Source organism: Notamacropus eugenii, chromosome 6 (assembly GCF_028372415.1).
Source record: "Notamacropus eugenii isolate mMacEug1 chromosome 6, mMacEug1.pri_v2, whole genome shotgun sequence".
NCBI classification, from domain to species: domain Eukaryota; kingdom Metazoa; phylum Chordata; class Mammalia; order Diprotodontia; family Macropodidae; genus Notamacropus; species Notamacropus eugenii.
In genome coordinates this window covers 211532636-211604724 of record NC_092877.1, presented here as the reverse complement: position 1 = coordinate 211604724, position 72089 = coordinate 211532636, and the positions used below count along the sequence as shown (strand labels likewise).

Genomic DNA, 72089 nt, shown 5'->3' with positions numbered 1-72089 from the left:
CTTTCCAGTTTCCTCTGAAACTGTCCATTTCATCATTTCTCATGGTACATTCTATATGAATTTTGTTTACAATTTGTTTAGCCATTCTCCAATAGGAGGATACCCCCTTGGTTTCCTTTTTTCTTTACCATGAAAAAAGCTTCTAGAAATATATAAATATTTTTTGTACATATAAGTCCTTTCTCTCTTTTAAAAAATTTTTCTTTGAAGTATAGCTAGGCTAGCAGCTGGGTCAAATGGTGTGCACAGTTTAATAACTTTTGGGGCATAGGTCTAAGTTGTTTTCCAGAGTGGGTGGGCCAATTCACAGCTCCACCAACAGTGTACTAGTGTATCTTTTCCAGAAGGCTCTCCAATATTTGCCATCTTCCTCTTCTGTCATCTTTGCCAATCTGATAGGTATGATATGAAATACTAAGCTAGAATTTAGCTCCTACTTTTATGTCCCTGATCAATATATGGGAACTGGCTGCCAGGGTCTTTAATTTGAGGCTCAGGAATATGATAAACACTAGCATCATTGCTCTGTTGGGCTTCTTACCCACAATGGAATCCCTCACAGAGGGCTCTTCCAGGTTGTAGAGGAGGAGGTCATATAACATTGACCAGGTTGTCAGTCTCTGGTGGCAGATTAAAACCTATTCTCACTTTCTTTTGTGTTCTTGAAACTTGTTTTGAAATCATGAAAATGTAGACAACCTTAGATATCATTTTACTCAACAAAGTTGCTTTAATTTGCATTTCTACAGTTAGTAGTGATCCAGTCATTTATTGAATGTATTTTTTATTGATTTGTGATAAGTAAATGATATATCTAGTATTTCTGCTTTTCTATATTTTTGAATAAGGTCTTTACCATCCAATACATGATCAATTTTTGTAGATGTGCTGTGCAAATCTAGTAACATGTAAATTTCTTTCTATTCCCATTCAGTAATCACCAAATATCTGTCATCTCTAATTTTCCTAAAGTTCTATTCATGAATGGGTAAACAGGAACCATGACCATAACAGTGCAAACTAGTATGGCAAGTCTTTGTACAATTTCCTTCTGCCTCATTCACAGGAGATTTCCAGGGCTGAATCCATGTGTTATATGACATGGTCTGAAAGAAGAGGAGACAGTGCTACAGGGATACATGTGGACCTGTAGACTGACCTGCACATTCACACAGCTGCTATAACAATGTGCACCAACATGCAAACTGAACTGATTCTATCTCTTACGTTGTGACTTGTGTGGAAAATTTAGTTTAGGAAAGAAGAAGGTAAACTCTTTAGTGTCCATAAGTTTTTTCCCTAGGGGATAGGTTTAAGCATCTTTTTGATTATCTGTGAACTAGACTATCAGTCCTTTCTGTATATTTGTTGTATAATAAAAAACATTTCCTGTGTTAAATGTCTTCTTAGCCTGAGTACCTGTAAGGAAGCATTTTCCATGAGAGTAAAGTGAGGTTGGTACTAAAGTTTGTAGCATGGGGCACAAGGCAGAGAGATTTAATGGGAGACATTGTGAGAGGTACAATCTATATACTGAAGTTATCCAGGTTTTTCCTGTATATAGGTGTGAGTTAGAGAGATTATTGTGTGAGAGTTTTTCCCCAGGATTCTCATGTCAGCAAAACACCTTGATACTAAGGTTATACCACTAAAAGTGCCTGGGTATGAATTGTAGGAGGTTGCTCAACAAGAATTTCCATGATTTCAATCATTTGATGTGATGTAGAGAGTGATATGTTCAACAGTAAAAACTGGGACTACTGAATTACTAATGGTACGTTGGTCTCTAGAGTTGCCTCTCTTGTCTTTATCCAGACTTATATAAGGACTTAAAAAGCAAACAAGAATGTATTCTGGAAGCCATTTTTCACTTATTCTTATTATAGAAAGTTAGGCTTTGCTGTGAATCATGGAGTTGGACCAAAGTGGGTTCTTCCCTCTAGAACAGAATATAAAGTCTGTGTCATGTGAGGGTCACAGTGTAGATGGCATAGATCACGACCACCATCCAAAAAAGATCCCTTCTTAGACTAACTTGACACCAGCAGGACCATTAAAAGCATCTCTGGTCCAGGCAATCACCATTGATCTCTTTGGCTACTCCTGAAGAATCACTGGAATCATGAAGCAGATTGAGCAATTTTTCTTCTGTAGTTATCACAGCTCCAGAAGTGGAATCCCTGGGTGTTTTAAAGCAATAGTCTAAGATAGAGACAGATCTGGAAAGAAAGGAAAGGTTACCTACCCCTTAGCAAGTTAGAAAAACTGCTAGCTCATGTCAAAGGCCTATAATCCAGGGAGTGCTGGGGAACAATCTAGTCATTTTGTGGCATGTGAGTTACCTAGTATTCTGTACTAAGTTCCCACATTTTGTGTCCTACTAAGAATTTTGGAGAAGATTCTAAAAGTTAAAAAAAAGGTATAATCATGTTTAAGACCTATTCATCCCTTGGCTATACTTGATATCTAATACAGGACACCTTTAAGTATGCCAAGTGGCTCCCTCAGTTCAGTATTCATGCTCTCTATAGTCAGATCAACAGTATTTCCAATTATAAAAATCATTTCTATCCTGATGGGCTAAAGCCACTTGCAATGCTGGTTTATGTACACACCAAACTGAGTTTCTTCCAGTTTGTTTGCATTTATTCTTCCCCCTCCCCCCCTCAATAGAAAATTTTCTATTTGAATACTCTGGCAATTTTAGTTTCTGTTCATACTAAATTAGTGTTTAGTTTCTACTTTTTGTATACCTGATGAATGCTTAGGAAGTGACTGCCAGGGTCTTTAATTTGAGGCTCAGGCCTGTCATAAATGCTCTGTTGGACTTCTTCCCCAGCATGGAATTTGTCACAGAGGTATCTCCCAGGTTGTGGAGGTGGGGCCCATATAACACTGGCCGGGTTGTTAGGCTCTTTGATGGCAGATTGGACCCTATTCTCACTTTCTTCTGTGTACTTGAGCCTCCTTTTAGAATCATGGAACTATAGGAGATCTTAGCCATCATTCATCAGGGATGGGGAGCCTGGGGCCTCAAGGCTACATGTGGCCTTCCAGGTCCTCGGGTGCGGCCTTTTGATGGAGTCCAAGTTTTACAGAACAAATCCTTTTATTAAAGGGATTTGTTCTATGAAGTTTGGATTCAGTCAAAGGGCTGCACTTGAAGACCTAGAGGACCACATGTGGCCTTGAGACTGCAGGTTCCCCACCCTTGAAGTTCAACTCTCTCATTTTCTGAGAAATACATTTTTATTTATATCCCTTGTTTTGCATCACCCATATTTCCCAATGTGTCTTCTCCACTGTTTAGTTAGGAGTGGAGAAGGGATATTTTAGGTAGAGCAAATCCTCAGAGGAAGGAAAGTATGGTAGGTAAAGATACTGTTTTTTGACTCTTGGACAAATTATTTAATTTTGGTTTCCTTAGATGCCCAACAAGGGACTTTGGAGTAGATAGTATCTAATGGTCTCTAATATTTCTATGATCCTGTGCATCTTAGGGTGTGAGGTAAACATAACATCATGGAGGGAGATGAGATTGAAAGGCTGAATGGAGTCTTGTCTTGGAGGTGGCGGCAGTAGAGGAGACAATGTGATGTTCTCCACTTCAGGGGCCAATTCCTCCTCCTCTGTGCTGACAACAGTCCCATTAACACTAATGGAAGCTACAGCTACATGCATCAAGGGGAGAATATAAACTGTTATATCCTCCAATATGTCAGCATAAAGGACAAGTTAAGGAAAAGGTGTTAGCCTCAAATTTATAAGGCACCATGCTGGGTTTTGCTTGTAAAAGGGGGGACCCAACAGCTAAGCCTGACTTTGAAAAATATTTGGTCTCCAAGCTCAAACAGATACTGCTTCTTGTTTCAGAAATAAACTATAGATCTTCCTACGTACACCAGCGAGACCTTCTAAATACACTTAGTCCTTTTCCCCTGCAGCATCAGATCTATAAGATGAAAGTAAATGAAAAGAAATCTAACTTAATCATATCCTCTGTAGCTTGTGGTGAGAGGCTGACAGAGAAGGTTTCTCTCCCTAACTCTTTTTTATTATTGTTTCTTTCTCATTCACTATTAAAGATGAAAATAGAACCACTCTGCTTTCCAATCCTTCTTTTGAAAAAATGTTCAGATCAGGGAATCCACAGATTGGGTCATTTATTCAGAAATGAATTTTCTCCCCTTCTATCAGCAGTATAGGAGAAGCTTCCTTAGCTAAAAATTTTTGCCAGCTTGGAAGAGTTGCATTGGCCACTTATGGAGGACAATGGCAATTTGTGAACAGCAAATAGAAAAAAAAAACCACAGTCCCTAAAATCATGTCATCTAGGGACCTCTCTACTCGATTGATATCTAAGACTAACACTGGCTTTACAAATAGCTACAGAGAGCCATTGTAGCATGATGCAGACACTACAGGCTGTAATCTGAGCATCAGAGTTCAAATCCTGCTACTTGCTAACAGAAAGATCCTTTGCCACTCTGGGCCTCTGTTTCCTCATTTGTAAAATGTGGAAGTTAGATGAGATCAGAGGTGTCAATGGGGCTGGTATATAGCCCATAACACTCCCCAACGAAAGCCAGATTAACATGTAATTGGGAAATATTTAGTAAAATAAACAGAAATGTATAAGACATATATAATATTACATTTTAAAATTAAGTCAATATATGTCCCTCAGGCATCTACATATATGGATTAGTCAGCCCCATTACTATATGAGTTTGACCCCACTGGACCAGATGTTTTTCAAGATTTTCCTTCCAACTATAAATGAAGAATTTGCTAGTATTTTATTTACAGGCTGGTTTATCCAAACACCGACTTCAGCTTCTCCCTGTTTGATGCCTTGGGCGAATCAGTTCTTTTCTCTGGGTCTCAGTTTCCTACTTTGAAAAAGGAAGCGTGTGGGTTGAGAGATTTCGATGTCCTCTTTTAGGGTGAACATTCTTTGATTCCAAAAACTCGGTGAGTATGTCTTGATTAATTGATGATGCCTTTTACTGTTTCATTTCGGTCTCCAAATCTGTACATGAAACATGCCATTGAACAGTGAGGCAAGGTTTTCTTTTGTCAGTGTCACAGACACCATGGAGCTTGGCTGCAGTATTTTCCTGAGGCATGAAGCTACTTGGCTCTGTTTCACACGCAGAATAGAAGCAGGGACATTCTTGCTAGTCCATGGGAGGGTGTGAGTTGGTGTGGGAAGCTTGGGGAATGGGACAGAAAGAACAGTGCTATTTAATTTACAAATGGGACCTATTCTTTTTAACCAATCCTCTAATCTAGGATGCTGTTTCCTTCTTTTTCCACCAATCCTCTTTCCCCCATGGAAAATCCATATGGCTTCAGGTTTGTTAGATAGAGGGCTGATGGGCTTACAGCAGACCTTAAGATGTTCCTCTTAAGCTTGATGCTGGACAGTAATGCACTGTGCGTGTTGTTTTACTGGAGTTGAGTCTCAAATTGGCTCTTGTCTTAGCAAAGAACCAAATGATCGTTGGCTGCCTTCAAACAGTTCCTCGACTAAAGACAGACAAAATGCTAGCACTGGCTGCCACGCCAGTCAGAGCGTTATAATTTTTTCCCCACAGTTTAATATGGTACACCTTATTAAAATGTCAAAGAAATACAAGACTAAGTTTAATTAAAAAAAATTTTTTTAATCCACAAGTGTAAAAATGAATAACCAAACTAAAACAAAGATCTTGGAGACCTGGGCAGATGAATAGGAGACCACCTAAATGGTCACAGTTGAAAATTACTAAGAAGGCTTTCTCCCTTTCTCTAAAGACATCTTCTGAGCTCACCCTGATATTTTACCATTCAAGAGTCTTTTCTTTGGTGACCGCATCACTTTCCTGCTTGAGAAATTTCAGTAACCCCCATTGTCTTTTGAATAAAATACAGATTCCTCATTTGGGTATTTAAGACACCTTACAATAATGGCTCTAACCTACCTTTCCCAGCTGAGTTCATATCGCACACTCTGCATTCAGCAAACTGTCCTTCTTTAGTCGCTGTTCCTCATACATGACATTCCATCTCCTGATTCCATGTTTTTGTAAGAACTGTTGTCCGTGCCTGAAATGTTCTCCCTTTTCACCTGTAGTGGCTAGATTCCTTTAAGGTTCAGCTTTGGGGGCTGCATCTTCCAAGATGACTTTCCCTCAGGCATCCCTTCCCCTCCCATTTTAGTGCTACTGGCCCCAAATTTCTTTGTACTTGTTTGTGCTTTGTAATGACTTACTTGTGATCTTGTGGCTTGCTGGTGACTCCATCCAACAGTTCCCCTCAGCCTAGAAAAAGGCTAGGTTCACTTTTTATTTTTGTTCTTTGATTTTTTTTTTGGTGAGGGGAGGGCAAATGAATTTGACTTTGTACCCATAGGCGGCAAATTTGTCGAATTGGACCCACCCATAGGCAGAGTGAAAATAAGACATCAGTCAGTAAACATTATTGAGTGCCTACAATGTGCCAGACACTAAATGTGAGGAATATGGTAAGAGGAAAAGATGGTCCCTGTCCTCATGGAACTTAGAATCTAATGGGGGAGAAAATATGTAAACAAATACAAAGCAAGCTATATATAGAATAAAAAGGAAATTGTTAATGGAGGGATTGGGGAAGGCTTCTTTTAAAAAAGACAAAAGAAAATAATTAAATATTATTTTAAAATATTCTTTAATAAAATGACTTACATTTTTAAAAATGCTTGTTGAATTGAAATGGTTCTTAACTGCTTTTCAGCTTTTAAGAGTTTCAAAACTCTTTTAATTTAATTAAGAGTTTTGAAATGATTAATTTAAGAGTTTTGAAACTCTTAAAAGCTGAAAAGCAGTTAAGAACCATTTCAATTCAACAAATATTTTTTAAAATGTAGTCATTTTATTAAAGAATATTTTAAATATTAATTCAAATGTACCTGAAAGGGTCAGGTGACCATTACAGACTCTTGGACTATCTGGACCAGAAAGATTATTTATTTATTTGTTGTATTTATCCAGTTGATCTAGTTTACCTTTCTGTTTAACAGATTTAGAAGAGAGGTTAAGTGATCTGCCCACAGTTACACCATACCTTAAGAGTTACCACTCTTTTCATTTGGGATGGAGACCTGATGAAAAGAGATGGAAGATAAGGATGAGGTTGGAGGAAGATTAGTAAAGAAGTTTGCAAGCTGTGGGGGAGGAAAGAAGGGGAGTGGATGGTAGGGAAAGGCATCGTCCTATGTCCCCAAGGCAAAGAGATGAACTCACTCCTGTGTCAGGAGAGAAGACACACTCAAAGATTTAGGGAGAGCCCTTAGTTCCTAGGCTTCTCTAGGGGATGCTTTAGGAGTTTGATTGGGCTGGCTAGAACCGGAGAGGAAGGACCAAGAATATATCAGGCTCCTGAGAAAGGAAATGGTGTTATTTTGTGTGGTTTCTGTAGAGGGATGTGGTTAGTCATGGGATGGAAAGAGAACTTGGCACCATCAGCAGTTCGCTATTAAATTTATAGGATATAGACTTGGAAGGCTGTCTGTGAAATCTTTAGGTCCATGCGTTCCAGAAAAGTCATGAAGATATGTAATGAAAATGACTAAATTTTACTATAATGAACACAGTAATGATCATTTCTCCCATGAATGCACATTTCACAAAATCTTAGATAATTTTTGGCATACTCTCCCAGAGCCAGCAGGCTATATTGACCCTCTTAGAGTTCCAGAGGAATTAGCTTATGAGGAATTAGAACTAACCCTGAAGGAGTTACATACAATCCTTGAGACTGGAAGCTCTAAACCCTTTACCTAGAAAGGAAAAGAAAGAACAAACATTAAAATGAACAAAAAAACCCAGACTTATATTCATAGTAACACGTGGTGGCTTCAGTGGACAGGGTCCAGGGCTCTTCCTTTACAGCTCTGTGGATCCTGTTAGCAAAGGAGATGAACAAAAGCAGAGAAATGGAAAAGTAAAATAAATGTTCTAGTCTCCTTTAGGCCGGCCTCAGCAGCCAAGCAAAGAGCTTCCTGTTTACCATGTCAACCAACCAATACCAATTACAGAAAATCTACATATTGTCAAGCATCTCTCCAAATAATTTTCATTGCATATCATCATGATTCTTCTGGAAGTTCCTAAGCCTCCTTCATATCATCAGAAGTATTCTGCTCACGTGCTGGTTCCCATTACACTTAAAATATTGAACTGGACAGATGTTTGAGAAGTCATATCATGCCCTCTCCCCCTCCATTTCAGGCTTCCATTAAGCACTACTAGAATAATGGTTAGTTACCCAATATCCACAGAGAAAGAAATTTCATTCTCTTTACATCCTTGAGTATTAGAAACTTTTCTGTTATAATGCATATGAAACCAGACTCCCAACCAAGCTGGGTGAGGAAGGGGCAGCCTTACACAGCATGATGCCCACAGAATGTAATTCTGGACTGATGGATAGGATGGAGCCTTGACCCACACAAGGATGCATACAGGGCAGAGTTGGTACCAGAGCTTTTAAAGAGGATAAACATTCTTTTAAATTTTTCAAAAATTTTTTCCAATTACATGTAAAAATTCTTAACATTCATTTTTTAAAATCCTTAACTCCAAATTCTCTCCCTTCCTTTTTCCCCTCCCCCTTCATTAAGAAGGCAAGCGATTTGATACACTCTACACACATACAGTCATGTATATTAGTCATGTTGTGAAAGAAAACATAGACAAAAAACAAACAAGAAAAATAAAAGAAGTAAAAAAATATGATTTGATCTGCATTTAGACTCCAGCAGTTCTTTGTCTGGAGATAGATAGCATTTTTCATCATGAGTCCTAAGAACTGTCTTAGATCATTGTATTGCTGAGAAGAGCTAAGTCATTCACAGCTGATCATTCTACACTATTTCTGTTACAGTGTTTTGCTGCTTCTACTCACTTCCCTTTGCATCAGTTCATGCAACTCTTTCCAGGCTTTTCTGAAAGCATTCTGCTTGTCATTTCCTATAACACAATAGTATTCCAGAGGATAACATTCTTCATTTCTATTTCTAGAGAGGATACATGTGGTTCCACACACTTTTGGGGACCAACTTTATAAATGTGGCAAAGAAAGAGGCAGATTTTTAGAAGGCATGCATGTAGCTGAATCTCCTCAAGTCCCTGGCTCCTCAACATGTTTCTGATTTCTAACTTGTGCCCCCCCCCAGAGATTTTTAGGAATTTTCCCTTGGGTGAGATGGGAGCCACAGGAAAGCCTCTCTTAGTTGAGATGAGATCTTATCCCCTACCTAAAAAGTTCATTCACTCATGTATTTTCAAGTATATTTTAATCTGTATAATTTATCCAATTTTTCCTTACCATTTGCTTGGATAGATGAGTTTGATTACTATTTATTTTTTTATAATGGTCTTTTGTGTAACTAGCATTTAGTGGGAAGGAAGCAACTGGTAGGTGAAAGTTTAGAGTACCCTCTCCTTTTAAGAATTAATGAGAAAGGAAAATGACTTTTGAACCCCAAAATCATGCTTCTACACTAGCAATATTTAGAGGGAGAGATATAGATATGATTCTAGTCTTGTACCCTCTCTCTCAGAGGAAAACAGAAAAGTCAGATCTGTGTTGTTGTGGTTTGTCCTTTGTTTTTGGAAGGGACCAATGATATCATGGGTTGATGTATTGGCTCATGTGTGAATTGGATTTAAGCGAAGCAGAACTGAGCAAAGTAGCCATCCTTACCCTCTCTTCCAGAGTCATCAAAGTCCAGTGGCAAGATGAAAGTCAGAATGACTGGTCATTGCCTGGGATGCAGTGTATGACTTTGTCACCTTCAATGACTGCCTAAGCTCTAAGCACACCACAGCACCTGCTTTAGCTGCCTTCCTGGCCACTGGAACAAATGTTCCCATCCACCCATTCTGCCTGGGGGAAATCTCATGCTTCAGGTAGCATCCCCCTAGCTAACCAATGGGTTTGATGTCTATCAATTACCCTATTATATTGTAAGAAATAATGAAAGGGATAGTTTCAGCAAAACTTGGAAAAACTTGTATGATCTGATGTAGAGTAATGTGAACAAAAACAGAAGAACAATTTGTATAATGACAACACACACAACTCTGACAGATTTAGGAACTCTGATAAGTATAATAACCAAACACAATTCCAGAAGACCTATGATGAAACATGCTACCCACCCCATTACTGAGAAGTGGAGTCATCGGATAAATTGTGGCATTTTTTTTGTGACATGGCAATGCAAAAATTAGTTTTAACTGACTAGACATTTTTGTAACAGAAGTTTTCTTTTTCTTTCATTCTCAACTGGGAGAAAGAGGTTGGGGGAGGAGGAAGAGAAGGCAAATTTTTGCTAATTGAAAATATATGCACAATTAAAAATGGGAATCGAAAGCAATATAGTGGAAAGTGTGCCTGTTTGGAGCCAGAGTACCTGGGCTGGGGTGTCCTGAATTTTCCCTTACCTGCTGTGTGACTTTGGACAAGACATTTTCCCTTTCTGGGCCTCAGTTTTTTCATCTGTAAAATGAAGGAGATTCATTAGATGACTTTGAAGGCTCTTTTCTCCTCCAAATATATGATTTTATGACTAAATTATCTCTAAGCTTCCTTTCAGCTCTAATCGCCTATGAGCAGTTGATTACTACCTCCATTTACTAACCTTTTCAGTAAATCATCAGAGCCTACAGAGTCACATATGCCAAGCTTATTTAAGTAATCACTTCCCATTTTCCTTTCCTCCCACTGGACAGCAGCAGCAACCTTCCTTCCCCTTCCATATACTTCTTTTTAATATACAGTGGATCTTTAATTTAAAAAAAAAGGATTGAAGACCTTTCATTTTCCTCTCTTCTGTTAGTTTTCCCTTTCCAAAACATATTTCTTTTAAATCTCTATTCTCTACTTTCTTCCCCCTCTGTTTTCTCTGTTCTTCCTTTGGACTAAATGCCTCATCTTGCTGACTTGGTTTTAAGTGGCTGCCTTTCCATCTCTTCATCTGTCTGTTTGCCTACTTATGCAACTACACGAAACCTGGACCTCTTTTCCAACATACTTCCAGGCAGGGCATAATGGTTTCTTAAGGGGCAAGATCCAGAGACAGAAGCAAAATGAGGGCCAGAGACAGAGCAGGGAGTGGTACACAGGATGAGGCTTTGTGAAGAAGGCCCCATGAACATTATGGGAATTTGTTTTGCTTGATTGTGCATATTTGTTACAAGGATTTTTCTTTTTATAAATGGAGAGGGGGTGGACAGGGATAGGTCTACAGGGATACACACCCAAAATAGAAGAAAACAAAAAGCCCAAAGGAATCACAGAAAAGCAAGATAACTTTGAAAGTTACATATTGATTTAGCCCATAAAATGTCTGTAAAAAATGACCCTAAACAAATTCTAGAGCAGCAGACAAAACAAAATGACAGAGTGAAAGAGATTTCCAGCCCAAGACAGCCTGGAAGGCCAACAGGAAAGGTCTATCACACCAGTATCAGAGTGGAGTGCAGCCCAGCCTTGGCCATGTGACACGGCTCAGACAGGACTGGAGCAGGCTTCAGGGCACAACATCATGGGCAGCAGCTGCAGTTCCCAGATTTCTCAACCCATAAATGCCAAAGACAGCTTTAAAGGTCAGTAAGAAAACTCTATCACCTGGGTGAGAAGGGGGTATGGGTTTGGCCCAACCCCTGGCCCTTTTGGAGTCCTCAGGTCTATAGACCCTGGGGGAATCAAACAGTTGATCTGGATGTCAGCCCTGTGTGGCAATCCTGGGGTGAGGAGGAGCTCTGGCTGGTGGAGCTGGTGGTGACAGTGGAGAGGGAATCCTACTCACAGATCCTGGGCAGAAAAGCTTGTGATTGTTCACAGACCAGAGCGCAGGCCAAGAGAGAAATAAACTCCTGTCTCTTGATTGTGCTACCTTGGAGGAAATGAGAACTTACAGGCCCCTAGAGTATACCCTCCACTTGACAAAGCACTAGCACTCAAAAGTCAAGTAACTGACTGGAAAGATGCCCAAAAAAGAGGAAAAAAATAAGACTATAGAAGGCTACTTTCTTGGTGAAAAGGTATTCTCTTCCATCCTTTCAGATGAGGAAGAACAAAACATACCAACAGAGGAACTCATAAAAGTCAAGGTTTCTGTGTCCAAAACCTCCAAAAAAAAATATGGAATGGTCTCAGGCCATGGAAAAGCCCAAAAAGGATTTTGAAAATCAAGCAAGAGAGGTAGAGAAAAAAATTGGGAAGAGAAATGAGAGAATGCAAGAAAATCATGAAAAATGAGTCAACAGCTTGCTAAAAGAGACCCAAAAAATTCTGAAGGAAACAACACCTTTAAAAATAGACTAACCCAAATGGCAAAAGAGGTCCAAAAAGTCAATGAGGAGAAGAATGCTTTAAAAAAGAGAATGGGCCAAATGGAAAAAAAGGCTCAAAAGGTCTCTGAAGTTCTTTAAAATTAGAACGGAGCAGATGGAAACTAATGACTTTATGAGAAACCAAGAAATTACAAAACAAAACCAAAAGAATGAAAAAAAATAGAAGACAATGTGAAATATCTCATTGGAAAAACAGTTGACCTGAAAAACAGATCCAGAAGAGATAATTAAAAAATTATTGATCTACCTGAAAACTATGATGAAACAAAGAACCTAGACATTATCTTCCAAGAAATTATCAAGGAAAACTACCTTGATATTCTAGAACCAGAGGGTAAAATAGAAAGAATTCACTGATCACCTCTTGAAAGAAATCCCAAAAGGAAAACTCCTAGGAATATTGTAGCCAAATTCCAGAGTTCCCAGGTCAAGGAGAAAATATTACAAGCAGCCAGAAAGAAACGATGCAAGTATTGTGGGTATGGGTATGTATGTATGTATTATATATGTGTAGGTATGTATATGTATATGGGTGTATATGTGTATGTATGTATACACATATACATACATATATACATACACACACATAGACAGAGGGCACGGGATGAGCTGAATATGAAGCGAGAATACCTAAAAAAATAATGAATGGAATGTACTAGGAGTAAGAGAAAGGAAGAGGTAGAATGTAGCAAATCACCTCACATAAAAGAGAGAAGAAAGAGCTTTTATGATGGAGGGGAAGAGGTGGGGAGATGAAAGGAAATAACTGAGCCTTACTTTCATGAGATTTGGCTTAAGGAGGGAATAACACGCTCAATTGGATATGGAAATCTATTTTACCCTGCAGGAAGGCAAGGGGGAAGGGTATAGGAGAGGGAAGATAATAGAAGGGACAGCAAATTGGGGAAAGGGATAATCAGAAGCAAACACTATTGTGGAAGGGCAGGTCAAGGGAGAGAATGGAATAAGTGAAGGGCAGGATAGGGCAGAGGGAAATGTGGTTAGTCTATTACAACATGAATATTATGTAAGTGCTTTGCATTGTTACACATGTATGACCTGTATTGAATTGCTTGTTTTCTCAATGAGGATGGATGGGGAGGGAAGCAGAGAATATGGAACTCAAAGCTTTAAAAATGAATGTTAAAAATTGTTTTAGCATGCAACTGGAAATTTTTTGTTTGTTTTTGTGTTAGTCTTTCGTTGCCTAAGAAGACCATGCCATCAGAGAAATAATGATGTGACTTGCACTTGACTTTGTTTTGAGTGAGGGAGGGCTGTGCAGGTCACCAGCCTCACTTTTTCTCCAGAGCATCTGAATCCAGTGACCAGATATTCTTCAGGATGACTGGAGATGACCCAGGATGCACTGGGAGACCCTGGGCCCTTTAGGCCAAGGTCTTTGCAGGCACTCCCTTAGGGTGAGGCAATGCCTATTCATTGAATAGGCCTGTTTAAGAAGTAGCCAGTTCATGGCCCCTTTAATGAGGTCAAGAAAAAAGAAAGACTTTAGGCTGAGTGGGAAGCAGCAACAGTTACTATTGATAATCACTCTCAAGCTAGAAGGGTACAGAGGAGCCCTCAGGCAGGGCCCCAGTGGAGTCCCAGTTTCAGAGTGCGGTAGGTTTAAGGTTTTGGGAAAGGGAGAGGGAGAGGAAAATAGGAAAGGAGCCAGTAAAACACAAGTTAACTGGGCATCTTTTGGCCATCCAAGTTTACCGTCTTATGGAGAGGAGAAGGAAGGGGAGGGGGAGGCAGACAGGAGAGGAGGAGGTAAGTTACCCAGCTAGCATTCAGACAGCTGCATCTACTCGCAGGATTGTGTTTGTCCTTTGTTGCCAAAGAAGACCATGCCATCAGAGAAATGATGACATGACTTGCACTTGACTTTATTTTGAGTGCATGCAGGTCATGCACAATGAACTGCCCAAAGACTGTCTTTTGTGTATGATGACAACCTCTATCAGCAGGGTACACTAAATTATTTTCCTAGTTGTGATGATGGATTTGCAATGATTTAGGCATACACTGTTGCACAGATCCTGTAGTGATGACTTAACACCTCACTTAAAAACCCCCAACTATTGAGGTTAGGGGTAAAGTTTCTGTTCACTAAATATGGAGATTCTGCTTAATCCCATAACCAAGCTAATCCACCATACAGCACTCGTTCATAAAATTCACTAAGTAAATTCACAGTAGCTAGCCACCTTTCTGCCTTATCTAAGAAAATGTTGAAATGTGCCTAATATCAAATAGAAATGTAATGATCTATCCTTAACATTTTTCCTTCCACTAGAATATGACCTCCTTCAGGTAAAGTCCTACTCAGATGCCTCATCCTGTTAATGGAGGTGACCCTGAATTCTCAGAGGCTTTGCCAGAAGAGTTCAAGCTCTGGCAAGCTCTTCAGAGGCAGGAAGGCTTTAAAAATAAGCCTGGGGATGGAAAACCTAAGAATCAGTCTAGCTAAATTCAAAGGGGCCTATCACCAGGCTGCCCAGCAGGTCATGAATTTTATTTGGCTGTAGCAACTCATTATGATATAGATATGCCAGGAATTGTGATTCTCAAATTACAGATGAAAAAACTGAGGCCCAAAGTTAAGTGTCTATCATCATACATAGCGTATCAGAGGCAGATTTCAAACCCTGGGGCTCCTCCTGACTCCAGGTCCAGACTTCTCAGTGTTCCACACTGCCTCTACACAGATACCAAGTGTCTTTGCCACACTAACCACTCACTGGGAAAGAAAAGTAAGTGGAAGTGCAGGTTTATCTACACAGCCTGATTCCTCTTCACCTGATCTTTTCTCCTTCACCTTTTTCTTCTTTCATACAAGTGAGGAAGGAAGGAAGGAAGGAAGAGAGGGAGGGAGAAAGGAGGGGAGAAAAGAAAAGGGAAGGGAGAAAGGAAGGAAGGGGATGAAGAAGGAAGTTGAAGGGAGGAAATGAAGGAGAGAGGGAGAAATGGTGCTAGATGTGAAATTCTATGAGATAATGACACTTTTATGTAGCATTTATATCCACTAAAGTCTTCCTCTGATGCCTCACCTAAGGGAAGAAATGGCATATGCCAGCAAAGCCCAGTCTCTGGCAATCCTAGTGATCTAGGAAGGCTCTAAGTACAAATCCAGCAATGGACTGGAGATATGTGTCACCTAAGTCCAGGAAGAAACATCACAAGGCAGAGTAAAGGGTGATGAATTTTTGAGCTACAGCAACCAACAAAGACCATGGTTGCCATTACTGGAAATGGAAGGAACACCTATACCAATTAATTCACAAATTCTTTAAGTATTGAAGTATACAGCATTTTATGGGCCAGGCAACCTTGGGGCTGCTGTAAAGAGCAAATGAGATGATACATGTGAAAGGAAATTAAGCTATACAGGCAATGGAGTATAGAAATCTATTCTGCCCTCCAGAAATATAGAGGGGAAGGGGGATGGAAGAAGGGTGAATAATAGAAGGGAGGACAGACTGGAGGAAGGGGTGGATGGGGTGCATGCTGTCCTGGGGTGGGGAGTAGGGAGAGATGGGGAGAAAATTTTGAATTCAAAATCTCGTGGAAGTGAATGTTAAGAACTGAAAATAAATAAATTATATGTTAAAAAAAGAAAGTTACATGTTGAATTTATTATATATTATAAAAGAAAAGCAAGTGCTATAGAATATTCTTGATATCATTGATAATCCTGTACTATTCTACAAAATATATGGAAATATTCATTTTATATGATATTTGTTAAGAATTTTTAAAAAGGCCTCATGAATTTGAGATAAAAAGGCAAAACATAAGGAAGGATAGAACATTATAACCCTTGGGAAACATATGCACAACTAGTGGGCAAAGAGAAAACCCAAAGACAGAAAACCCAAAGCCTCAGAGATATTAAGAGGCAGAGATGCAGAGAGACAGACAGGGCAAAGACAGAGACATAGTTTATGAACCACTCCTTTGGGGAGCATCATACTATGTCTTCCTATTCTTTCCATACTTTGCCCCCAGTTTTAGGATCTTAGGGTTGGAATGAACCTTATTGATGAGGACAACAGCTCACTGATAGAGCATTCTCCTCATAACAATCCTACAAGGAAGGTATTGCAGGTAATGGTAACTCTATCTTGTATCTGCTGAAAATGAGGCTCAGAGAGGTTACTTCAGTTGCCTGGAGTCACACAGTAGATGTAAGAGCTGGGATTTGGAAATCTCATCTGATTCCAAGCCCCTCGAGGTCTTTCTACTCTACCATGTAGCTTCTCTGAGGTCATCCTCTCCAACCTTTGTATTTTACAGGTGAGGAAATGGAGACCCAGACAGGGGAGGCAACTTGCTCAAGGTCACTCAACCAGTTAGTAGCACAGCCAGGACTAGAATCTCCCGATTCCCAGGCTCATTCCATAACAGACCATTCCCACACAACCCTGCACTTTCCAGTTCATGAAATAACTTGTAGGATCTCTCCAGCTTCCATCTTTCTTTCCCTCAAAAGCCCAGGTTTCTTTTTCCACTTAACTCCTTCCTTCCCCTCCCCCTTCATTTCTCTCCCTTTTTCTGTCTCGTTTTTTTTTTTTTCCAGACTACTTATCATTACACTATTTCCTCCCCTCTAATCACTTTTCGAGACTGCTAATGGAACATGGCACTCAGGATGCTCACACTCATACCCTGCAAATCTTTCCTGGATTCTTTGGTTTATTGCAATTCATTTCCACTCCAGCACCATGAGAATGTTTGATGAATCACAGAAGGAAAAGATTCCGAGTGGGTAATAAAGGTAATTCTTTTACAAGTAGACATTATTTTTACAGCACTCCACAACATCCCAGCTTCCTGCAAGGGACATTCAATCAGCTCTCATTGAAAAGTCTTTAGGGTACATTATAATCAAGTGTCCTTTCTGAAAATTCACCAGGCAAAGACGACCAGTAAATTCCACTGCTGTGTGACACTGGCATGCCCTTACCACTCAAGACAGGAAAAAGAAGTCTCAATCCAAAGAATTAGGCCCCTTTCCCTTGCTCCAACTAAAGTATAAATGTATCAGTTATGATTTACTTAAGGAACAAGAGCTTTAGGAAACTTCCTGTCTTTTTGTTTCTTTAACATGTCTGGGCTTCATCATTTCTGTGTCTTTTTTCAAATGGTTCTTGTGCTAGGAATGACCTTCCTTCCTGTATTCAGTTGTTGAATTCTGCCCATGCTTTAAAATCCAAACCAAAGGGCTTGTTGGCAGTCAGTGTTGGAGGGGCTGTGGGAAGATAGGTACAGTTCCTGTTGGTGGAACAGTGAATTGATCCAGTGGATCTGGAAAACAGTCTGAAATTACAAATTTCTGGCAGAGAGGTGTGTATGGGCAGGGTATCTAGGCACTGAATTCTAGTTCAGGGCCTACAGTATTTATCCTGTGGTATTTTTAATGTTCTTGAATAGTTTGGAGTTGGTCCCAATCAATGCAGGCATCAGGGATAATAACAATTATTAATAATAATAAAGGTAATATTTATATAGGACTTATGCATTACATTCCCCTAAGAAGGTCGCTGAGTCCGCTGTTTCATTTCTCATCAGGCTTTCCCCAAATTCCTTCCTTTGAATCTGGACAACCAAGGTGCCAGGGCTCTTTATACTTCTGTGACCCATACGTGAAAAGATGTTGTGGAGACAAGAGCATTTGGCTTTCTCTGTTGCATAGGTCTTAGTACTCTCACTTTTTGCCACAGCTGACATTCTCCAATCTGTTATACACTTTCTTCAGTGATGGCTGGGTTCAACTTTAGTTTTATGTTGTCCAGGGAAATATTAGTCACTTGTCACAGTTGGAAAATATTCGTTGCTTCCACCTTTACTAGCCCTTTGACTCTTGGCTCTTAAAGCAGTCTGTCTATGTGGATAAATGAATGAATGAAAGGATATTTGCTTAGTGCCTACGATGTGCTAAAAAAACTAAGTGCTAAGAAAATAGAAAAGGAAGACAGAATCTGCTCTGAAGGAGTTCATATTCTAATTAGAGGAGACAGAACATATAGGAGGGTTCAGCTGTAGGGCAGGTGGTAAAGCCCACAAGTCTTATAGGTTCAGTTTGAAGGTGGAGTCCTTACAGGCATTGGCAGTTCATAGAGCAGTGCCCCATCAGTCTAAAGGAGACATTGTCAGTATACATAGTCTGGCATAAGGCCTCTATCTTACTGGAAGGACTGTAGATGATGATTCCCTACTCATTCAAACTGTGTGAGCAGCTATGTCCACTCCACAAAGAGCAAGGGGGACCTCTGGTGTTCATCCATTCAGTCATATTCAACTTTTTGTGATCCCCCTGGACCATAGCATGCCAGGTCCTTCTATCCATCACATCTTCCAAAGTCTGCCCAATCTCGTGTTCATTGTTTAATACTGTCCATGGGGTTGTTTTGTTTTGTTTGATTTTTTTTGCAAAGATACTGGAGTAGTTTGTCATTTCCTTCTCCAGTAGATCACCTTTTGTCAGAGCTCTCCAGAATGAACTGTCCATCTTGGCTAACTCTGCACAGCATAGCTCATAGTTTCATCACAACATGTCAGTGATCCAAGTTTCTTAGATGTATTTGTTCCACCAAACTGAGTCCAAGTTTTTGCAAATATTCTAACATTATGACCTCAAGTCCACTGGCTTCACCCTGGGTATTCTAACTTACTATGTGAAGCTAAAAAATTCTACTTTTCTGTCATGTTGGACCCCAACAAGCCTTATATAATCTCATAGTCCCAAAACAGTTATTTGATTCACTGTTTCTCGCTTATTACCTCCAAAACTCTGAAAACAGTCACATCAATCAAATGAGTTGATGGATCCAAAATGCCCTGAAGCCATGATGGCCTCAGTCAGTGAGTACTCATTCTTCAAACAGGTCCTCTTAGTACATTTATCTGAGGCACCTTTCTCTCTGGTACTCAGAACAGTTTGTATCTCTCCCCAACATTTTATTTGAGAGGCTGTTTCTTCTCAAGCTGATTTTATCGTTTTCCCATACACAGATGCTCATTTTCTACCCCTTTCAAAGCAACCAAAATGTCCAATAGAAAAGGGGCAGTATCTTACAAGACCAAATCAAATCCCTTAAAAATCATTCTACCTCATCTTTCTCTGTTATCAGCCTTCAGCCACAGCTGTGACACTTAATTGGCATGTCCAGTTAAGCAGTAAAAAATCAGTACTAAAAATGGTTCCTTCCCAGAACACCCAGAAGTTCTTGTGAAAAGGTTCTCAGCTTGGTGTAATGAGGGCTATGGACCAGGGAACACAGAACACTATCAACATCGTTAGTATTCTCCATCTTGAAGGAGTCTCTCCAAAGTCATTCATGACGATCTGTATTAGAAATAAGATCTTTGGCGAGGAGACTTTTTACTTTATTCAAATATATTCTTATCTTCTTATTCAATATATTTTTATCTTCACTGTGAGACCTAGTGATGTTTCCACGTTTTCCAAAACCTATCTCACCAAGGATTTTATTTTAATTTTTTAAATTAAATTTTATTTTTTCAATTAACCAAAATCTACTTTCTGTCCTTCCTACTTTTCCACCTTCATTGAAAAAGAAACCAAAACAAAGACTTTGATACAAATATCACAAAGGATTTTCAAGTATTCTATTCATTAGGATAGTTTATTGAACCCCAAAGAGATGAAAAATTTATATCACATAGACAGCAAGAAAAAGATGTATGGTGTGTGTGTGTGTATGTATGTGTGTGGATGTGTATGTGTGTGTATGTATGTATGTATGTGTGTGGATGTGTGTGTGGATGTGTGTGTAGATGAGTGTGGGTATGTGTGTGTGGATGTATGTATGTATATGTGTGTATGTATGTGTGTGTGGATGTGTGTGGATGTGTGTGTAGATGAGTGTGGGTATGTGTGTGTGTGGATGTGTGTGTGGATGTATGTATGTATATGTGTGTATGTATGTGTGTGTGGATGTGTGTGGATGTGTGTGTAGATGTGTGTAGGGGTGTGGGGGGGTGTGTGGGGTGTGGATGTGTGTGGATGGATGTATGTGGATGTGTGTATGTATGTGTGTGGATGTGTGGATGTGTGGATGTGTGTGTGTATGCATTGTGTGGATGTGGATGTATGTGTATGTGTGTATGTGTGTATGTGTGTGTGTGTGTGTGTGTGTGTGTGTGTGTTGGGGGGGGAATAGGCTACAAAATACAACCAGTGAGGAATTCTGAAGGGTAGTCAAGTGTCATCAAGGTTACACTAGGAAGAAAATATGGACTGATTATATGGAGAGGGTCAGGGATGACAAGTGAACAGGTAAGAGTACCCCAATGATCCACTCCAATTAGCAGGAGAAATCAAGAAAGGCTTCCAGCACATTGAGTAGACCACCTGTGGTGAACTTTTGGGAAGACATGGACATAAGATGGAGAAATATGGAGGGGGTGCAATCTGCATCATTGAGGGGGACTTCCGCATAAGTGAGAGCATAGATTCATTTCATATTCATCCAAACAATTTACAGAAAACGGAGAGGTTTTTCCTGTCTCTTTATATCAATTAATAAGTACTTTACATCTTGGGAGCAAATCTACAGTGCCAATTTAGGCATTTTCACCTCAGGTCATGGGGCATTACATTTCATTAGCAGTCTGTGTGGCTCTCGGTGTGTTGCGTCACAGCAGTATTATGTAGATTTGACATCCATTTTTGCTTTTTATTTATTATAGCAATAACCAACAAGACTTTAACCATTCTAGAGTAACTGATCTTGTGTGTTTAAAAAAAATACACACTTTGGAAAATCCTACTGTCCAATCATAACCTGAAGAAAGGAAAAGCCATTTTCCCAATGGATCTCTGCAATACTAGGACATCCAAAAGGGAGATTCCAGAAGAGTGCATAAGTCATGGTGGAGATGCAAGCAACTAGCCAGCCTTTGGAATATGGAGACTACATGTAAAGTTACAACAGGATTAATACCCAAAGACCAAAAACTAGCACTTACATAGTACCTACCTGTAGATTTTTGATAAGTTTTTAAAGTCTTATTGACTTTGATAATATTGGTCATATTAGTTCCTTGTGGAACAAGGTCAATGAGTGACCTACTCAAAGCTACACAGCAAGTAGCAGTGGAGCTTCAAAGAGAACTTGAGAGAACTCAAAATCCAATGTTTTCTCGAACATTCCCAGGGTGATGTCAAAGCAGGTCCCCTAGGGATCCACACTTCTAGGCTGTCAACATTTATATGACTCTACTTATAGAAATCCGAGTGTCATAATTATTATTATAACAATTGAAACTCATATTTGTGTTATCACTTTAAGGTTTCTAAAGCTCTTTACTCATAAAGACCCTATCAATTAATTGATTAACAAAGCACCTGCTGTGTGCCAGGTACTGTCCTAGGACAACGGTACAAATCAAAAGAATGAAATAATCTCTCCTCTCAAGGAACTTATATTTTAATGGAGAAGACAGCAAATGCATATATAAATACAGGCAGAATGAATAAGAAAAATAACAAAAATAATATTATAATGATAATTCTATGTATAGGGAAAGTGAAACTCAGAGAAGTTGAGTCACTTGCCCATGGTCACACAGTGAATAAGTGTGAAAACTAAGGTTTGAGGACAGTTTCTTTCTGACTTCAAGGCCAGTATTCATCCTATAACATTTTTCCAGGACTCTGTCACATACCCTTCAGAGAGAATGTGCCACAGAGATAGATCATCATATAAGGGAATCAGGAAAGGTTTCCAGTAGGAAGCAGTGTATTCCAGATCTGGCACACAGACTGTCCAAAAGCATGATGGGAAGAAATTGGAATCCAGAGTTCAGGGAATCACAAATAGTCTAGCTTGCCTGGAATGTTAAATATGCAAATTATAGCCATTGTGAAGGCTTTTAAACATCAAGCAGGAGAAACAATAGGGGCCATTGAATATTCTTGCATACATGTGGTTGTGATGTTTGTAGTCAGATCTTTGACTTAGGAAGATTATTTTGGCAGCTGTGTGAAAGATGGGAAGAAAAGGAGATAGACTGACTACATGCAAGAAGACCAAGTCAGAAGTTATTCAATAGTCTAGAGGATGAGGGTCTAAATGAGGATGAGCCATATGAATGGAGGGAAGGGAACAGATTCAAGAAGTAGAGGTTGAATTGACAAGACTTGGTAATGGATATTGAGGAATGGGGTGAGAGGGGAAGTAGTTCGGGATGACTTCAAGTTCATTCTTTTGTGGTAGCTTTACCTGAAATGGAGAATTTTAGAGGAAAGATGGGTTTAGAGGAGAAGGTAATAGATTTCATTTTAGCCATGAGTTTGAGATGCCTTTAGGATGACACCAGCAGATAGCTGATACAAAACTGGAGGCCAGGAGAAAGATGAGGGCTGAATCATCTGCATAGAGATGATAGTTGAATCAGGGGCGAGGGGGGCGGGGAATAAGATCACTGAGAGAGGACATAGAAGTAGAAAAAAAGTCCTGAGTAAAGCCTAGGGAAGGAGAAGACACCAAGGATCAGTGGGTAAAGCATGGGTGATGATCCAGCAAAGGAAATGGAAAACCAATCAGAAGAGCAGTAGGAACACCAGGAAACAGGAGAGTCATGAAATCTCAGGCAGGAGGGAATACCCAACAGGAGGTTATGGAAGTGATTGAGATCAGGAAGAAAGAGGACTTTAAAAAGTCTATTGCATTTAGCAACTAAAAGGTCACTGATGACCTTGAAGAGAAAAGTTTCAGTTGAGTGGTAAAATTGGAGGTCATATTGTAAGGGAATGAGAAGTCAATGGAAGCAAGGAATGGGGATGGCTTCTTGAGCGTGACAGCTTGATAAGATGACTGGGTCAAATGAATATTTTTAAAGGATGGATGCATCCTTAAAATCTGAGCATTTCTGTAGACTGCAGAGAAATCAGTAGAAAGGGAGAGTTTAAATATGAAAGAGGCTAATCCAAAGAAAAGTAATCTATAAATTAATTCATCTTAGAGCAGAGATTCCCAAACTTTCTAGATTATGGCATATTCTTAAATAACCAGAATTACTTACTAGTAGAATGCACATGCCTGTTGGGTACTGCACAACTTTTTAAATCTTGGGAATCAGTTTGGACATCTCACCCTCATTTCTTATTCCAGGACATTGATTTTCCTGAAGTACTTTTCCATGGAAACCTTTGAAAACAGCTTTGCAATGATATGATACTGCAAAGAAGAAAAGTTAGAAAAGTTACTTATTATAATAATTGAAACTCATATTTGTACTATCAGTAAACAAAAACATATCTCAAACATTCAAGGATGTAGCTCAAAGGAATATGGTTCAATCTAATATGGAAACTCTAAACCATATCAAGCTAGTAGTTCAGGTCCTATTTGATAGATGCCAACTATTACTTTGTTTCCTTTATGGGGCACCCCTGTGATTCACTACAGAGCCCCAATATGCCATAGAGCACAGTTTGGAAACCAAAGCACTGTTATAAATGACTCACAATATTTAGCATATGTATTCTTCCTGAGATGTTTGCATTTTAAAAGAAGATTGTAAACCCAAAGGAATGAATCTCTAAAGGAAATTTCAGACAGTCTAGCAGGTTGGTAGGGTTGATGACTTGGGGTTGAAGAGCCCCTAGGCTCCTTCCAATCAAATACCTAAGTGATGACCTATTTCACCAGTGGGCAAGGTTAGCCTGTACCTTATCATTTGATTTCTGTATTCAGAGCATGTTCCTGACCAAGCTGAGATGAAGTTCACTCCCAGAATTATAATGGAGACTAGGAATGGAACCGAGATTCCTGTTTTCCACACAATTGCTTCCTCTAAATGAGCTTTTGCACCAGCTGGAGTTTTCTCAAGTTTCTCATTCATATAATTTGCCAAACACTGGCCAAGTCCAAGTTCAGTCTTTTGGGTCAGATGTTGGCAGGCAGAGCCAGCTTTCAGCTTTAGAAATAATGATTCCTACCAGTTTCTAAGTAGAGGTGCTATCAACTGCTTGCCAGGAAAATTAGCCATTTCCTTTTCATTTTTAAGGCCACGATAGCCCAGATAAAGGCTCAGATGATTGACTTTGGCATGATGACTTGCACATTTATTAACTAATTGATTATAAAAAAGCTCACGAGCATAGGGTGACAATGCAGTGTTGCTTATTTCCCCTGAAGAAATATGAAAAAAAATGCCTGCGGTGATACAAAGAGTTTACCATTCCAGTGTGGCCTCTACTCCCCAAAGAGCCTCAAGGCGTGCCTATCACCTATAATGCTGTAATAAACCCAATATTAGACAAAGGTGAGTACCCTTATCCAGGGCGCCAGCCATATCCTTTGCCCCAAAATGAACTTTTATTTTCAGTCATCCAGGCTGAGGTTCAGCAGTCACTCACCTTGGGCCCCACAGTCAGAGGGCACTGAAGCTGTAATCTGTTCCATTTCCAACATGAGCCAGGTGGCCCCTGCTTAGGCAAGCTGGTAATCCCCAGAATCAGGGGGCTTACCGTTTTGGTGCTAGACTTAATGGGAACATTGATCAACTTTAACCCTGCTGCAATTCAGAACTCCTGAACTCAAGAGATCCACCAGACTGGTTGCTATTCAGTCCTTCAGTTGGGTCTGACTCTTTGTGACCCCATATGGGAGTTTCTTGGCAGAGATTCCGGTGTGGTTTGCCATTTCCTTCTCAAGTGGATTATGGTAGACAGAAGTTAAGAGATTGGCCCAGGGTCACATAGTGAGTATCTGAGACTGGATTTGAACTCAGATCTTCACACTCTATCCACTGAACCACCTAACTGCCTTACCAGCTTTAGTCTGCTCCTAGTCAAAGATGGATACATTGAAAAATGTAGTTGATAAAAAAAAATCAAAGATATCAATCAAAATTTATTTTTAAAAAAATCAGCAGACATTTATTAATCTCCTACTATATTCAGAGCTCTATGTCAGGGTGTCTGGGAGATAACTACATTTAGATAACACATGGTCCCTGCCCTCCTGGAGCTTATGAACTAGAAGTAGCATTTTATTCAGGCTTTAAAGGAAGATTAGGCATTAAATAAGCAAAGATAGAAAGGAAAGATATTTTAGACACATAGAGTAGTAGGTATGAAGATATGGAAGTGAAAGAGTACAGAGCAATAGGCAGTTATTCATTCTGAAGAGAAGGCTCTGGAGGATAGTAAAATGAGATAGAGGGGAAACATGGATTAGGATGGAGGGCTGGTGTCAATGTCAGGAGACTTCCACTCAAGTCTTGTGTCTTAACACAAAGTAATATGATTACCCAAGGTAGCTTGGCCACAAAGCCCTCTAGGATTTGTATCTACAAATTTTTTTGTATCTTCCTAGTCAGAGAAAAGAGGAAACTAACTCTAAGATCAGCCTGGGCTAGAGGGGAGGGGGGAAAGATAGGGAGGGAGGGAGAGACATGGATTTTTTGATAGTATGGTAAGTTAAAGAAAATGTGAGGAGAGAAGAAAAGAGAGGGACAAATGATGACAACAGTGCTACATGAAAGCCAGTGACCAGGACACCTTCAGTTCTCTTTATTTCCAGACCCCTAAGAGGTGATCTCTGCAGGAACTAGTAGAGGGATGTGCAACCATGAGTAGGGGATGGTATTGAAGCATATTCATTCCACTAGCAGGAGTGCTGAAGGAAAACCTGAGAGGAGGAAAGGATGGTCCCTACCCTGACTCTCCCTTAGTTCTACTTCACACCTGCGATTGGTCTTGTCTTTAATTTGTTTGGTCTCCTTTTGTTTGCTACACTGAACACTAGGAACCACTCAAGAAAGTCATTCTTAGCACAGTGCTGGAAGCTAAAACCCTAGCTCATTATTAAAAAGTTCTGCTGTCTGTTGGGGGGTATAAGTATGGGCCACTTCCTCAGCACAGGATTGCTACAAATCCAGGGCCTATTATAAGAATTTACCTCATAGATGTGAACCAAGGTCATACTAGTAAATATATACAGATAAGACTAAAAAAGTAGGATAGTGGTGAATTGCAGAGAACCTTGAATGTTCGGTAGACAAGGGGCAACAGGATGTCATTGAAGATGTCTGAGCAAAGGGATGACTTGACCAGACATATATAATAAAGGTAACTTGGGCAGTAACCTGAAAGATGAAGGGAGAGAGAGTAGAGGTGATATGACCTGTTAGGATGTTTTTCCAATAGTTCTAGCAGCTAGAAATGAGAACCAATACTAGGTAGGACAATGACATTGAGAACAGAGAAAAAATATGAAAGACACTATTCTAGTAGAACCAATGAGACTGATTGAACTGATTGAAGAAGAGTGAAGAGTCAGAGATGATCCCCAGATTATGAACTTGGGAGACCAAATAAACAATGACACCAAAGACAGAAATAGTGATGTCAAAAGGAGGAGAGATAAGTTTGTTTTTGAGGGCCTGATGGCACATTCCTGCAGAACTGTCTTTTTGGAGATGCAGGTTTACAACTCAGAAGAGAGGTCAGGATTATAGACATAGATTGTTTATTTGTTTTAAATGTTCTTTTTAAAATTGTGAACTTGACAAATGTCACAAACCATAAAAATCTCCATTTATAAAGAACAGAAAAAGATTTCATATAAAACCATGAATTTCTAAAGCAAGGTTTTATTGTAATAGAATTTAATTAATTATATATTAATATAATTTCTCTGATAAAGGTCTTATTTCTAAGATACATAGGGAACTGATTCAAATTTATAAGAATAACCATTTTCCAACTGATACATAATCAAAATATATGAACCAACAGTTTTCAAAGGAAAAATACAAACCATCAATAACTGTCAAAGTGATTTTCCTGAAGCATTTATCTGAACATGCCACTCTTCTGAAATTCAATCAATTCTATTGTCTCCCTATTGTCTCTAAAGTAAAATATAAATTTGTTTATCATTTAAAACCCTTTGCCATCTGGCACCAACCTATCTTTCTAGCCTCATTATATTTATGCCCCTTCCACACTTCACCATCTAGCCCAGCTGGCTTTCTCTCTGTCCTCCATCTCCTGTCTTCATATCTTTGCACTAGTCATCCCGCTTGCCTGGAATGCACCTCCTTCTCACCTCTGATTCATGGAATGTCTTTCTTTCTACCTTGTCTTTAACTGCTTTGTATTTATTATCTTTCTGTTTATTTTGCATATGTCTCCCACATGAGAATATAAGCTTCTTGGGCATAGGAATTGTTTCCTTCTTTGTATTCAGATTCTCAGTGCCTGGCACATAGCTGGGTGCTTAATAAATGCTTGTTAATTTGTTGATTGATTGAGATGACAGGCTGAGGGATGATATGAGTGTGGTTAACCATAGAATTCCTCATGCAAATATAAATAATTGATTTGGTGATTATTGAACAAACCACCCAAAACCACTGTAACATTTACCTCACCTTGACTGATTATAGCTTCACTCAGACAGCGAGTTATCAAAGTGAGTAGAACGGAAGATTTGGCATTAGAAAGACCTGAGTTTGAATCTTGCCTCAGACCTTTACTAGCTGTGTAGCCCAGGACAAGTCACTTAACTTGTCAGCCTCAGTTTCCTTATCTATAAAATAGGGATAGTAGTAGCCTCATGAGGTGGTTGTGAGGATAAAATGAGATAACATATATAAAGCCTTTTGCAAACTTTAAAGCCCTCTATAAATTCTGACTTTTAACAATTATTACCACAAAACTTTTGACTTATAAACTACTAGAATATTAACGTACTACAAATATATTTTAAAAGTTGCAAATATACTTAGAACAATAGTGTACTTGATGTCCATATGAAAACCTGTTCTCTCTTTAAGGCATGGCACCAACGTAGTAATGTCCAGAACAATTAATATGAAACGTGGCATCTTCCTGGGAGATAGTTTAAGCCCACTATGATTCTGCCTGGACCTCAAGCCATTATCATTACTTCTCAAAAGAATTAAGTCTGGGTTTTAAGTCAAAGAGACATTGTACCGAAACATTATATTAATCACCTAATGTAGAGGGATGATATACATGTATATAGCTCCACTGAAAAAGCCATTATATACCTACTATATCAAAATGTCATTTGGACTTGATAAATATAAAATTCTTAATGTAAGAAAGAAAGAGACCAAAGGTTAGAGGTTAGATTGAACCAACGAATGAAGAAGATATTTACATATACTTTAGTCTTTTCTAGATAAGACACATTGAGCATAAGGCCATTAAAGAGAAAGCTGAGGCTGTGCATTTTAAGAAGCTTACTGGCATCCTAAAGTCAAATTTTAACAGGAAGAATATGTTAACAGCAATTAATACATATGAAATGCCAGTCAACTTTTGGTACGGTAAAAATGGATAGTTGATATAGATGGTATCCAAACAAAACTCCTTACAATATTAATGAAACGTAGAGCTCATCATTCAAAGCAGTTATAGAAAGATTAACACTTCCTTGTCAAAAAGATGAGAAAGGATTAATATCAGTTCTCAAAGCACAAAATAAACATTTAAAATTTACATGAATACTTGCTAAACAAAGAGACCTCACTTCACAAAACAATAGTAGAAGCTGTCAACAAGTGTAAAAAACTGGGTTTATCAAATATAACTGAAAATGGTTTTTCTCTGGACAGAGGCATGATACAGCTAAGATTAAAAGTAAAACCAACAGGCACTTTGTAGGTGACATCCACCTAAATCAGACAAAAATATGTCAATAGATTGTTGTGTAGAACAAAAGCTTGAGTCATGCAGAAGTTGAAGACTTTGTGATAACAATTCAGTATCAGGTAATTTCTACCAGAAATTACAAAAAAATGAGCTTTAAATAACTTGGGCTTCTTGATCAATGCAGATTATTCAATGAAATAGTGGAAACTGAAACATATCAATGCAGAAATCTAGATCGCAAATATCTAATACTGACCCGATGTAATCTCATTGATCTAAAGTAAATAGAACTGTCATTTGTAATAAAGTTCATGCATATAGAAAGTGGGATCCCACATGTAATAGGGGATACTCATATGTAGAATAGTAGTCTTGGATGTAATCATAACCTAACCTTTCATGTATAGTCACATTGTGTTTAGGTTTGGTTCTCAAAGGACTCTCAGTACTGTATATATGTATGTATGTATGTATACAGAAGTATTTTTGTTGTTATTCAGTTGTTTCAGTTGTGTCCAAGTCTTCATGACCCCATTTAGGGTTTTCTTGGCAAAGATACTAGAGTGATTTCCATTTCCTTCTCCAACTCATTTTACAAAAGAGGAAACTGAGGCCACAGGGTTAAGTGACTTGCCCAGGGTCACAAAGTTAGTAACTATCTGAGGCCAGATTTGAACACAGGTCTTCCTGACTCCAGGTCTTGCCCTCTATCCGAGATGCCAATATAAATATATACAAATATACATACATACGTGATACATACATACATACATACATACAGATAGATAGATAGATAGAGATAGAGATATCCTTGAGCCTACAATTAGCCTGGGTTGGTAGTCCCCAATTTTTATATGAAATTAAGCAAATGGAATAGGAATTTAAATAATAATGGGGAAAAAAGTGTAAATAATAGCTGCTTTTGATTAGGAGTTGAGAATTACTGATTGACATCTCACGCACTTCTCCTGTTCATCAAGTAGAAGCAGATCAGAAATTAATTATCTAGAAGTTAAACTGGAAAAAGGGGGCTTTGGCTCATCCATTCTCACTCACCACACTCCTTCTGGCAGTCTCTGGATTACTCCCTTAGGTCCCAATCTCCATCACTTGAATCAGCAACCCTTGAAGAGTCCTGGGAAGTAGGGTAAATGTCCAGGGAAAAGACCAAACCACTTTGGCTCCACCATGTGAACAGATAAGATGGATTCTCAGTCTTTAATTCTTTTCCAGCTTACTTTCCAAAGTCAAGGTCAATGGCCTAAGCCCTGTGAACTTTGAGTAAAAAGCCTGTTTGCTGTCATACTTCTGCATCTCATGTTTCCACAGCAACACCCACTAGAGTGTCAAGCCAGGGCTGTACTAGAAAGTCATGATCAAGTGGCTGGAATTAGATACAAGAAGCTCTCTATCCTTTAAAAACTAACAGACAATAAATTCCTGTAGTACAAATACAGCCCTCTAAATATACTTGAGAATTCAGCAGACAAAATGTATTGGAATCAGAGAATCGCTCCAGACAGAATTGTTGCCCACAACCACCTAAACGTAGCAATGATCCATAGATATTTAAGAACATTTTAAATAGAAGTCAGTATGCCAGAAACACATAATCTCTAAAGTATGTGGCCTGAAAAGCTTTCAAGATATAATAAAGACCTAGTAGGAGAATTAAAACCACCAAGTGGAAACAGGATGAAGTATGTTTTATCCTTGTCATCTTATCTGTTGCTGGAGTTATCCCAAAGATGCTTTCAGTGAATCTACAAAAGATGAGCCTCCATCTCAAACTCTGATTCCATTATAATAGCCACCATTTTACCCAACTATGCAATTGTCTGAAAATTATTAGATATAAAATAGTAATAGCAAGATATTAATTTGTCCTCAAACCTTTTATGTCTGCACACTATAAAATGAGAATAGTGAGATAAGTGATGCTCATAACGTTCATTTAATTTATTTAGCACTTAAAGTACTAAATGGTTTGAAAACCACTTTTCATACATGGTCTTATTTGAACCTCATGACAACCCTTTGGGGCAGATGATATTGTCCTACTTCAAATGAAAGAACTGAGCTCTAGAGAGGTTATGTGATTCACTCAGCATCACATATCTAGGAAATGTCTGCAGTGGGATTTCTTTTTTTTTTCCAAGTCAACAAGACCTTTATTAAGCATATTGTAGGCCAACACAGAATGCTCCATTACTCCCATCTCCTAGGAGGAATTCCCTACTGTGGGTGACTCCATCTTAGGGGATTTAAGCATATCTCAAACCCCCATTACATTTGGAAGAGCTAAATTCATATTTTTCTCTTCGGATTCCCCTCTAAATCCTACACATCCTTAATAAAGCATTACTAATGCTTTAGTATCCTTTTGGAAGTTTCTGAAAGGAATATGCTATTATCTGTATTATTCAGGTTCTAAAAGTAAAAGATACAAGAGTGAGTTCAGGATTCCTAGAACTCTAGTTTTTCTTCTTTTAAGTACTTAGAAGTGTTTGGCACACAGTAAACATTTAATAAATGCTTGTTGACTGCCTTATTTTGTCCCATAGAAAACATATGATACATAACAGTGTCCTCATAGGAACCTATAAGCAGATAAAGAAAGACATAAAGCAATCCAACACCTCAGAAGGTAAACACACTTTGGGGGACTGATAAATGAATTCCCTTTCCTTCACATCTGCTCTTACTGAAGGGTGCATAGCAAAAACAGGGAAAGTTGACAGGGTCCCAGTCACCTATCAGATCCTCATCCCAGCTCCATTGTGAAGCTGCAGTCTTTTCATCACAGGACCAGGGGCCATGGTGGCCCACCTCTTCCTTCTCCAAGAAGCATTCTATTAAAGAATTCTTATCCCTCTAGAAGGCCAATACCCAAATTCTCAAAATTAGGAATTTAAGATTATCCACAGATTCATTCTCAAGATTTTTCCTCTCACAAGCATGTGTCTGTCTCCACCATATACTTTTTTAAAAATCATATTTTTATTGCTATCTTTTCTTCTTCTACCAACCTCACATTTCTGAGTCTCTGAATATGTCCCTCCTCCCTCCCTTCCCCAACAGGCAATCTCTCGTTCCAAGGTTTTAAAAAAGAGAAAAAGACCCACAATTCACCAAAACCAATGGACACATTAATCATATCATACATCTAGCTCTGGAAGGGACCTCAGAGTCCATCTAGTACCATCCCTCATTTTACAAAAAAGAAATTGAGACCTAACAAGATTGAATGAATGAAAAAACATGTATTGGGCATCTTCTATGTGTGAGGCACTGTGCTAAATACTGAGGATACAAATAGAACGAGACAGTCCCTACTTTCAAAGAGTTCTCATTCTAATGGGGGAGACAACACTTTAGGAGGTTTTAGCTTCAAGTGAGCTAGAAAAGCCAAAATGTATATTTTTAATGTGATTTCCATTTATATATATACACACACATATATAGATATACATCTATACATACATATATGCTAAGGAATACCCAGAAAAGAAAATTCTTACCACCAAAGTCCTTGGCACCATCAAATGGGAACCATTGGTGGTAAGAATTTTCTTTTCTGGGTCTTCCTTAGCTAATACTGTGGGTAGTGGTTGTTGTGTTCATCCTTCGTTGCCAAAGAAGACCATGCCATCAGAGAAATGATGACATGACTTGCACTTGACTTTGTTTTGAGTGAAGGAGGGCTATAGCAAAGATGCTGGACTGTCTTTCTTTCAATTTCGCTTTTTTCCCCCAAGACGTATGATTTTATAAAATATTACAGTGGAATTAAAAATATACCACATGTGGAGGACAAATAGGAAAGAACCATGTTATGGTAACTAAAAGTGTACATTTATTCATTTAACAAATGAATATTAAGTACCTACTATGTACAATGAACTATCAAGGATATAAAGGATATGCAAATCTCAGTCTGTACCCTGAGGCCATCACCTCTCTGTCAGAAGGTCCTCTGGAAATATAGTTAGTCATTGCATGAATTAGAATTCTTATCTTTCCAAGTTGCTTGCTTTTAGGATGTCGTTCCTGGGCATGGTTTTCCTGGTTCTGTTGCCTTCACTCCACTTCAACAAAAAAAGTTCCCATAAATAACATCTTTGCAAAATGGTCCTTTGATTCTAGCCACTCTACCAGGCTTCCCCATCCTGTACTGTATCTGATAAGAGATTCAATATTCCATACTGTTTATCTTAACTCTAGAAAGAGAAGAGTAATGTGTTCTGCCAGGTACTAGTGCTGGAATTCCATCAATGCCCTCACAATTTGGATAGGCACAGCTTATTTTCAGAAATGTGAATTGGTGACCTAGCCCAGAAAAGAAAAGAGAAAGGAAATTTGGGGACCAAGAACTTTAGATTGCTTGGCAACCATGTACAGTGTTCCATCTGCTTCTCCTGAAAGTCACCATTCACTACTTCTCCCCTATGAAGCTATGATGGCTCTGGAGGAGAAGTAAGGCTGGTGACCTGCACAGCCTTCCCTCACTCAAAACACAGTCAAGTGCAAGTCATGTCATCATTTCTCTGAAGGCCTGGTCTTCTTCGACAAGGAAGGATGAACACACACACTGAAATGGTTTGCCATTTCCTTTTCCAGTTCATTTCATAGATGAGGAAATGGAGGCAAACAGGGGTAAGTGATTTACCTAGGGTCACACAATTAGTAAGTGTCTGAGGCTAGATTTGAACTCAGGTTTTCCTGACTGCAGACCCAGCCTCTTATCCACTGTACCACCTAGTTGCCCTTCTCCCACCTCTCCAATAAAAGGAGAAAGGTACCTTGCCAGGCCTAGAGGCCTAAGGGCTACCCGAGTCTTACCTTACCTATCGCAGGTCTTCGGCTGGCCAAACCGGATAAACGTATGAGAGAAGAGACTTTCCAGAGTCGAACAAGGGTTAGGCTTTATTCAGGGTCCTGGTTACATGTGCAGGGGGAACTCTTCCTGAGGAGAGAGAAATCTCCCAAGGAGGCAAAGATCTTACAGTAAGAGATTGGAAGTGGAAGTGGAAGTGGGGAGAGAGGGGAGAGGGAAGAGCGAAGAGAGGAGAGAGGGAAGAGGGGCCTTCTGTCCTGTAAGGGCCCCTCAGCGCTAAGAGAGCCTTCAGGCTTTCCTGACCCTACTTAAGCTCTTCTGCCGCATAGTTTGCACCTGAATACTGTGCCTGTTAGACAACAATAGGTGTGCTCAGACCCCAGGCCAATCTCGAGGGCGGGGATGCTCTCTCCCAGCACGTTTCCCACGGGAAGAGGCGGAAATGCACGAGATAGCCCGGTCTCACACCTCAATTCCTTGCTGTTCCCTGGGGGGCCTCATGAGAACTCTAAGGTTTAGAAGTCCTCACCTTTACCCGCACGAGACTGTCCACATGGAACTGAGCTTATACCCCCAACAGTACCTTTTCTCATCTCTTCTAGGGCCAAGCTTTATCGTTATGATTACACCCCATTCAGTTTCATTTGACTGTTTCTCCCCTTTCTGTTGTTAGAGTCATCGTGTGTGTATTTTTTTTTTCTGGTCCTGTTTACTTCACTCTGCATTAGTTCACAGAAATTTTCTCATGTGTCTTAGACTTTGTCCCAGTCCTTGCTTCTTATGGTGCAGTAATATTTCATTCTGTTCATGTATCACACTCTGTTTAGCCATTCCCCAGGCTGTGGGCACCCACGTTGTCTCTAGTTCTTTGAGATTCCAAACAAGTTCAAACTTTTCTTCTTTCTGGTTATTCCCATAAAGGGGCTATTCAGATTTGGGAGGAAAGGGAGATGGTTTGATAGCTCGTTACCAATTTCATAAATGTATTTATGTTTCAGGCCAATTCACTGAACAAACATGAGGGCCACTCAGCAGCTCATTAAAAATTAAAATGAGTGGAAAACAAAACTCTCTTAGAGGATAAAGAGCTTTAAATAGAGGCAGCTCACCACAATTCATTTATTACTGCTGTCATTACTAACAAAAGCAGTTGAAGTTCTAGAATATGGCTTAGCCTCCAATCCCATCATTAAAACCTATCTTGGAGGCGTTATCTCTGAGAGGACAGTGCCCCCATGTGCTCTCCCACATTTCTTTTTCCCCATCAATGAAGTGGGTCCCGTTAGAGGGAGCTTCAGGACAGATCTGATGCTGCCATGGCAAGGAATCAGCCTGAGGCTACTGTTCTCCCCTTTCTGAGTAAGTGGTCATTGTGTCTCCCACTGGCTTTGTATTTTGTCTATAGATCTGTAAAGGATGGGGAGGATGTTTACTATATTGGCACTGAGGCACTGAGGTGCAGAAAAATGAACACTGGATTTGGAGTCAAAGGACCTGTGTCTGAATCCCTTCTCCATCACCTACTCACCGTGTCACTTTCCTGAGTCAGGAAGAGCTGAGCTCACAATCTGAGTTGTCCTTCGTTCTCAGAGAGGACCAGAATGACATCACTATGTTAAAGTCAAGTTTCAGTGTGTCCAACTGTGGCTGATCAGACCAATATGAGCTTGGAATGCTCTACCACAGATTGGGCACAAATAATCCGCGTGAACATTTGGAGTGAATACTCTAAATTTGCACATCCTGCGTTTCTGTTGAGCTCTTTTGGTTCTGCTTTGCTCATAGAGCACAGCACATTTTCTGATGTGGGCATGCCATGCTGAGCAGTCCTGTGCCAGTGTCTCCCATGTCACGCAATCAATTCCAGAGTTCTTGAGAGTGTCCTTGTATTGACATCCCATACAAGTTCTCCATAAAATAGTCTTTTTAGCAAGCATACATTGTGCATTCATACAACGTGGCCAGCCCATCAGAGTTGTGCTTCTCTGAAGCATACTTTGAATGCTTGGCAGTTTAGTTTGAGCAAGGACCTCAGTATCTGGTTCCTTATCCTGCCAGGTGATCTTCAGAATCTTCCTAAAACAATTCAAATGGAAGCGATTTAGTTTCCTGATATGGCGCAGGTAGACTGTCCAGGTTTCACAACAGTTCTGTAGACCTTCAGTTTGGTAGTCAGTCTAATACCTGTTCTCTCCCATATTTTCCTTCAGAGTCTCCCAAACACTGAGCTAGCTCTGGCAATGCGTGTGTCAACCTCATTATCAATGTGTGCATCCCTGGAAAGTACACTACCAAGGTAAGTGAACTTCTCACAGCATTCAAAACTTCTCCATTTGTTGTAACTGATGGTTCCACATATGGATGGTGTTGTGGTGGCCGATGGAGCCCCTGTGTTTCCCTGGTATGAATGTTTAGGCCAAAATTAGCACAGACAGCAGAGAATTGATCCATACTTTATTGCATCTCAGCTTCAGGGGCTGCATTGAGTGCACAATCATCTGCAAACAGAAAATCATGCACCAACACTCCCTCCACTTTGGTCTTGGGACTACACCACATAGCTACCCCAATAAATATTTAGAAAAACTCAACATTAATCTGTAAAATGAGGCAAGTCATTTAATCTCTATTTGCCTCAGTTTCCTCAATTATAAAATGGGAATAACAACAGCACCTACCTGAAAGTTTTATTGTGAAAATCAGAGATCATATCTGGAAAGTGCTTGCCACAGTTTCTGATGCATAGTAGGTGCTTTTTATATAAATGCTCTTGCCTTTCCCTCCCCTAGCACCCTTTCCATGTTTCTATGTTCCTATCATCTCTGCCTATCAAATCCCTACAAATCATTCTTGCTCCACCCACCCCTGCCAAGCCAGACATGATTCTAACCTTCATAGAATTTTGAAGCTCTCTCATGGTTCTTAACATATTTTGTTTTATTTATATACTTATCTACTCTGCTAGACTATAAGGTGTAGAATCTCCTCAAAGGTAAGGATACATTCCTTCTTTTTTTTATTCTCCATAGCACCTAGAAGGTATTCACAAATATTTGTAAAATTAATGAATCACTAGCTTCTTATTTTCCCTGTTACTGTGGAGCAAGCCTCTGCTCTACCATCCTGCCTCCTCTAGTATATCTGATAGTCTATGCAATATTCTCTACCCTTCTTCTACCAGAGACCTGCTTTGCTTCCTTACCAGCACGAGGAGGCCTCTTGGCCTTTCAAAATGCAGGCTGGTACAAGATAAGCTTTGGCAGATCTTACAATGCTGGAGAAGTGTTTGAGTGATCAAGATGCCTGGCAAAAGAAAGTCAGATTAGCCAAGTTCTCCAGAACAGCTTGTTGCCAGAAGTCTGGTCCCTCGGACTCTTAGCACACAGCAACCCATGAAGACCTTTTAAAGTCTTGGAGTCAAAGATTAAGGATGTAGGAGGAGAAAGGGATGAAATCGAAGATTTTGAGTTCAAAGTATGGAATTTGTAGAAGCAGGCATTTTGGTTTTTTTTTTAAATAATATTTTATTTTTTTCCAATTACATGTAAGAACAATTTGTATTGTTTTTTATATTTGTATTCATTTTTTACAAAAAATTTAGAGTTCCAAATTTTCCCTCTCTCTCTCTCTCTCTCTCCACTCCCCTCCCTAAGATGATAAGCAATTTGATATAGGTTAAATATGTGTAATCATGTAAAATATATTTCCATATTGTTTATCTTGTGAAAGAAGAAACAGAATACAAGGAAAAAACTATATGCTTCTATCTACATCTAGATCCCATCAGTTCTTTCTCTGGATGTGGATAGCGTTTTCCATGAGTCTTTTGGACTTGTCTTGGATCACTGTGTTGCTGAGAAGAGCTAAGTTGTTCATAGTTGATCATTGTACAATGTTGCTGTTACCGTGTACAGTGTTCTCCTGGTTCTGCTCACTTCAGTCAGCATCAGTTCATATTAAGTCTTTTCAGGTTTTTCTGAATTCATCCTGCTCGTCATTTCTTAAAACACAATACTATTCCATTACATTCATATACCACAACTTGTTTAGCCATTTCCTAACTGATGGGCATCCCCTCACTTTCCAGTTCTTTGCCCCTACTAAAAGAGCTTCTATAAATTTTTTGTACATGTAGGTCCTTTTCCTTTTTTATGATCTCTTGGGGATATAGACCTATTAGTGTTATTGTAGGCACAGTTTGATTGCACTTTGGGCATAGTTCCAAATTGAAAAGCAAGGATTTTTACCTAGAGGTCTGTGAACTTGTTTTTAAAATATTTTGATAATGATTTTGATACACTTGGTTTTCTTTATAATCCTATGTGTTTTGCTTTATGCATTCAAAAACTATAACGCAGAGGAGTCCTTAGGTTTTACCAGATAGTCAAAGGGGTTCATAAGGCAAAAAAAATTAAAGAACTCCTCAGTAGAAGGAAATACAATTCAACAATTAAAAAAATAATTTAAAAATTAAATGAAGGAATTAATTTTCCTCATAAGCTATGCCAGCCAAGAACAAACTCCAAGATCTGAAAAGGTTTTTAGAAGGAATTTATTCAGTCAGTTCAGCAAAGGAGAGAGCCAGAAAAAGGTGTGGCTCCCTCCCTTAATCTCCGTAAGATTTACATTATATAGAGTTTAAACAAGGATGCTAGAACAAGACCTGCTACACATGGGCAGTTTGTCTGAGATGTATATCTGCAGATTAAGTGCAAACATTCAATAAAATTGAGGCAAAGCCAAAAGTTCATGGGGAGCCCAAAACACAAGCTTTGGGTGAATCCAAATTAAGACATGCGTGAGTGTAACAGTAAGCACCCCAACGTATACAGGGTGAGGGGCCTGCTATCACAGGTTCTTAGAGCTGCTTTTCAAAAAGGAAAGGCAACTTTTGGCGGGTCAGCCATCACTTTAATCAACTACATATGTCATTCACTTAGTTCAGGTAAAAACATCATCACCCTGAACTTCAGAGAAAATACAGAGAATCAACAGACATGGATTCCAGCTGTCTGACATAAGTAATATGTACATCGTAGATCAACAGACAGGTCCAACTGTCTTACCATTGCAAACATACATACTTACCAGAGAGAGAAGCACCAACTTCTGGGTTTTCAAAGAAGGAGAAGGTGGGAGGGAGCTGCCCAGAGTCTGGCCAAACAAACACTTCTAATCAGTAAGCCCCAAAGTAAAACCTCACCTCAGAGTATTTATACATTTTTTAGAGCCAGAGGGCATCCCAACCCTTGAGAACCAGTGCCTCATTAACAAAAGGTGTGGGTCTCCCTACAAATTTTCCCTAATCAAATTCCCCTTAATGGGCAGGCCCATTAATGGGCAGGGAAGATCTTCTTTAATCTCATTAGCATTACAGTGTGCAGACCCAAAACACAAATATTAGACAATTTCACAAAAAGCTAGGTTCAGACAATGTGGATAAATTATCATTTTTCCCACAACTATTTGCAGAAAAAGCAAAATCCTTCCCCTAGATTAATGGGCCACTAAGAAATCTGCAGACTCTCTCACTTCTTCTTCCCCCAGGTCCCGGGCATTGTTTGAACAAACTAGCAATGTTGGAATGAGACAGTCCACCTAATCTCCAGTTTTTCATTGGTATCTAGAAAAGTCCAACAGGATTCCATTCTCCCTCCACCTCCCATTCTCTGTTCCAAGGGAAGGTGATTGAGTAATCCTCAAAACTTGGATTAACTAATCAAAAACAAAGAGTTTCTCCTGCTCTGATGAGAAGAAAGTGAGGTTGGTGACCTTGCACAACCCTCCGTCACTCAAATCAAAGTCAATTGCAAGTCATGTCCTCATCTTGATGTCATGGTCCACAATAACACCAAGATTTTCCCCTAAATTGCACTCAGAAAAAAAATCTTCCGGTATTGGGTGACTTCCAAGCCATCCAAGTTGTCAGAGAACTGATTGGTCAGTTGGATGCCTTCAATCTTCTCCCTTTCTACCCCATCCCCCAATTTTGATCTGGAAACTTCAAGCTCCTTTGACCTTGATCATGCACCTGCCATCTTGGATAGTCTGTTTCATATGAGCCATGGCTCAGAGTCGGTTGCTTTCCATTTCCCCCTCCCTTCCGCAGTCTCTGACCTTTGAACTCCAGGTGTTCTTAAGTGCATTTGGCTTGCCAGAAAACAAACTATATCGGTGTGTGCTCTTACTTTGGTACTTTCTCAGACTTACAGCATGTTAGGGCTGAAAGAAGATGTTAAAAACCATTTATTTAAACCCCTTCATTTTATAAATGAGGAAACTGAGTCCCAGAGAGTGAGTTCCCAAGGTCGTTCTGATAGGAAATGATAAAGCTAAGACTCTACCCCAGGTTGTCTGACTATGCTCCTTCTCCTAAACTTGGCTTCCCTGGGAATAATAGTAATAGATATTAATGTCCCTTTCCTCACCACAGCCCTGTGAAGCAGGCAGTATAGGCATTTTCATCCCTATTTTAGAGGTGAGGAAACTGAGGCACAGAGATTAAGTGTTTTACCCAAGTTCAGTAAGAGAAGAGCTAGGATTTTAACTCAGGTTGTTCTATTCAAGTCCTATGGTTTTTCCAGCATATAATACTTCCTTTTACATCAGCTGATTATGTGTTAGGGCTTGAGAAAGAGAAGTTTATCCCCTGTGGTATTCCCCACTGCATCCCATCCCACCAGTCCCTTCCTTCTCTTCCTTCCCCTACTCCCAGCTGTGGTCTGAATAGAGACCCTAGTGTGGAAACTCACTCCATTTACAAAAATCAGGAAGTTATATTATCTGGGAAATACTCAAAGATGAAGTGACTTGCTAAGCCACTGAGCTTATATGTGTCAGAGGTGATGCCTGACTCTGGGCAGTCCTCTATCCACTATGGCATTATGGCACAGGGTGCACATTAGGATTAAAGTTGTTTTTTTTTTTCATACTCACGCAAACCCTGATCTGTCAGACCCACAGTACATGCCTTCTCAGAGTATACTTAGATCGTCACTTTATATATGGGACCGGGGACCTATGGCTCCATAGACATCTTGGTAGTGAAAGTGGGAACTGAGGGTGACATCATGACCCTTGTATTAAAAATTCACAGCAAAGCATCCAACAGAAGTCCCCCCCAAACTGAGACTGGATCAGAATGAGAGCTTCGTTGTGAGAACTCTCATATTTTGGACATTCTTTACAATTTATGTAGTGCAGACATTTTTCTTATGGAGGTCATCTCAGGAGAGTGATAATTGCTACTGTCACAAGGAGAGAAAAAAGGTGTTTTGTACCTGAATTACATCAGCAAATGCTGGGGGTTGGGGCTAGGGTCCAGTGGGATGTTCAGATCATTGAAGCCAAACTTTGACCGCGCCATCATTTTGGCTAAGGATAAGCTGGGTGGCTTAGCCTAAGGGGTACCTACCCAGCCTTTTGTGGAGATGCTAGGCATTTTTGTGGGTGGCCTCTCGCATTATAGATTTTGCGACCCTGTGCAGGTCACCTGTCCTCTCAGGACTCCAAACAACTCTCCAAGTTGACTTCATTGTAAAAGAGTTGCTGATCTGATGGACAGAGGGAGTTCTCTACCTAAAGTAGTCACAGGTGTGGAAAAAACAGCATTTGCTGCCATTTCAAAAGCCCTTTAAGCTTTGGAAAGCACTTTACATTCATTATCTCACTTGTTTGCACAATAACGTTTTACAGTATATGTTATTGTTATCATTATTGCATATAGCACTTTAAGGTTTACAAAATCTTTCTCTAATAACCTCTTAGTACAAAAATAATTATCCTCATCTTATAGGAATAAATTACATTTTAGGGAGTTTGGGACTTGTAAGTAACTGGGTGTCCCATTCACTAATACTTATTTACTGTGATCAATATTGTGCTATGATGAGTCTCCCCACTCCCCCATCTATTCACTTAATTTTATTGTTGTTTTTTCTTGTTAGCTGTAGGACCAGGATGCACGGCTGCACTCCAGAATAGCTTCTTTCATGTATCCATCTATTCTACTCCAACCCCAATTTGGAGCACGACTTTGTCCTCTACCTTCAAAAAAGCTTGATGGAATTCTGTCCTTCTCAGTTGGTTAGTGTTTGCTTTTTTCTTAACAAATTACATAGTGTCCTTCCTATTCTGACCTTCCCTAGACTTTCTTAGTGGAGACGGGGTGATATTAAGAGGCATTCAAGTTAAACCCATAAATGTTACTCCTTCTCTGTGAACATTTGGCAGCATACCACAAGAGCTCAGTAATTTGTCAAAACCTTCAGTGCCAGACAGCTCTATTTCTTCCAAAGCAAAACTAAGCAAATCCAGCTACCATGGGCCAAATTTAATCTTCTGACAGCATAAATTGCCTAAGGAGAATTTATTTGACCATAGGCCCAAGCAATCTATCAATCAACAAATGTGTATTGAGTGACCACTCTGAGCGTGATAGTTTACTACATATTTGATGGTGGGGTAGGGGATGGAACAGAAATGAGTAAGACATGGTCTCCATCTTCAAGGAAGCAAGATGAAGATATGTTGGGAAAGTAAGTTGGACAAATCAGTAATAATAAAATAAATGCAAATTAAATCAGTTTTGAGATTTCATTTCTCCCCTGCAAAGATGTTAAAAGATGGAAATAGTCAATATTTGAGCGGCCATGTGAAGACACACTTCAGGAACTGAAAATTCATCCACTCCTTCTTTAAAACAATATGGATTTAAATAAGAAACTCCCTAAACTGTTTTTAACCTTTTATTCAGTGATCACCATTATTGGGCATTAACCCCAAAGATGTCAAAGAAAGAAACACATCATGGATGCTTACATATTTATAGCAGCACTTCTATGTTAGCAGACAATCGAGAACTGAAGTGGGTATCCATTAAACGGGGAATACTGTGGCATATGAATGTGATAGAATATTATTGTGTCATAAGAAAGGCATGATAGACGCGTAAGGCACAAAAGAAACAAGGACAAAGAATTCAGAGAAATCTGGGTAGATTTGAACTGATGCAGATTTAAGGAAGCAGAACTAGAATAACAATATACATGAAGAATACAATAATGTAGATGAAAGCAAAAGTTAAGAACATCTAAAATCAGATCAAATGCAAGGACTAATCTTTGTTCTGGGCAGGTAGGTGTTGCAGTGGATAGAGTGCCAGACGCGGAATCAGGAAGGTATGGGTTCACATCCAGCCTTAGATATTTACTAGCTGTGTGACACTGAACAAATCTCCTAACCCTCTTTGCCTCAGTTTCCTAATCTGTAAAATGAACTAGAGAAAGAAATGACAAAACACTCCAGTATCTTTGCCAAGAAAATCCCAAATGGGTCACGAAGAGTAAAACACGACCCAACAACAACAATCTTTATTCCAGAAGACAAATGATGAAACATACTTCCCTCCTCTTGTTATAAAAGTGGAAGAATACAGTTACATATGCTATCAGATGTGCTTGCTGTATTAATTGGCTTTGCTAAACTGTTTTTCGTTATTATAAAGAAGGATCAGAGGGTGGGGATTGTAAAGTTACTGTGACATAAAAAGCATCACTAAAATTTAAAAAAAAGAAAGTTGAAGAAAAAGATATGTGCGCATGAAAAGTTCAGTGCAATTCAGTCACATCCAAGTAATTTAACATTTAATTGTGCACATTTAAATGGTGCTACCCCCTTTTTGATGAATCCCTATCCCTCCCCCAATCAAATTTTATCATTCCTGCAACCATTATTTTTGAGTTCTTCTTACATAGATGATCCTTAGCCCCTGACTCCTTCCATTTAAGCTGCTGGTAATCCCAGGATCCTTTGCTATTCCTTGACTCTTGTTTTTTCTCTCTCCATTGCTGGACTTGAGATTATATACCCTTATAGCTAAAGAAAAGAAAGCTGTTCCTGGCCTCTTTAACTGAAATTCAGAATATATCATTCCCATACAGGGAAAATATTACAACACTGATTAGCTTCTAAATGTTATCTATACTAATATTAAATACTAAACAGTATTGATCTAGATCATCAGGTTCCTTATGTGTTTGGAAAAGGAAACTCCTTGGCACACTTACCTCAAAGACTGAATCATTTAATGAAGATAGTAAAGAAAGGATACACAGGTATTCAACTCCCCCCATTAGCCATGTAGCCACCCCTGGGTACCAGGAACCCTGATTCAAGAGTTCATAGAAGGCTTGTCCATTTGGAAGGATGCTTTGTGATTCAGACCAAAGGTCAGTTGTCCAATTCCCCTTTGTCACTACCCTTATTAAAGTTTCCCTAGAAGAATATGTCTATAAAGTTAGCATCAGCTGTTCTGGATCACATCATAGTAGTAATTGGTCAGTCTGCAAGGTGTCTTCTTTATCAAGATGCTTGCTTCTATGTCCACCCCTTATCAGGTCTGGCTCTGGCATAAGTTATAACCTCAAAGCCAGTGGTAAGAGGGAGGGTTCTCCTCTCTTTATTCTGGATGGCCAGATGGATACACATATAAATCAACAAATCTTACTTTTACCAAACAAAATAGGATGCAAGTACTATCTAAGACAGAGGAGCAATGCATATCACCCCATTCATCTGCCACATAATAATTCATTGACCACTTCTTGGCCAAACCTGGGTACCAAAAAATCTGCTTCTAGCCTCAGTGTATAACTTATCTCTCCCGAGACAACCTTCAAATTTTAAGACATGCTGTACAGATCACCGCATATATTTCACTTACTTCAAGGATCTCTGATTTCATCAGTGTGAACGCTCCCTCCAGCACAGATTTTCAGTGTCCTTCCTCTCCTACATCGTAGCAAATAGTTTAATAGGTTGCTGTAACTGAAAAAAAGTCATCACCTGGGGGCCAAGTGGCCAGACTTCTTTTGGTGATAAGTTTTTCCAGCTATGCTGAAGCTACCCTTTATAAAACAGTCTTCTGCTGTGTCTGTATTTGAAGCCTTTCCAGGTTCATTTGTTCTAAAAGGACCCCAGAATTATCTTCCTGCAGGATGATGAGGTATCAGAGTCAATCTAAAACTAAAGAAATGCCAATCAATAAGGAAATGGATAAATAAGTTGCAGTATATGAATGTGATGAGATAGTATGGTACAGACACAAGCCAGATTGGGACACTGATCACCATGTTCAATGTCATTCCTATGAGGGTAAGGGGGACCAGAATGTATTCCAAGGCACACGAAACTGATTGACAAAAGCACTTTGAAAATGCAACCTATTCACAAGTTAGTGGCTCCCTTCTGATGATGTGCCAGACAAAATGCTTGATGTTTTGAGTAACTATGAATTCAGGTAGTCAGAGAAGGCTTCATAAAGGTGGAAGTGTTAATATCAATCAAAAAATTAGAAGCTATTTATTTAGCACCTTCTAGATGCCAATCTCTGGGCTAAGTACCAGGGATACAAATAAGAGAATGAAATCTTACCCTTGAGTTTGTCCTTCATTCTCCAAGAGGACTATGAGTGACATCAGGGAGATGATGACATGACTTGCAGTTGACTTTAATTTGAGGGAGGGAGGGCTGTGCAAGGTCACCAGCTTCACTTTCTCCTCCACAGTCATCTTGTTCCAGTGACCAGATATTCATTAGAACAACTGGAAATGGCTCAGGATGCAATGGGAGACCCTGGTCCTTGTAGGCTAAGGCCTTTTCAGGTTCTCACTTTGAGTGAGACAACACGCAACTCACTTTTTAAGAAGTGAGTCAAGGAATAGCCCCTTTAATTAAAAAAAGAAGAAGAAAAATCAAACTGGGAGGGGAAGATCCTTAGGACTCATGGGTAAGAGACAGAAGCTAATCTAAGCAAGCCCAACAGAAACAACTAGCATTTTCTAATGGTCAGTGGAGGAATGGCAGAAGTTGGAGGCTGGAGAGCATTCCAGCCAGGTGACAAAATTCGAGAGATAGCCAGTGTCTATCAGAGTTGTGGGAATGAGACTATAGGTGAGATAGCCATTGAGACTTTCTCCTTGTTTTCCGGAAGGAGGAGAGGGAACTCTGCTTCATTGTTATATATATTGTACAGGATTTATTCTCTTATTCCATTCATTTCCCTAATGGAGAACTAACTGGAAGATAAGTTTGGTTGATCCTGCTTCCCTCCCCACCGCTCACCACAGATTCCCCACCCTCACCCCCAAGACTGCAGACTATGGTTACATTTTTCAAAACTGCGGTCTTTGCAATTGGTGTTGGATTTAAGTGTTTCTGAGTGTATATGTGACAATGTATTATAACCCAAATAACCACTGGAATCTGAACTAGTTCTGCTTCTTAAACTCTAGCAGTAAAATTGGAAAGATAGAAGGACAAAAGCTGGAAAGGAAGTATTTATCTTTGTATCTATCACCAGTGCCTATCCCCATGACTGGCACATAGTAGTCACTTAATTTATTGGTTCAGACTTTGGTGGGTCCACATTAAATCAAACTGGTGAACACAGGGAAAACATAGAAGGATGGGTTTTGGAAGTGAAGTTACCCTGCTGTGGAGGGGAATATCAAACCTGTTGACAGGGACTCTGAACTCAACAGGAGAGGTTCCCATGTAAAGGAAGTTTCAAGAATTAACACCTCCCTAGTATTCCACAAAACACCTTGAGAGGGATGATTATGTCTTATTGTCCAGGAAACTCAAGTGAATATTTGAAAATACGTTCACTAAAATGCCTGTGACATTCTCAAGACTTAGGGCTGGCAGGAGGGAGGGGGAAAAATTTAAAACTTATGAAAGTGATTGTTGAAAACTGAAAACAAATTAATTCAATTTTAAAAAGGACTTAGGGGTAGCTACTTGAATCTGAACACAGAGTTAGTGATGTCCACTAGTCTATTCGTTGTTTTTTAAAATAATTTGGCTTGTTCTTAGTCAAAATATAATAAATGCCATATAAAATGAGAGTTTCCATAGACATAGTGGTGCAGAAAAAGGAGGTTAGATATGAAACTATGAATCTACTACATACATCTTGCTTTTCTCTTAAATGTGTAATAAATCCAACATGTAATTTTCAAAATAGTTTTGTTTGTTTGTGATTCTTTAGGACCATCAGTCCTTGTCTGAACATTTTAAAATTGCTTCAATGACCCTCTTTTTTCCTTTTTTTCTTGCTTTTTTTGTTTTTGGCTATACAATCCCTACCTCATTCCCTCCATGAAAAACAGAAGATCCATGTAACAAATATACATAATCAAGCAAAATGAATTCCTCCATTGTCAGTGTCCCCAAATTTACATCTTATTCTGCAACTTGAATCTCCTCTGTAGCTACCTGTACCTCTTCCCTCTTCATGTCTATATCAGGAGGTGGGTGGCAGGTGTACTTCCCTCTGGTACTGTGATTGGACATTGTATGGATCAGAATTCTTGTCTTTACATGAACTGAGGCTGAGTGAAGCGAGCAGAACTGGGACAACATTGTACACAGTAACAGCAACATTGTGTTTAACAACAGTGATGGACTTAGCCCTTCTAAGCAATACGATGATCCGAGACAATTCCAAAAAACTTGTGATGGAAAATGTTGTCCACATCCAGAGAAAGAATATGGAGTATGAATGCGGATCAAAGCGTATCGTTTTCACTCTCTGTTGCTGTGGTGGTGGTTTGTGGTTTTTCCCTTTTGTTCTGTTTTCTCATTCACAACATGACTCATGGAAATATTTTTAAGATGATTGCCCTTAAATGACCTATATCAGATTGCTTGCCACCTTGCAGAAGGGGGCAGAAGAGAGGGAGGGAGAAAAATTTGGAACTCAAAGTCTTATAAAAAATGAGTGTTGAAAACTATCTTTACATGTAATTGGAAAAAATAAAACACTATTTACAAAAAAAAAAAGAATTCTTAAGGCTTTCAGAGTTGTTTGTCTTGATGTTATTATAGAAATGATTTTTCTCACTGTTTGCTTCATTCTGCATCAGTTTGTCCAAGTCTTCCTAGGGTTCTCCAAAATCATTCCTTTCACCATTTCTTATGGCATAATAATATTTCATTACATCCATATACCATAATTTATTCAGCCATTTCCTAATAAATGGGCACCTACTGAGTTACCAATTCAATTCTTCTACAAATTGAGCTTCTATAAATATATTTGCACATGTATCACCTTTTCCCCTTTCTTTTATCTCTTTGACGTGGTAATGGTTTTTGTGTTCGTCCTTCATTGTCGAAGAAGACCACGCCATCAGGGAAATGACGACATGACTTGCACTTGATTTTGTTTTGAGTGAGGGAGGGCTGTGCAGGTCTCCAGCCTCACTTCCCCTCCAGAGCCATCTGAATTCAGTGACCAGATATTCATCAGGATGACTGGAGATGACCCAGGATGAGGCAGATGGGGTTAAGTGACTTGCCCAAGGTCACACAGCTAGTGAGTGTCAAGTGTCCGAGGTGAAATTTGAACTCAGGTCCTCCTGACTCCTGCACTGGTGCTCTATCCACTGCACCACCTAGCTTTGTTTCCATACTGTAGTGGTTATCACGTTTGCCTCACATGCAAAAGGTCCCAGTTTTGTAACTGGGTGGGAACACCTAGTAATGGCTGTTTCAAAGGTTGTGTATGGTTTGGTGCACATTTCAACTTCTTTCCAGAAGAGTTATATGAATTCATAGTTCCACCAAAAGTGGCTTAAATTAGCCTGTTTTTAACAGCCCCTCCAATTATTATTATTTTCCTTTTTTTGTCATCTGTGTCAATTTAGGTTAGTTCTGTGAAGTCTGGATTCAGTCAAAGGATGGCACTTGAGGACCTAGGGGGCCACATGTGACCTCCAGTTCAAAGGTTCCCCACTCCTGATTTAGCCTTTTAGTTGTTGCTACTTTTTAAATACAGTCAGAGGGTGCTAGGCACAGAGTATTAGACCTGGAGTCAGGAAGATCTGAGTTCAAATCTGTACTCACACTAGCTGTGTGAGCCTAGGAAAAATCATTTAACCTAGGATTTTAGTTTTCTTTTCTGTAAAATGAAAATACGACTAGTACCTCCCTTCAAGGGTTATTCTAAGGATCAAATGAGATCATATTTGTAAATTGCTTTGCAAACTTTAAGCCACTATATAAATACGAGCTATTATCATGAACATCCTCCTTCCTTCCCCTGCTCTTAGCTCAAGAAGTCACAAGATTTAGCTTGTAGGAGTCAGACAAGAAGTGATTGACTGCTCATTGTGTACTGAAGGTTGTACTAGTTAGTATGGTGGTTGTGGAGATAGAAGGAAAAAATAGACCTCATAATCTAACCCCTTGCGGCATTTATAGTCTAATGAGGAAGATACAAATAACTTTTCATAGACTGTTGAATGTTCTCCTCAGTCTGACTGAGGAGGGATTAGGATTAGCATGAGTTGGTATTAAGATGGTATTTCTAATGATTTATTCTATGCTCATGAAATTATTTACTTTCTGTAATTGTTTCAGGCACTTAGGGGTGCAAATAAGTTGTAGCTGTGTTGGGGTACTCTTGGAGAGGTTATATAAAATCGGGATGGGAGGGGGCTTAGTGTCCCATACTCATCTTCCAATCATGAAATACATGAGAACCTGGAAATTTTGATGGAGCTAATGTCAGTATGATGATGTCTTAGTATGCCAGATCTGTTTTAGTGTGGTCCAGTCCTGTGATTTCTCTGATCTAGGGGACTTCTGCTAAGTCAACTGCATCTACCAATATAAACTGAAAACTTTTCTATACCTTATGGTCTTGTAGGGTTGTCTGGGACACTAAGAAGTTAAGTGACTTGCTCAAGATCACAGCCTGTATGTGATCAGACATAGCACTCGAACTTGGGTCTTCTGACTCAAAGATCAGTTCTTTATTACTACATCTATTACATACACAAGGTAAGTGTATGAATTCTGAATTTGTAGCCTTCCCAGACTGTAGGTTCTGAGTGGATCTCCATTCCAAAATACTTCTATATCCCCCCAAAACATGAAGGTACTTGTAGTGGTGCCATGGAGCTTACCAATTGGTCAAAGTCAGAAAAAAGTGTATATAATGCTTTTAAGGTTGCAAAATGCTTTACCTATATTTGATTGTCACACAAATCCTGTGCAGTAGGAACTACAGGCATTATTATTCCCAAGTATTCATGACTCTAAATCCAGAATTCTTTCCATTTCATGCTGTTGCTTCCCTAACATTATCCTCTCCAACACTTCTAGTTTTCATCTCACAATGAGAACTGCTGCCGGGCCCCTCTTTTGGGTCTGGTCAGGGTCAGTCTGAGGGGGAACTTGGCCTTTAATGAAGAGGGTTAAACTCCCTGTTCTCATATTCTTTGACCTATTAAATCTCCACCTCAGCCCCCTGTTGATGATTTACTTAAAGTTTAGATATTGGATCACATCAAGGGCCTCTCCCAAAGGAAGTAATGGAAAGGAGTCCAAAATGTAAGACAAACCAGTTATCGGACAGCTGTTTATTTCCTACACGCAAAAGAAGTGCTGAACACAGAATATTCACACGCATGCACTTAGTAGAAGTAAACTCAAACAAGTAGCAGCAATACTTTCTATAGCCCTCTCTTAGAAGGTTGCTGCTTAAGCTTTATCTAAACACAAGACATTCTGCAGCACTTCTGAGCGTTTTACATTTCATCCTGGAGAATCAACTTACATAAAGTCACACCTGACAGGGCCAGGACTAGAATCCAGATCACCTATTTCCCAGGCTTAATCTACTACACAAGCCTGCTCCACCACATCTAGAAAGTGTCTGGTGCTTGAGGCAAACCTGGGTTATCCTGGCTCTAAGTTCAGAATTCTTTCTACTTATGCCCATGATCTCTGTAAAACATCAGTCAGAATCAATACTCTTTTATGAAACAACTATTCTATAAGCTCTGGAGGGTGAAAACACAAAAGTTTCTCTTTGTAATCTACTTTGGTAAATAAGTAAATGAATAAGACATCACCATAGTGTTGTCCAGTCATGTCCAACTCTTCTTGACTCCATTTGAGGTTTTCTTGGAAAAGATACTAGAATGGTTTGACATTTTCTTCTCCAGCTTCTTTTACAGATGAGGAAACTGAGGCTAGCAGGATTAAACAACTTGCTTAGGGTCACATAGCTAGCAAGTGTCTGAGGCCCAATTTGAGCTCACGAGAGTGAGCCTTCCTCACTCCAGACCCAGCACTCTATCCACCATCCCAATAGCTGCCAAGTACCTGTCCTCCTTAGGACCAAATCTTAGTGTGACTTTGGGAAAGTCCCTTACCCTATCAAGATTTCAGTTTCCTCACCTATAAAGAGTAAGAAGAGGTAGACTACATGTTTTCTAAAATCTTTTCCACATTAATGTTATTTTTTTAATGTGTAACTGGGGTGGGGGAATGATTGTTACAAAATCTCTTCCAGTTCAAAACAAAATAAAACCTTTCCTAACAGGAGGAAGAAGTGGTGAATGTATTACTCTGAAATACAGGAAAAGTGGATGAGTATCATATGAGACAGTGTAAGTGAATGGACTTCATAAAATATAAAGTGCTTTACATTTGTAAGGTGCTGTTTTCATCACCATTATCTTTGCAGGTAAGAAAGAAATACTTATTATTGTTCCTTGAGGTTGACCAGCCAGACCAAAGCCTTCGGCCTTGAATAACCTTCTGAAGTAAGTAAGTTTGATTGTATCTTCCCCATAGGACATTTTATTGGCTGAGGCCACAAGAGGATTTAAATAAAAAACTCACATGGTAACAGCAGCAGTCACTTAAGATAAACCATCTCAATATATAAGGAGTCAATAGAAGGTGAAATATCCTCTGAGTAAATGGATGGGAAAAGCCTTAGGAAAAATTGTGTTAGGCCAGTGAAAGGTCTCGTTTAGCAAACATATGCATTTCTTCCTCAGCTAGATAAAGGTCTTGAGCCTTCAGAACTGAATGGGCTGAGGAGGGAAAAATACTTATTCATACATTAAATGTTCAGATCCAGTACCAACAAAGCAGCTTAGAAACAGAATATTTTCATTTTTATGGAACTATATCTCAAGGTTGGCTCTGCTTTCATAGAGGCTTTTTAAAAAAAAAAAATGTCTCTGAAAACATCTATGGCCTCAGCAAGCACTGTGGAAGACCAATTACGTTGTTAGCCTCAGAGGACAGAACATGAAATAATGAATCAGAGAACAAGATCGTTACATTTATTTTTTCTAAACTGCATAACCTACATGGTCGATCAAAAGCTTATTACAAAAAAAAAATTTTTCTAAAGATTAGGTAATTCAGGATAATGATAATGTCATTTGCATTCCCGTGATGGTGTGCTTGCTAAAACCTCTTCATTGGGAGCTGGGATGGCGTAGGTTCTAATGGAAATAACCATGGCTGAGCATTCAATCCAGCCTTTGCAGCTGCCAAAAAAAAAAAAAAGTCACCGGCCTGGTTTCTAAGGTTCAGTCAGGCCAGCAACCTTGTCTCTTAAATGGGTCAAAGTATATATTGAACACCTGGTCTTGCCTCACTGAAGAAATTGTGTTTGATCAAATAATTAGGGGGTTGAAAGATAAAAATTGTAGGACTTTTAATCAAGATAAAAGAAGTGTTGAGAAGGCCAAAAGAAGCAGTAAATTGAATCTGGTAGCAATATGCAGCACAGTGTGTCAATATGAAGTCAAGTGAGCACCTTTATTAGAACTGATGGCCTCTAATCCATTAAGAGAGAGTTCTAATGGAAGGACTCATTTTTGAGAAGAGTCATAGAAATCAATTGTTTACATATAATTTGCCTTTCTTCCATTAACAATCTTCCACCCATGCCTTTTAGTGGCATGGAGGCCACCCTGTGTTCTTGAAGGCTGTACTCGTATAGGATGAACCCTGTCAGGTGCTACCAAGCTAGAAAGGCTTAGAATATGGGGCCAGTGATAGATACGATATCTGTCTTCTGAGAACCAGCCTAGTTAAGTTTGGAGAACTCCTACCTAAGAAGCTTAGCCAACAGGTAACACTGGTTTTGTCACAGAATCTAATGAAGATACCTACTTAGACATAAGAAGTGATGTGAAGCAGTGAAATCCAATCTGGCTTCACAAGTTTATGAATTAAACCCTACTGTTACTTTTATACACTGAATAATCATCCTTTAAATAAATAAAATGAAAATGATATAACATGATTTCAAATAATGTCAGGTTTGGTTTCTGTATCTCTGCTATGGTACTTTCTCAGAGAATGCTGTTAATAAGGAGAGTGAGAAGGGAAGAAACATTTATCAAGTACCTACTTTTATTTTTTTAAGCCTCTATAATGAGCCAGCTAGATGGCTCAGTAGTCCAACCAGTGGATTTGGTGCTATGAAGACCTGAGTTCAAATGTGACCTCAGACATCTTAGTCCATCATGGTCCTGGGCAAGTCACTTAACTTCTGTTTGCCTTAATCTACTGGAGAAGGAGATGGCAAACTACTCTAGAAACTTTCCCAAGAAAACCTCATCGATAGTATGGTCCATGGGGTCACAAAAGTCGATGGACGTGAACTGAACAACAACTATGAGCCAATCACTACTAATTGCTTTACAGATAATATCTCATTTGATACATATAGCAACCTTGTGAGGTAAGTGCTATTATTATTCCCATTTTACAGTTGAGGAAACTGAGGCAGTTACTGGGTAAGTGACTTGTGTTTTAATCCAACTTTAGGGAAGCAAAATAATGTAGTAGAAGGAGAACTGGATTTTGGAGTTAAAAAACCTGGGTTCAAAACCTAGCTTTGCCATCTGATGACCTGTGTGACCTTGGGCAAGTCACCTAACCACTTCTAGGCCTCAGTTTCCTCATCTGTGAAATGAGAGGATTGAACTAAATGATATCTAAGATGCCCGTCAGCTCTAAATCTATGAGTCTGTGAGTTTATGTCCAAGACAAAATTCATTATCTTCCCAAAATCCACCCCCCTTTCCTAACTTTACTGTTTTTATTGAAGGTACCATTACCCTTCTGGTTACCCATGTCTACAATCTCCAAGTCATCAAATCTTCACTCTCTCTCACCTCCCAAATGTAATCACTTGAAAAGTCTTATCACTACTACCAACACAATATTTCTTATATCCACATCCTTCCCTTCACTCACCTAGCCACCACCTTAGCTCAGACTACTTGGCTCAACTTCTGGTCTGGACTATTATAATAGCCTCCTAATTAGTGTCTCTGACTCAGGTCTCTGAATCCACACAGCTTCTAAATAGATACAAGATGGTAAAAGGAGGTTATCCCCCAGAAATTCAAGGATGCCTCCACTGTCCATCTCTATAAAGGTAAAGGGAATAGATTGTCCTGTGACAATCACAGGGAGGTCTCTCTCCAAGTCATTGCTGGCAAGATTCTTTCTAGAGTCTTCCTTAATAGACTGATCTTTCACCTGGAAGGTGATCATCCACCTGAGAGCCAGTGTGGCTTCAGAAAGGGACGAGGAACAGTTGATAATGGTATTTGCTGCCCGACAACTCTAGGAGAAATGCCAGGAGCAGAACAGAGGTCTATACACAACATTTGTAGATCTGACCCAGGCCTTTGACACTCTTAGTCATGAGGGCTTATGGAAAATTATGCCAAAATTTGGTTGCCTGGAGAAGTTCATCAGTATTCTATGTCAATTTCATGATAACATGTTTGCCCAGGTTCTGGATAATGGACAATGTTCTTGACTTTCCAGTCACCAATGGAGTGAAACAGGGCTGTGTGCTCGCTCCCATGATTTTTAGCATGATGTTTTCAGCCATGTTGACAAATGCTTTCAATGAGGATGAACACGGCATCAAGGTCAACTACCGTACTGATGGTAAGTTCTTCAATTTGAAAAGGCGACAAGCCAAGACCAAAGTGGAGGGAGTGTTGGTGCATGATTTTCTCTTTGCAGATGATTGTGCATTCAGTGCAGCCTCTGAAGCTGAGATGCAACAAAATATGGATCAATTCTCTGCTGCCTGTGCTAACTTTGGCCTAATAGTTAATACCAAGGAAACACAGATGGTCCATTGGCCACCACTACACCACCCATAGGTGGAACCATGAGTTACAACAAATGGAGAAGTTTTGAATGCTATGAATAAGTTCACTTGCCTTGGTAGGTGTTTTTTAATCCAACTTTAATCCAACTGACCTTTCCAGAGATGTACACATTGACAATGAGGTTGATGCATGTATTACCAGAGCTAGCTCAGTGTTTGGGAGACTCTGAAGAAAAGTTGGGGAGAGAAGAGGTATTAGACTGACTACCAAACTGAAGGTCTACAGAGCTGTTGTGCTGACCTCATTGTTGTATGCCTGTGAAACATGAACAGTCTACCAGCGCCATGCCAGGAAACTGAATTGCTTTCATTTGAACTATCTTAGGAAGATTCTGAGAATCACCTGGCAGGATAAGGTACCAGACGCTGACGTCCTTGCTCAAACTGAACTGATAAGCATGTTGTTGAATGCAAAACATATGCTTTCCAAAAAGACTATTTTATGGAGGACTCGCATGGGGTGGTGATCATGTGGTGGTCAGAAGAAGTGATACAAAGACATTCTCGCAGTCTCTCTCAAGAGCTTTGGATTTGATTGTGCGACATGGGAGACACTGGCACAGGACTGCTCAGCATGGCATGCCCACCTCAGAAAGGGTGCTGTGCTCTTTCAGCAGAATTGAGACAGCAGAAAGGAAACGTAGGATGCTCAAATTTGGAGTATCCACCCCAAATGTTCACACGGACTATCTGTGCCCAATCTGTAGAGCATTCCGAGCCCACACTGGTCTGATCAGCCACAGTCGGACACACTGAAACTTCACTTTATCATGGTGATGCCATTTTGGTCCTCTTTCAGAAGGAAGGACAACAACTCACTCAAACAGATCCATGGGTTAGTACTCTGCTCAAGAAAATTCAATAGTTCCCTTTTGCCTCTGGAATAAAATACAAACTATTCTGTTTGGAAATTATCACTATTCACAATTTGACTCCAACCTATCTTTCCTAACTGAGTGCTCATTACTCCTCTCACCTAAAGTAAGTTGAAGTCAAGTTGGATTCTCTCCTGTAAGGGTGGGCTTCATTGGGTAAATCAATCAAGTCACTCCACCCCTTTGAAGTGACTGGGGGAAAAAAGCTGCTACCTCAACCAAAGAGAATATATTTAATCAACCAATCAACCTAAGACTTTAGATTAACAGCAAACAAAGAACCTTAGATAAACTGGATTTAGAAAGTGTTTGGATGGACTGAAAGAACTTTGCCATGTCTTGTAGGTTTGTCTATAAAACAGAAAACAAATCAAAATCCAATTTATTCCCTTATCTCTGAGACAAGAAAATGGAGTGAGTGTGAATCAAGAGTGATTGTTCTAACAGAGCCTCTGAGAATTAAGTGCTTAGGGATGGAAAGGAAAACACCTTTATTTTGAGTTTATTTTCCCCTTCCCCCTTTTTTCTCCCCCTTTCCTTCATCACTGATTCCTGGGACAATAGTGGCCACTAGCAACGTCTACATGGGGAGCCGCACTTTGGGAAGGCAGACCCATGGCTCCATGAGGAGTCCAGAAAAGCTAAGCTTCTGTGGAGAACTTCATGAGCACCTCACCAAGGGGAGAAAAGAACTTCCAGGAACTAGCGGACCCTGCTGCCATATTTGATCCCTCTTTCCCCTGGCTGCTGAATTACTAGTGTATGTCACAGATCTGAGGGGTTGGTGGAGGGGAGGATGTTTGTTCAGACTATTCTTATCATATCAACTTAGGAAATACCTCTTTCTAAAAGCTAATTGACTGGCTGACTAATTGATAATCAACAAATAATTATGGTGGGAAGCACACTGTTGGGGATTAGTAAGCTATAGCTCTAGAAAAAACCCTTCAGAGTTACCCCTAGAGCCTTGAGAGGACCCTCTTCTGGGGACCCAGTCTTCCAAGCTGGGATAGTAGCTCCAGAACCTTGCTACATTGCCCCTTATATTACATACTCTGTTCTATGCCTTTCCATAGGAAGGTCTCCTGGGATAGAATCCTCTTCTGCCTCAGTTCAGCTTCCTGGAATCCCTGTTTTCTTTTGATGCATAGCTCAAGTTCCATTTCCTATACCAAGGCCTTTCCTGGCTCCCTTAGCTGTTGATTACTTTCTCTCATTTCAATATTTCTTCCCATTTACTTGTCTATGTACAGAGGTGTTTCCACTGCATGCTAATTCAGGCCATGGATTACTGCATTTTTGTTTCTTTATCCTTAGCACCTATCACAGCACCTGACACATAGTAGGGACTGAATAAAGGGTTAATTGAATTGAATCCCCATCTGGTAAAGATCTAGTGAGCTGATATGGAGGGAAAACTCAGTTCCATACAGAATACTTTACGATGGCCCTAAATACACACACACACACACACACACATACACATACACACACACGCACATGCACAACTTTAAAAGAACTCAACTCAATCTACATTTTATAAAAGTACCAACTAGGGGGAAGGCATTGGAAATATAAAGGGGGTGAAATCCCTGCCTTCAAATAATAGCTGACTTTTCTATAGTGCTGGGATTTGTGCTTTCTTCACAACCAGTCTCTGAAATAGATAATACAAGTCTCATTTTCAGAAGAGGTCCATGATCACACAGCTATGAGGAGTTCTAGGTGGGATGTAGCCCCAGACCTCTTGACTCTAGATGTAGAATTCTGTTCATTATACCACAGTGCCTTTTATTCTATGGCTACTCAGAATGTATGTCCTTTGCCATGGTGTTAAGGAAAAAAATATTCAATTTAGAGCAGGAAGACTTAGACTCTACTTTCATCGTTTATTAGCTGTGTGATTTTGGGCAAATTATATCTATCTCTTTTTTTGTTGCTGTTATTCAGTAGTCTCTGGCTCCTTTGTGACTCCATTTGGGATTTTCTTGGCGAACAGAATGAAGTGGTTTGCCACTTCCTTCTCCGGCTCACTTTACAGATGAGGAAACTGAGGCAAACAGGGTTGAGTCACACAGTTAGTGTCTGAGGCCTGATTTGAACTCAGGAAGATGAATTTTCCTGACTTCAGAACTCTATGCATTATGGCACCATTTAGCTGCCCATATTGGCAGCCATCTAAGTTCTCCATTGGCCAGAATACAACTCAGAAGTCAAGATTTTTGTCCTATATGTCCCTTGTCTTTTACAGCCAAACTCCTAGGATACATTGACACTCATTACTTCCATTTATCACTTTATACTCACTTTTCCCCTTGCTGTCCATCTTCCAAAATCACTAAACAGAAACTATTCTTTCCAAATTTTCCCATTAATTATTAATTGCTGAATCTGTTGCCTTTTTATAATATTGTCAAGGTCCAACCATGAGCAATTAATATCCCTGATTATCTAAGTTTGTCTTCATTTTTATAAGTAGTGTTTTGCAGTTTTTATATAATTCCCAAGTGTGGCTTGGTAGCTAAACTCTCAGATATTTTATGCGTAGTTATTTTGAAAGAAATTTCTTTTTTTCTATTTCTTCTTGTTGATGGATATTGGTAATATACAGAATAGCTGATGATTTTCATGAGTTTATTTTAAATCCTACTACTTTATTGAAATCGTTATTTCAACTAGGAGTATGTTTCAAACATTTTCTACTGATGGAAAAGGTAATCAAAAAAGGTTTGGAGACTACTTGCTCCAAGTAATAATTTTTTAAAAAAATATTGCATATGAAAAGAACTCTTAGATTTCCTATGTACCTAGAAAGAGTAAGGGTAGGTCCCATGTGTAGAAAGGGGCCCAAGTATTTGGAGCTTGTCATTTTGTGGTTCAAAGAGAGGGAGAATAGACTTCTCTAGCCTGTTCTCCCTGTGTTCTTCTCCAAGGAATACTTTCATTGCTTCCAGGAGAGAAAACATTAAGTTCTGGCCAGAGGTGACTCTATCCTTCTCAGAAAGAAAGGGTACTGGACTAGAAGTATATCCCTCCTTTCCCTTAAATATTGTTTGTCTGAGGAGATATGATCAGATTCCATCTAACTTCTGATCACTTTGTCATTTCTAGGGGGAGAGGGAATCCAAAGCTCTATATCCAAGACTTGACCCTACCAATTCCAAAATGAACACATAACAAATAGAAAAAAAAAAAGATCCAAATCATAACGAAGCAGAAATCAGAGTAGGTCTGCATAGGACAGTACAGAATGAGGGAGCTCTCCCATTGGGAGTGAGATAATTTAGCTCAACAAAGAGAGTGTGTCCTGAATCTCACTCCAGGGGAAATTCCCCCAAGTCTATATTGTAGCAAGCTAAGAATAGGGACGTTATGGAGCCTGTCAGTTCTTCTCATGTCTTATCAGTCTTTTCCTTTTAGTAACCTGAGATGGCATTGACCTTTTCCATCTTCTCCCTTGAAGCTGGAAGCCAGGAGAGCGTAACGTGATTTAGCGTTTGAAGAAACTTGAAGTTTGGCCAGTCCCAAAGGAGTCTCCTTTTTGAAGAGTCCTGAAGAAGACTGGCACTCCAGGAGTCCTGAAGGGAGACTGACAAAAGCTAAAGCTCTCTTCTTCCCAATTCCACCCAGTCCTTCTCAAGAGTGGAGTATCCATGTCCACCAATAAGGAGACAGTCCCCTGTGTACAGGCTTTAAGGACCCGAGTGACACTTACAAAGGTGATACAATAGCTCATGTTCATGTAGTGCTCTGTCATCATTTCATGAAACAAGTCGTAGCGATGCTGTCATCCTCATTTTACAGAGATAGCACCTGGGGCACCCCCGGACAAGCTATCTTAGATCTCACTCTCTGTGGCTCAGCATTAACACAAAATAGTTAACTCACATGTCCACACTAACTTGTTTAGTTCTGCTGGCCAGCTGGAAGACTTGGTAGTTCAGAACAAAAGGGATATGATCAGATGGTACAACAAATAAAGGGGCAAAAAGCTCCTCCTTCCCCCCACCCCCACCCCATAGACACAGATCCTAGCAGAAGTTATTACCCAAACAGTAGGGAAGGGTATTTTGAAAACTTTAAAGGGTTATACAAATGTGAAACTTATTAACTTCAAATACAGGTTTTCCCAAAAGTCTTTGAGCAGCTTTCAGCTTATTGAAGCTTAAGCTTAAAACCCACTCTAACACTTCGGGGACACCCTTTAATAACAAAACCAATTAAATTCATATGTAAGATACAATTACAGTTTAAAAAGAGAGACAGAGAGATCTTCATATACAAATATTCTTTGTTAACTTCTGTGTCCCTTAAACTAAGATAAAAATTAGACATTTTTAAAAACCACCTATCTCACTCCAGTTTTATCAAGTGGAATAAAGGCCGTATTTGTTGAAGAAAAAATATTAATGCTTTGCTCTGTGTTGTAGGCATAAGCCTGCCAGAAGGGATTTTTATTAATTTGACAATATTCTAAATTCAAGCATTTTTAGCTTAGAGAGAAATGTCCATGCCCTCTTGACCTTGGATATGTCCCACAAAAGACATCTAAAGTTAAGTTTATAAGGTTCTTGAACAGGAAAAAGTTCACTGTCTGTTAAAACATTTATTTGCCTTAGAATAAGTTAGAAGTTAATATTTTGCTTCATCCATCCAGAATAATATTCATTTAATCTTGGATAATATTTTCCTAAACCCACTCAATCCCTCCAGTACCTTTTCCCCTCTGGCTATGTCCCTCTGCTGCTCTCAGGTGATCTAATCAAGGGAGTTCCAGACTACCTAGGGGAAGAAGGAAACATTGATCTTAACTAGACATGAGGTCTTGTTCTAAGTCTTGTTACTCTTAAATCATTTCCCAGAGCCTTAGCGTTCTTAACCTTTTTCACACTTTCATAAAAAAAAAAAAGTTAGCCCTAAGAGAAAGGTAGGAAAGAATTTTAGAGGATAACATGGTTTCCCGAGAAATTTGATTTAAATACTAATTAAGTATCCTACCTCCAGTTAAGACAGGGAGAACTTTAGCCTAGAGAAATGTTTACTTCTTAATATTTTAGTTGAATTAAAAAAGAAAATTTTAATAGGCTTCCACAGGTTCATAATAGTGTTTTTACATATCCTAGGAACTTAATAAATCTTTGTTGAATAGAAATGAATTGTTGGCTTTATTGAAAAGATGTCTCATACCAAGAAATCTAAAGTCATACAAAAGCTTTGAAAGATTTTAATTGGTTTAAACGTCTTTGACTTTATCTCGAAAAAATTAGTTTGTTGTTCATTCGTCTTTGTGGACCCCATTTGGGGTTTTCTTGGCAAAGATATTGAATGGTCTGCCACTTCCTTCTTCAGCTCATTTGACAAATGAGGAAGCAAATAGAATTAAATGACTTGCCCAGGCTCACACAGCTACCAAGTGTCTGAGGCCAGATTTGAACTCATGAAAATGTGTCTTTCTGACTGCATCACTTCACTTCCCAAAAAAGTATCAACCATTTGTTGTGACAGGCCAGAGGTATAAAGGTCCTCTATTTTGAGGCATGAATCCTGTATAAAAAAGATTTAGAGTTGATAAACCCAGGGAGAAACAAAAGTGCCCCTGCAGGAAACAGGGTAGTAATGATTTGGCCAGCTCTGTTTCCCATAAGCTATTAAAACAATAATAATAGTAACTACCTATTAGTTAGGGGTTGCACCGCCTCCTCCAAACCACCTGGTTTTTCATCATCTTGCTGGGTGACGAGGCAGGGAGGGCTTGTGAGATGGCTACAACCTTGCTTCCTTTCTTGCTTGGAGTTTTCAGATTCTGATCGTATCTCCTGTAATATAAATTTTCTCTTTTGTTATAAACTTAAACAGTGACAAAATATGAATATTTCAATTTACAAAGAAGATTAGGAAAAAAGGATTGTTAAGCAACTGTGAACTTAAAGTCTTTTAAAAGTATATATTAAATTTTAACTCTCCTGCTGGCATGTCCCCTTTTCTGCATTCCTTCTCCTTTTTCCTGTGTACCTTTTCAATTCCTCATTGACCCTCTTTTCTTTCTTTCTTATTTGTTTTTTGAGTTAATATTACTACCCCTGTCAAATCAAGCATTTATTAAGTTCTTTCTACAGAGCAGCATTGTGCTGAGCTCTTGGTGTACAGAGTCTTCAAGGAACTTACACTGGAGATAACATGTCAGTAACTAAAAAGATACAAGATAGAGTGGTTGGAAGGGGGCGATTTGAGCTAAATCTTTAAGAGAGCCAGGGAAATTTTAAAAAGGCAAATGTGAGGAGGCAGAGCATTACAGGGGGTGGCACAGAGATGGGAGATTTAATGTCATATTTAAGTGGGCTCGCAGAGTACAAAGTAGAGAAACATGTAGTAGAACTGGAAAGATTAGGAAGCATTGAGGTTATGCAGAGTTTCAAATAACAAACACAGGAGTTTACATTTGATTCTTGAGATAATAGAGAGCCACTGGTGTTCGTTGAAAAAGGGAGAAGAAATACTTTTGTGCTATAAGAAATGATGAACAGGAGGGCATCAGAGAGGCCTGGACAGACTTCTATGAACTGATGCTGAGTGAAGTGAGCAGAACCAGGAGAACACTGCACACAGTAACAGCCAGTGTGTGAGGACTGTTTCTGATAGACTTAGCCCTTCTCAGCACTGCAAGGACCTACAACATTTCCAAAGGACTCCTGATGCAAAATGGCATCCACATGTAGAGAAAGAACTATAAAGTCTGAATGCAAAGCAAAGACTTTTTTCTTTTTGGTTTGTTTTTTCTTTTTCATGGTTTCTCCCATTTGCTATAATTCTTCTGTGCAACATGACTAATGTGAAAATATGTGTAATAGGAATGTACATGCAGAGCCTATATCAGATTGCATGCCATGTTGGGGAGGGAGGGGGGAAAATTTTAAACTTATGGAAGTGGATGTTGAAAACTAAAAATAAATAAGTTAATAAAAAAAAGAAAAGGGGAGAAATATGGTCATTTTTTGCATTCTCCAAGTTATCATGGAAGCTGAGTGGAAGATGTATTGCAACGGGTAGAGGGTTGAGGCAAGGAGACTAGTTAGAAGGCCTTTATAACAAGGACCTGAACTAGGGCAGGGGTTGGGTGAGTGCATAGAAGGGAATGATTTAAAGAGAGGTTGCCAAGGTAGAAATGACACGATTTGGCAATAGGTTGGATACGTGAGATGAATGAGAATGAGTAGTGGAGAAAGATACAGAAGTTGTTGTAGGTTGCTAGGAGGGTGACAGTACCTTCAATAGTAATTAAGGAAGTTGGGAAAAGAGGAGAGTTTTGGGGGAAAAAATAATGAGCATTTATATTGGACATATTGGGAAACACCCATGACACAGAAAAAGAACCAGCAAAGGAGACTGGGAAGGATCAATTGGATTGATAGATGGAGAAGTAGGAGAGAGAACTGTCACAAAAATCTACTGCAGAGAGAATTGTTTGTGAGAACAAACCCAAAAATCCAACATAGGTTTAGAAAGAAATTTATTAGGTGTTTTGGTAGAGAGCGAGCCAGAAAGGAGATGTGGCTCCATATAAAGATTTAGACAAAAATCCGCTGCCAGGGAATGAATCCGTATTAGTGACTACTTGCCCCCTAGTGGCTGATTTGGAAATGTATTAAAATTGGTCTCAGCTCTGGAGTAGAGGCACAAATTCTAGAAGAGGCTCTTCGTTGCCCTGGGAAGGCAGAAACTGAGTTTTTAGGTGAAGAGGAATTGCTGAAAGCCTACCTTCCTAATGGCAAAAATTCTCTTTGAGCAACAACTGCTATTTTTTCAGGAGCAGCCCATAAACCACATGCTGCTGTTTCTATGATACAACTGACTGTTACTTTGAGTTGTTTTTCCAGAAGTGGAAATCAGTTTACATCAATACTCACCTTTTTTCACCCTATCCCCTTGCTACGAGGGTTTTATAGACCAAGAGAATTCTACAACTTCAAGGGACTATAAAGGTCTCCAAAGGTCAACATTTACAAGACTTAAAGGGTGGTCAGCTGGGACAAGGGTAAATCTGTGGCCATGATGTGGCTTGAGGTGGTCTAAAAGATGCTCCTATTCCCATCTCTCCTTACCCCTTCCTTGTGTTCTACCATGGTGCCTAAAAAGTTCAATATGAGAGAGAATCCTTTAGATTAAATGGTTGAGTCTACAGAAGATTCCCTACATGGATGTGTTACTTGAAGGGGCAGCACAGTAAGCCATTATTACTTATTTAACATTAGCATGAATGAGTTTACTGGAGTAGATGCACAGTCACCTTGGGAAACAGAGCAGAAAGCTGAGGGAATAGGATTCAGGATCGTTAAATACTGATGGTATGATGGTCTAGAAGATAAGACTAAGTCTCCGAAGACAGGCCATGGTGAGACACCAAAGAGGACCCATAGTCAGCAGGATGGCACTCCATCCCTTTGAGAAGGAGACAAAGAAATAAGTAAAGGAAGAATTTGGGGTGAGAGTTTTAAAAGAAGAGACAAGACGTTGAGTTTTTGCCTCCTTCGTTTTGTTGAAGTTTTTCTCTTTTATAGTTAGCATGATACTTCTGAAGAACATCCAACCCCAAAGAAAGAACTGAAGGCTATAAATGATCATACTGAAACACTAATAAATAGTAAGAGAAATGCACATCAAAACAGTTGTTTCCCCATACTCCATGCCAATGAACAAATATGAAATAAAAGATGCAACAGTCAATGCTTGAGGGGCTATTGGAAGATATGCATGTTGATGCTGCCTGGATGGGGACCCAGCCAGCTGGGCAACTCAACTCATCCTCTCCCTCTCACTTTCCTTCTCCTCTCCAAAGGAAGGTAATTTTGGTGGTGAGAAGCTGCCCAGTGAACTTGGGGATTACTGGCTAGTTTCCTTTTTCTTCCTTCCTTCCTTCCTTCCTTCCTTCCTTCCTTCCTTCCTTCCTCCCTCCCTCCCTCCCTCCCTTCCTCCCTTCCTTCCTTCCTTCCTTCATTCCTTCTTTCTCTTTCTTTCTTTCTTTCTTTCTTTCTTTCTTTCTTTCTTTCTTTCTTTCTTTCTTTCTTTCCTTCTTTCCTTCCTTCCTTCCTTCCTTCCTTCCTTCCTTCCTTCCTTCCTTCCTTCCTTCCTTCCCTCCCTCCCTCCCTCCCTCCCTCCCAGTTCACTCTGAAGTTCACACATTGGACCACAACAGGTCCCTGCCCAACCTCCACTTAATAGCTGGTTCGGTTTTTTGGGGTCCTTCCTGCTTAGAGTCCATATCAATGGTAACTATTTCTCTTTGGAACAGCAACCCTGACTGTCTTTCCCTCCCAGTTTGATTATTTTTTTTCTAATTAAAGGGGCTATCCCTTGACTACTTCTTAAAGAGGTCTCTTCACTGAATGGGCATGACCTCACTCTAAGGGAGTACCTGAGAATACCTTAGCCTAAAAGGACCAGGGTCTCCCATTGTATCCTGGGCCATCTCCAGTCATCTTGATGAATATCTGGTCACTGCATCCAGATGACTCTGGAGGAGAAAGTGAAGCTGGTGACCTTACACAGTCCTCCCTCCCTCAAATTAAAGTCAACTGCAAGTCATGTCATCATTTCGCTGATATCACGATCCTCGACAAACACAATTAGGAGAGCTGTGAAACCATGCAGAAATTCTGGATTTCAATTGGGATTTATGCAAGAAACGTGACTATATGCCTATACACTCTCCATACACCTTTGGACTAGTAATCTAGCTACTTGGTATGGGCTGTTAGAAAATCAAAGATGGCAACAAAGGCCTGGCATATAGAAAATATTCATAGCAAGACTTTGTGATAGGAAAGCGCCTGAAGCCAGATAGGTGCCCATCACCTGAGAAATGGTGGAAATAATGATAGCGTATGAAACTAATGGAACACAATTGTGCAGGAAGAACTTAATATAGGGAGTTCCGAGAAACAAAGTAAGGCTTGTCTGAACTGACACAAATATAAATAAACAATTAATCAACAAGCACTTCAGCGCCTTCTGTAAGAACTAGGCTCTGGGATAGCAAAGACAGAAATGAAATGCTCTCTGTCCTCAAGAAGTCTTTATATACATACATACATACATACATACATACACACACACACATATACACACATATGTGTGTGTGTATATATGTGTGTATGTGTAACCATACGTAACAATATTCAGTATAATACAATACAGCGATACAATGATCCAAGACAATCCCAAAGGACTAATGGTGAAGCATATGATCTTCTTCCAGAGGCAGAATCAATATTGTTTGAATACAGACTGAAACATGCTATTTTTCACTTTCTTTGTTTTTCTCTTTTATTTTAGTGTACTTGTACAAAATCACGAACATTGAAATATTTTACATAATGTACATGTATAACCTATATCTGATTGCTTACTATCTTGCGGAGAGGGGGGATGGGAGGGATAGAATTTGAAAAGCAAAACTTTAAATAAAATTGTTTAAAAATACAGGTAAAAATGGAAGCAATCTGTACATACATGAGTGTAAATACGACGTGTTCAAAATAAATACAAAGTAACTTGAGAATCAGGCACTAGCAATCGAGGGGAATCGGGGAAAGATCGTTCAAGGGGATTCTTGCTCTAAAATAGACAGAATTCTAAGAAGCAGAGGTTGAGGAGGGAATGAATTGAAGGAAGAGGAGACATTCTGTGCAAAGATAAGGAGAGAGGAGATGGAATGTCATGTGGGAAGAAAGATGAAGACAGTTTGAGCAGTGATGCACAGTACTGGCAAAGTTTCCAACTCGTATGTTGGGAGGAACCTCAGAGGCCATCTCATCCAACCCAGACCCAAACGAGAATCCCCTCTAAAACACCCCCAGGAAGGGGTCGTGCAGTCTTGGAGCCTCTGAGCTATAGATGGTGGTAGTAGAAGAGCCAAAGGTAGCCCATTCTCATTTGGGTTAGCTCTAATTATTAGGAAATCATTATCTTTATATTGAGTCAAAATTTCCCTTTCTGCAGCTTCTAACCTTTGCTTTCAGTTGTACGCTTCAGGAGTGGGGAACCTGTGACCTAGAGGCCATGTGTGACCTTCTAGGTCCTCAAGTGCAGCCTTTTGACAGAGGCTTTTACTAAGGGCATTTGTTCTGTGAAGTCTGGATTCAGTCAAAGGGTCACCCTTGTTTTTCTCATGGTTTCTCCCATTCATTTTAATTCTTCCATGGAACATGACTCATGTGAGAATGTATTTAATACGAATGCATGTGTAGAACCTATATAAGATTGCATGCCATCTCAGGGAGGGAGGGGGAAGAGGGGGAGAAAATCTAAGACTGATGGAAGGGATTGTAGAAAACTGAAAACAAATTAAAATAATTTTTTTTAAAAAGGGTCACCCTTGAGGACCTAGAGGGCCACATATGACAGCCTCAAGGTTACAGGTTCCCCAGCCTCTGCTTGGGTGTCAAGCAAAATAAAGTCTAACCCGTGCTCCACAGAAAGCCCTTCATCCTCAAGGTTCAAGCAGTGTTCCTCTGGTACTCCTTCCTCCAGTGTATATTCTATTTGCACATCCAAATTATGTGAAATAAATTCTCCCTTTTATTTCTAGTTTGCTCTTTTCCCTCTCACTTTCTTTTCTTCTTTTAAAGTCAAAAAAGCGTAACAGAACTACTCCTTTGTCTTATTTGACTTCCCTGGTGACCCCTGATGAGGCATCTAGGTGGCAAAGTAGGTAGAGTACTGGACCTGGAGTCAGAAAGACTCATCTACCTGAGCTCAAATCTGGCCTCAGACACTGTCTATGTGACCCTGGGCAAGTTTGCCTCAGTTTCTTCATCTATAAAATGAGTTGAAGAGGGAAATGCAAACCACTCCAATACATGCCAAGAAAACCTAAAATGGGGTCACAAAGAATCAAACATGACTGAAAGTCATCAGTACTTATCTTTTTTCATGCTCTCATTCTCAGGGTTTAATAAGAAACACATAAACAAATAATAATAGCTAGCATTACTATAGCACCTACTTTGTACCAGGCATTGTGCTTTACAAATATCTCGTTTTTATCCTCAAAACAACTTTGAGAGGTAGATTTTGTTTTTAGCATCCCCATTTTACAGTGGAGGAAACTGAGGCAAAGATTCAATAAATTGCCTAGGGTTACATAGCCAGTTAAGTGAGGCTGAATTTTAATTGTCTCAGCTCCCAGCCAAATAATCTACTGAGCCATGGTAGCTTCCATTTCCATATGAATGGGGCAATTCCCCAAACATACATTCCTGAGTCTTGTAAGAAGGAAATTGGATGGGGGAGGGATTTTCTCTCTCTCTTCAGGAAGGGAGTCAGTGCTGTCCCAAGATCACGAGTTCAATAGCTGTCAAGATTTATAGTGCTGTATTATAAGTGCTTGTGGCTTGTCTTCTCAACTTGCGGTTCCTGTTCCCTGTGGCCAATTCAATGTCCCCATCTCCTGCCACACACCCCAGCTCTGCCCCTTGTCTTTGACTCCCAAGTGTCTGAATTAGAGGCAGTGGCCACAAAGCTCAGATACTCTCTTTTGTATCTTTCCCTTTGCCACATAGATATCAATGGAACGATCTCATTTCTGGTATAAAGATCTCAAAATTTGCTCTGTCTAGCCTTCTCTGAATCAATTCAGGAATATGGGATCTTACCTGAGACAAAAAAAGGAAGGCAAGGTTCACTCAGGCTCCGTATTCATAAGCTACAACATATTCATTCATTCTTCAATTGATGGGTACTTATTGTGTTTCCACTTTTTTTGCTATCACAAAGAGTCCCTCTGTGTGTATGTATGTGTGTCCATATAGAATAAGGTAAAGATACATGTACATAGAGGCACTCTTTGTGGTAGCAAAAAACTGGAAATAAATACACATACACACACACATATATATATATATACATATACATACATACCTAAATACATACATGTGTGTGTGTGTGGGGGGGGTGTGAATGGGATGAGGGAAATTCCTTGGAGTACAAGCTGATTAGTGGGCTCCCTGGGTCAAGGAGTATTCTTATGTCATTTCCAATTAGTTTCTAGACTGGTTGGACCAACCCATAGGTCCACTGATAACTGTGTATTAGTGTGCCTGTCTTCCTACAGCCCCCCTAGTGTTTATGGCTTTTATTATCTTTATCAAGCAGTGGTATTCCACAACGTTAATATGACATGATTTTTTCATCCATTCTGTAATTTGGGAAGGGAGGTACATAAATTGTTTCTAGCATGTTGTTATCACAAATAATGCAACCATGGACATTTTTATACATGTGGGTATTTTCTTTCTGTTAATAATATGTTTTAGGATAGTCCCCAAAATGGAATTTCTTTTTCTTAACTTTTCTTAAATAATTTCAAATTGTTTCCCAGAACAATAGTTACAATAATGACAAATTGAAATTCTGCCTTCATTCAAACATTTGTTGTCACCATCCTTTCACCCAGAGTAGTAGCCCTATCCCACCTTTTACCTTCGGGCTCCATCATAGTTTAAAAAAAAAAAAGACCTTTTATAGTGTCCTTAGAATTCATCAGCTTCAGCACATGCTGAACTTTAGCATTCCGGATGTATTCTACTGTTTTGTATTCTTCCTCGGTTAGCTGTTCTTGCTTCCATCATATCTACGTATCTATATATCAGTATACACACACATACACATATACGTTGCATTGGTTTTGGCAGCCAAAGCTGAATTTTTAAATGTCTTCCTAATTGTGATGGCTTCATACTACTGTAAGCTAATATTTCAAGGCATGATCTACACTAAGTGAAATATGTTGTTAATGATAATAGATATAAAGCCATATTTCAAATAATTTTGATGATTTTTCTTTTTTTTGGCTGACCTTGTCAGGTCTGATGAGATGATCATTTTTCACTTTGCAATATGGCTGAAGAAGACCTGATATTTTGCCATTTTATTAACACTTTTTTTATACTCACATTAATAGTATCTTCAATTTGAGATTTCTTTACAGGAATCTTTTTTGAGCCTCTTGTCCATTTTGTGAAGGTTAGCTTAGTTGAAACTAGATAACATAATTAGTAAATCCACTCAATGGGAACATGTAAGTTGCAGTACATTGCAATATACTGAAATATATATATGTGTGTGTTTATGCATGTATACATATTTATACATACAGATATATGTATATGGTGGGTTTTGATTTCCCTATGTATTCACAGGACTTTACTCTCCCCCCATTTTTCTTCATCAGAAATGTTTGTGTTCATAGATTGAGCATTTTATTCTTTGGATCAAACATTTTTAAACATATACACCATCAAAAATTTTTTGCCAGATACTCATGTATGTTTATTTATAAATCATCTACATGAACTAACCTCCTAATGTATTATGTACATTATAAACCATATCCCCAAAATAGAAATTTTAAAAGAGTGAGGTAAAGATGTATAGGAGGAGAATGAAATTATAAAAATATGGTGTTGATGTGGTGACAAGGTATTACTACAGTGATCCTTTCACAATTATGAAGTCCTCTCTCCAACTGAGTCAGGAGGACCAAGGTGACTGGCTGGGCTGACAATTGACTGTCCCTTGGTGGCTTTAAACGTTGTTGTCTATTTGTCCTTCATTCTCAAAGAGCATGATGACATCAGGGAGGTGGTGCGATGACATGCAAGTGAATTGGATTTAAGTGAGGGAGGCCTTAAATAAATAAGCCCTGGAGACAACCAGCAATTGAGGTAGCTGCAGAACTGGAGATAAAGTTCAGTAATTTGAGTAGTTAAGGTAAGGAACCAGCAGCTGCAGAAGGCCCTAGTTCTTCACCTCTTGTGGGGCAACTAGCAGTGAAGTTATTTGTTCAAAGTCTGACACTCCAAAGAGGAATTCTAGAGTCCATCTGGGGTACAGTTGAAGGAAGAGAGATACACACTCCAAGCAAACATGGATATATAGAGTGAACCACTTAAGGCCAGAAACAACTTCAAGGGACAGAACTCTGGTAGCAACAAAGCCAATGCAAGTGTGTCACCTATAAAAATTCTCAGATCTGTATATTTAAAACCTTTTTAGGTGAGAGCAACATGATTGGATTTGAAACATTTAAAAAAAAATCTTAGTTGAACATTTTGCAGCAGTTCAAAGGTATGCTTCGAAATTCAATTTATTCTGATACTTGGTTTTAACAGCTGTTAAAGCTTTTAAAATGTGTCTACAAAGATCCACAGATGCAAAGGGAAGAAGAGCCCCACTGGCTGCACTTACTAAATCTCATTTTTCAATCTTATCCAGTAGTTATGCAAAACTTTTTGTTAAAATCTGGCTAGTAAATTTCCATCTCCCCCCATTTCAATCAATGCTTCTAGCAAGCTAATCAGAAGGGCTACAGTTTTATATTTTGAACAAATCTTCATTTGGAAGATCTTTAAACAGGTTAGAAAATTCTGTTTCCAAGGTTTTAAAGAGTGCAGATTCCAGAGGTGACACATTTGCATTGTTTTTGGTAACCAAAGCTTAACTTTTAAATGTCTTCCTAATTGTGATGGCTTCATACTATTGTAAATTAATATATTCAAGGCACAATCTACACTGAGTGAAATATAGTGTTAATAATAGTAGTTACAAAGCCATATTTCAAATAATTTTGATGATTTCTCTTTTTTTGGCTGACCTTGTCAGGACTGATTAGATGATCATGTTTTACTTTGCAATATGGCTGAAGAAGACCTGATATTCTGCCATTTTATTAACACTTTCTTATATTCACATTACTGATAGTATATTCAATTTCTTTTTAAGCCCCTTGTCCAGTTTGTGAAGGTTATCTTAGTTAAAACTAAGATAATAATAATATAGTATATAATAGTTAAATATTAGTAAATATTACTAGTATTAGTAAAAATACTATTTACTAATAGTAAAAAATTAAAAATTTTTAAATAGTAAATTAATAATAACAATAACAATAAATCCCCCCAAGGGGCACACATAAGTTTCAGTACACTGCAATATACTGAAAGCCAAGGGATGAGCGATGGTTCCACAACTACCCCTCAGCCTTGTAGAAGAGCTCCCACTCTTCCTTCATACTACCTCCTAGACTTCTGTAACCGTAAACAAAGTAGGATCTTGCTGTTTTTCTGGATTGAATTTTAACCAATCAGATATAGGCATGTGGGCTGTAGCCAATCAGATACTAAGTAGGACTGTTATATAATGAGAGAGCTGGTGTTGAGAAAGCAGACCTAAAGAAAGCCAACTTTGAAGGGGTGAACCAGCTTTAGCTGAGGGAAGAGAACTCCAAGCTGAGATAGGAGACCTCTGA

At 39.3% G+C, this 72089-nt stretch overlaps 1 long non-coding RNA gene across 2 annotated transcripts; it reads left to right on the top strand.

Annotated features, from left to right (window-relative positions):
* Positions 1 to 16010: 16010 nt before the first annotated feature.
* On the top strand, positions 16011 to 64711 carry LOC140512659 (uncharacterized). 2 transcript variants are annotated; one of them, XR_011969871.1, is made up of 5 exons: positions 16011 to 36185; positions 41836 to 49738; positions 51288 to 51354; positions 51432 to 51510; positions 59250 to 64711. It is a non-coding gene; the product is annotated as an uncharacterized lncRNA (long non-coding RNA). The 2 variants fall into 2 exon arrangements; XR_011969870.1 differs by lacking the exon at positions 59250 to 64711 and having other exon boundaries at positions 16031 to 36185; positions 41836 to 41974; positions 49605 to 49738; positions 51432 to 53022.
* The last annotated feature ends 7378 nt before the right edge of the window (positions 64712 to 72089 follow it).